Raw genomic sequence first — 57,634 nt, 5'->3', positions numbered from 1 at the left:
TGGAACCCCAATGCAGACCTCAATGACAGACCCCTGAGTGATGGAACCCCAATGCATACCTCAGCGATAGACCCCCGAGTGTTGGAACCTCAATGAAGACCTCCAATGACAGAACATCAATCCAGATTTACGTGACAGAGACACAATGCAGACCCTCCAGTGATCCATAGAACACACTTCCTTTCTCTAAAGGCCTGTGTCCTTTGCTGCTGCTTCCCTCCTCTAGCCCCTCTCTGTACTAAGCACAGAGTACCAAGCAGGAGATCCCTCCACTCATAAACTCTTCACGAAGCACCGACTGAGTTCTTCTGAAAATCTCTTGGATCTGCAGGGTGAATGGATAATGTTGTAAACCTAGAGCAGACTTGTGAAATCTAGAATTGCTGGAGAGAGGGGGTGGCCTATTGATTTGTACCATTGATTTGTTATTTAAAATTGCTTTAAAAAGCTTCACTTTTAAAGTACTAATCTACATATAAAAAATATGAAGTCACAGCCATTATCTTAAAAATTATCATAGAGCAAAAAAACCTCATAATTATATATGAGTAATACATTTTTTTTGTATTGTAGCTTTGAAAAAGTGCTTATTTATGCAGTCAGTCTTTGCAGAGGTAGCCAATGTTTTTTTTTTTTTCCTTTTTCTAGTTGAACACTAGAGGGCAGCAGAGTCAGGCTCCTGCCTAAGGCTAAATTCACACTGGTGGTAAAGTTATGGTGCATTTACTGCTTCCTCACACCAGGAACCACTGCCTCTCAGGGAGACACTGTTCCCATGGGGAATGCATAGGGGTGGACGTGAGTGGTACTAATACCAGATGTCCAATCTGCAAGAACCGGTGCTACCGTACGAGTGTTCAAGTGGCTGGCACCTTGGCAGGGTAGCATAGGGATCTAGAACTGACCAGTTATACAGTAATAACAGATACAGTGTTTAATATACAGAATTTAGTAAATTGAATGTACATAGAGAACCTCTATATCATCTAAATAAAGATTAAAGAGACTCTGCATTACTGTTGGGTTACATTACTAGTTTTGGCTCTATGTATCTATGTATCAAGATAGTATATGTTTTAATTTACAATGGTAGTCAGTTCTTAGCAGTATGTGGTGTGGTGTAGTGTTTGCATTATACACAAAATGTGAATGCATAAATAGAACTATGTTAGTACTTAAACATAATAATCAAATATTAAACTCATTTGTGATCAAATGTAAATGTAAAAAAATAACACATCTATTGTCTGCAGATACTCAAAACATTTTCTGACACATTACACTGCTTCACTTCATCGCTGTTTTTATGGAATATTACAATGATCTTATCAAAGTAAACAGCTCCTAGACTAATCCTGCCCCTCTTTCTGGCTTTTATTACCCAGAGATAACTCAAATCCCTTTGATAGATCTGTTTCTAAATCCCTTAATTCCTTATACAAAGGAAGAGACATTTGTTCTATTTCCTTGAGCTGAAATCTGTAAGTGAGTGTGATCTTTGCTCACCTACCATTTGCTGTGTGAGATTAACTCATGCAGAGCTTTGATAGTTTTACCTAAGGTGTTCCCGAGAAGACATAGTTTTACACTTCTAATTGAGAAATGATCACACAATTATTCAAACAGATTGTACATTGTGCTGCAAGGGTAACATGTTTTAGTGCACCAGGTTAACCTCTCTACCAGTGGAGTCTTCTCTGTCTCTTTTTAAGAAAACAAAGTCTTTATCTAAGATGCTCTAATATAAGCAGGCAAACTTCTTATTTCCTCAGACGGTAAAAAGATCTGGAAATCTTTAGAATAATTTCCAGACAACCCATCTCAGTTTTCCACCGCTCATCATTTTATTTCCATACATGCTTGATTACCCCTTCTGAACATAGAATGTGCAGATATTCCTATTCAGTTGCAAATTTTTCATGCTTGGGAGGCTGTAGATGTTCAAGTTGCTATTATGTTAGAGCTTACTAGCAATAAAGGTACAAATGGACATCCCAACCAATGAATTTTGGATGAACGGAGTAATGATTTCTAAATCCATTGAAACCAACATACAGCAACATTTACCTCTAAACAACAATTTTTGGGGAAAGAGTGATTTCCTTTCCTTTTCCTATGTTTAACGTCGAGCTAAGGATTGGGCACAAGAAAAGGTTGCCTTACTTTAGCAGGAACGGGTACAAAAAGGCCTGGACCTATGCTACTTAAGTAGCAGCACAGTGACCTGCTGTTTTGATATGCAATACCTAGGTATGGGAGACCCTAACCATGATTGTGTTATGGCACAAAGAAATTTTTACTGTTTGCTTACTGACTGTACATTTGGTCATAGCCTAATGTGTAGATCCAAATTGTAATCATTTGCTCATGTTAGATAATGCCTGTTCATCTAAAATCCTCAGTCAAGCAAACTTTTTACTCATTTATTACTCATTTATTACCAGGTCACTATGATATATGTTTTCCAATAGGGCTTTCAATGCCCCAAATGAAACAAACCAGTGTGGTGCCCTAAAGTTTGGGTTTGTTGTTTATTGCATGATCGTGCATTGAGGGACTACTCAAAACTACTCAAAAGTCAAATCCAGTCGTGACAGGGGTAAAAGTGGACAGATTAGTAAAAGACAACCAAGAAATATTGGGAGAGATGAATGGGCTAGAAAGTGGCAAGTAAAAGAGCAGAGGCACTGAGTATAGAGCAAGTTTATGATTTATGGGGAAAGAAAGCAATAGGATCTGAATATGAACAAGAGAAAAAAATGGCTTAGCATGGTCTGACAATAAAGCAGTTGAAGAACAGGCAGGAAATGGTTTGTTTCCCCTGCCAAACACTATGTGAATAGTAGTTCTCAGGGGTGGTATTACCCCTATCAACTGGCAGCCAATGGAGTCCACTTCCCAGTCAAGGGAAATACTGCCTGCCAGTCACTGTCAGGAGCCAAGCTGACAAATGTAAATGATAGGTAGAATTACCATTGACTGGTGGTTGTTAGGGCGGTGTGAAGTTACCATTGAATAATATTTGTTAGACGTGGTATCATTGATACTGGTGTAATATGTACATTAGCAACTTGGCTCCTGCTGGGTTCCTAACTGCATTAAGCATTTGGGTCATGGAACATTTGCCAAACCCATAGTGAATCTATTGCAGCCAAGTTTCCCTATCAATAATTTTGCCTGTTGTTTAAGTCTTTGCAGTTTTGGATATCTGTATTTCCCACTACGTGCTGGGACTCTACACTCTGGCCTCTACATCAATACAGGACACAATGAGCATCTGGTTAGGCCTTAGAATTAATCATCATGTTAGCTGCTTGATAGGACTGTGAATCTGTGAATTGTAACATGCTGAACATATATATGGATATAAATTGTAACATGTGAATTGTAACATGCTGAACATATATATGGATATATATATATATATATATATATATATATATATATAGTGACCTGTTTTCAAGGGCATGGGAACCATTCAATAATATTGGTCTAGTTAAGGATATACAGTATCTTACTTCTACAATATCACTGGTCTGATTTAGTCATTAGCTCTGCATAGGGAACAGGAAAGAAAATTAAACTGTTTTTGTATGTGTGTGTGTGTTTGTGTTTTATTTTTTTTACCCAACTAAAACTCTAACATTGAATCCCTGGTGCAATTCCCTGCAAGAGCTAAACATAGTCCAGCTCTATATTTGAGCTTAATATGACAGCTCTGTCTGATCGTACAGGTATTTTGGAGCAGAGCTGAGATGGGATAATTGTTCTGTGTAATCCCTCTCTGTTGTGTAGAAGCAGTTTTGATATCAGACCCTTTCCTCACACACAATGCCCATCACACAATCTGCCTAGCGCCCCAGATGTAAAAGGCAGATTTTTAGTTTTTTTTTCAAGCTCTGCTTGGATTAAGGAGATCTCAGATGCACAACTCACAGTGAACAAAACCGCCTGAGATTAGAGGGCCAGTTATCGTATTCACTGGGGTTTAGCATTTCTGTCCGGGGATTACGGGAGCTTTTTTTTTCTCATATAAAATAGTTTGAGTTATAAAGTGGCAGCTTTAGCGGAATGAAATAAAGGTATTTAAAAATACAGAAAAATCAAGCAATGAAAGGAGACACTTTAAGCTAAAAGTATTAAAGGTAACAGGGGTCTCTCTGTGGATACGCAAAATGAGGTGTTTTAAAAGGACAGAAATCATAGCACTGACAAACGAAGGACAGGAGGCGATGCAGAAACAAACTCTTACTATGTCTCCAATCAAGCAAAATGCTAAGAACAAGATTCAGCAATCCTTCTCTATTGAAAGCATCCTATCTCTTCCTTCACCTGAAATAAAACAAAAGATTGACAGCTGTCAGCAGAAATCAGTGTGGGCACAGAACAGGCAAAACTCAATGCCTTCTTCCCAGGATGACCAGTCTGTGGCTGTGTGCAGTTGTTGTTGTTGTGTACATTCTCATCACCAGTCTGCTCAGGATCCTTCATGGATTGGTAAGTATTACATTTTCTTACAACTGCAGAATACAAATTATATCTGAAACTTCTACTATAAAAAATCCATAGGCTACTAATATCCTTCTGCAAATGCAAGTTGTTTTACTGTCTCTGCCTTCATTACCCTCTTAGTTGGACTAGGTAGCAGCATGGAGCAACAGTCAGAGGGAAGTCAGACACTGGATAGCTGGTCAGTGACTCAAAGTAGTCACTGAATCATAGCAAAAGCCAGTCAAATAGCATTTTCAGGAAGAGATGAGAAATCACGGCCTACATAGTTCTGTTATGGATTTGCTATAAATTTGTGTTTTGAGTTGTTTTCAGGACAAAAACTAAAACATGAATACCCACATATTCATTGCACATGAAGTATGAAGAGAACTTTGTTTGCACATACTGTGTGCTGCTTCTTACAATTCGCTTAGAACTGCTGCACCCATTGTAATTACTTTTTTTTTATATCTGACAATTATTTATGTGTTTTCTGTTCTTCTGAAACAATACTATATTTTCTTTTCGCTGTCATATTTTTGCCACTTAAATTTAGCCACACAGTTCCACTGGCCCCTTCAAATGCTGCATGCCTTCCCTGAAGATGGGTCAACAATTGTCCAGAAGACTGCTCCAGGGATTCATGCATTTCCACTTAACCAGCGCCGGACTCGCCGTCATCGCACTATATTCACAGAAGAACAGTTGCAGGCTCTGGAGGAAACTTTCCACCACAACCAATATCCAGATGTGATAGCTCGAGAGCAGCTAGCAGGACGAATCCAGCTTAGGGAAGAGAGAGTAGAGGTAAGACAAATAAAAATAGTTATGATTTACGATGATTAATGAGTTATGTTTTATGATATAAATTCTCTGGTAATTTGTTCTGCATATCGGGCTGAACAGTCAACCTTAAACTGATATTTTAGATTTTTGTAGATATTGGAGAGTTACTTTGTAAAGCATGATGTACTCACCTAACTCTGCCACCCAGGTCCCTTGCATTTGCTGTTTTATCGGTGCTGGAGACCACTAATCCAGATGTGTGATTTCCCTTGCTCTGATATCACTGCTACAGTCTCTTCTTCTTCTTCACACAAAGAACTCACTGCCACTGAAAAGCCAATAGAAAGTGTCCAAATCATGCAGGCAGCGTGAGATTCCTGAAAAAGAAGTCCAGATGTATGACATGAACATCAGGAACAGATATAATATATGTAATAGATTAAATATATTTAAATTGGCAGTAATTGATTCAGATTAGGGAATATTTGAAGGTAATGTCATATTCCATTTTATAAATAGAACCCGGAATGATATATAGATTATATAAAAGATAGTGTGACATTTAAAAGATATAGTGTTTACATTTACTCATAGTTCCTCTAAGGCTACACATGTGCAATTGTTCTCGTCCGATAATCGGCTCAGGGCCGATATAGTTTGAGAATCTGTCATGTGTACATCGCTCGTCGTCCATTGTCTGAACGACCGTCCTTGCAGTTCCACGGACGATGGACGACAAGGATCGTAATGAAAGTGAAGAGAGAGAGCGCAGCGGGGCGCCACTCCGTCGTTCTCCCCCTCCCCTCTCCATAGGGCAAAACGGTGCTGAATGTACAACACCGTTCATGCATCGTGCAGTCATTAGTCGTTGGAAAGGATCGTGAAAGATCCTTTCCAACAATAAATATTTTTTTTTGTTTTCGATGAGTAGGGAAGGCTTAAAATTCTGCCAGGTTTTTATTATTATTGTTGTCTGTGTAAATTAGAGAAAAGTGATAGGAATTCTCCTATTTGACAATGTCCCTACTGTAAAATTTTCACTTTGTTCCCTTCTTTTGGAAAAAGGGAATTTTGGATTTCCCTTCACTATGTCTGTACCTGTGTTAGAGATTCCCAGGACAAATAGAGCAGATAAATCTTCCAGCGTGGACACAGATATATCGAATAAAGGTTCTAACAGCAAATTAAAAAAGAAAATTTTACCTTCCAAACACTTCAAGGCTCCTTAAACCTGAATGCCATCCTTACTATCCATCTTACATAATTGTACAGGCTTCTCTTTTGTACTGAAAGCAGAGGATGTTTGTCTGGAATTCAGTTTCAAATGAGTCTCAGGGCAGGGAGTGGCAAGAAGTTTTCCAAATAGGACACAACTAAACAAAAAACACCAAAAAAGAACATCTTTGTAACCACTCTTTGCTGTATCCAAATGAACGTTTTGGCTTTATATACATTATTTACAAGGTACAACCAAGCTCACACCAGTAAGCAGTAACTCTGTATTTAGTACTTTCAAGACAAATATCCATATTAGGTATATTTTAGACAATAGCAATTCCTATTTAAGACAAATATGAGAATATAAAGGGTTTAAGCTTTACTATATCCAATGATTGTTTTTAAAAGTTCTAGATCATGAATCAGTAACAACATTTCCCTGTGTGACCTTAGGTATGGTTTAAAAACCGCAGAGCAAAATGGAGGAGGCAAAAAAGAGTCACAGCGTCTGTCCTTATCCTGCAGGGGAAGAAAAGCACGGATGACTCTTGCTAGCAGCCAAAACGTACACCTCTTAACTGATAAATGTTTTCTAAGTTCTAGATCTTTGTACATTGTACCAAATATAATAAATAAATATTAGATGTTACTTCTGGTTTCTATAAAAAATAAATGTAAATCATACATTTTGGAAATGTGCTTCCTGTTTTTTTGTTAAGAATAACTAAACAAATGTTCTTTGTGTGAATACACATGACACATAATGTAATTTTGAGGGAAAAACATGACAGACTAAACAGTGGTTTCGTTGATTTGTCTAAATAATTACCAGCAAACTGCTTTAGCTTTTAGTTTACTGCTAATAAATTACTGAATATTATGTGAAATAACGTTTTGGCTTTCAAAATAATTAATAATATCAGATTTATAGGGGTATGCAGTCATAATTAGTCATAAACCACTTCATCTGGCATTTAAATGGGCCTGTACTCTAGAAATGACATTTAAAACTTTTTTTCTGTTGCTTCTGACCTATCATTTGTGATGCTCTAATGGCCATCCTAGCCCACCTCCAATAGCATGGTCTCGTCAAAATTGTCAAAACATTAGTTGCCTACATAGATAGTATGGGTGCTGCAGCTGTTCCCTTGTCTGTTGCCTGCTGGTCTTTCGGGTTGTACCGAATGACACAAACTGGCACATATGCAGCACAAAAAGTAATAATAATATTGCTGATATTGCAGCTAGGGAAGCTGGTGCTATATGTCCATCCCATGAAACACAGATCTGGAATGGGCTGCAAGGAAACTGTGGTGGTACATCACTAGATGGGCAGAGCCCAAACATGGGAAAGACAATTGTCACTGGAGTATTATTTTGTGAGGAAAGCAAAATGCCTTATATTATGAAAATAGGAAATGTTTCATTTTATGTAATTTAATAGACTTTCGGTCTGCTTCAATATGATATGAAGGCATGCAATCCCTGCAATTTTTGTATTCACTTTAAGTCCCTGTGTGGGTTGGGAACTTTGACTGAGACATTCTATGAAGGAGAGAGCATTGAAGGTTTAAGGTCACATGAGGGCTGGAAAAATTCCTGGAACGTGGGTAAAAGAAGTAGGAAAATCTGATATCTAATTCATAAATTACTAAAGATTTTCAAGACTGGAGGAGACAAACCATCATACAATTTGTGATCTAGCAAATGTGGAATGGAATATTTCAAACAGTTTTTACTTTTACTGCAGGTGCATACACTGGAATTTAACTGCACTATTAAAAAATGATTGTGCTTTCAGTAATTTTCACTTATTTTCACTTAGTTATTTGCTCTGAACTGGTCATGGATTGAAAACATTTCCTACCTAACAGCAAACAATTTTGATGCATACTTTCAGCTCCAGCTTGGTTTACTCATGATGGTCTCTTGTCTTGATTTTCTCTAGTCTGGGAGTAAACTTTAGTAAATCAGGCCCATGGGGTCCTTGATACACAGGCTTCAAATCCCTCCACAGTTCTTGCCCCACTTACCATTCTGACCTGGTAAAAAATACGCCCCTGGCCATTCTCTTTGCTCCTCCAATGACCTACGAATTACTTCCTTACTCATAACCTTGTCACACACTGAAGACTTTTCTAGAGTTGCCCCGACTCTGTGGAATGGTCTTCCTTGTCCTATTCAGCTTGCTCATTTCTTCTCATTTAAAAGAGCACTCAAAACCCATCTGTTCTTGCCTACCCATCTTCTTCTGTCTCTTCTAAAACCCTCACTACTCACCATTCCATATGCCCCCTTTTATTGTGTGTTGCTTCCCCCACCTTTTAAATTGTAAGCTCTTCTGGGCAGGTTCCTCGCCTTCTCCTGTGTTACTGTCTGTAGCTGCCTGTCATTTGAAACCTCTATTTAGTGTACAGCTCTGCGTAGTAGGCTGGTGCTATATAAACCCTGTTTAATAATAAAGCATGAAAAGGTAAGAAAATATCATCCATCATCTCTTCTCCAATATATGGCACCCCTAAGTGCACGAGGGCTCCTGGAATGGAAGGGAGGATGTCAGCAGTTTGGAGCGCCGCAGGGTAAAAAGGAAGGCATGGAGAATGGGAAGGGGAGTTTGCGAGTATTGGCAATTCCGGTATGATATATGCCATTCCTGGTACTGATGACCCCCCTGAGCTGGGTGAAGCTTTTCACAGAAATATATCAATGTATTTTGAATGCACAAAATCACATAGCAAGCTTAGTTTACTAGTGCATTTACTGATGCAGCAACACAATTCTGGCACTGCAAAAATATAGAAACGCATTTATTTTGCTGCTTTAGAAAATGCTGTAGTTAGTCCGAATTCTCATGGATGTCCATGTTACCTGTACCTAAAAGGTAGACAACCCTTCTATAAACCGCGCAGGGGGGCATTTTTCCTCCAAGGGGAAATAAATACTGATCTCATGCATGCGCAGTGAGATTGGCTCAGTTTTTTTCCCCTTCACAGCGGCTATGTCACCTGATCTCGCACCTGTGCAGTACAAGATCGGGTGGCGAAGAAAGAAGACCAGAAGACTTATGGCGGAGACGTCCTCTGCGCCAGGGCGAAGAGGAATCCCAGGACAACGCGGGACTGTATTGTTAGAAAGACCAGCAACGTCGAGGGATCTGCGGGATTAAAGGTAAATGTCATTTTTTTAGCTTAGATCAAGTTTAAGAAACAATAGCTACTCTGCTTCTACCATCCATGTGAACTAGCCCTAATTACACATTAATATTATGTGAACACCATGCTTGCACAGCATGTGTACAAAGTGCCATTCATAGCAGCTAGCTTTATTCATCTTTTACAGCTTTTATTTATCAGTTGGCGCTGGGTTGCTCCATGTCATATATCATGCCTGCCCACCATGACCTAGAATGATTGCGCATGCGCAGTGTGAGTGATAGCGGCTGCGGGAGGACGGTGCCTTGCAAGGACCAATCAGCTATCGCTTCCGGGGTGAAAGTCATGTTGTGCTTCCGGTGATCTCAGTTTCTTTGGTTGGGTAGACTACTGGTTCCGTATTGGTGTCGTTCAGCTATCGTCATCTGCTATGGCTGCTGCGGGTCCAGAGCGCTCCCTCTCCGGGGCTCTGGTAGCCCAAAACCAGGCTTCCAGCGCTGTGGCTGTGCCGACTTCGGAGAACACTGGGATCAAGAAGCCGAAGAAGAAGGTGCTGGGCGAGGAGACTTATATAGAGGTGAGAATGGCAGCATAACACTGGGCCCAGGTACAGGCCTTGTCTGACACATTCACTATAACACACCATAGGCTTTTATAGCTTGTATAGGGAACAGTGACTGCGATGTACAGAGAGGCAATGTTTATATGGTGCTCTGAGTGCCCCCAATTCTGTGATTTGTAACTATCAGCAAACAATGGTCTCCTCCTCAGAATCAAAACACTCCAACAATTCAGAAGCAATTCCTTTCCTTTGAATTCTGTGTTCAGCAAACACGTTCCATCTAGTTGTGATGCACAGAGACCAGTCCGGTCATATAGCACAGCTACCTATTGATTGACACAGCGCACAAATGTTATGAATCATCTTTTTATTCATCTTCCTTCCTTACTAACATCATTCAATTACAGCCACAATCATCGAAAACTTTATAATACCCATTCTTCAGCTCCAATATCTGGTGGAATGATGTACAATTCTAAATCCTGAATGTTATTCCCAGAAATGATTTCTTAGTGTCAGAGAATGAACAATCCTGAGTGGCCTTTCAGTGTTCAACCCAGAATGTTTTAAACTGGGTGGAAAGAATATGTAGGCGGGTGGAAGCCTCTCACTTGTAACTCTTTAGTAAACACCCAAAAACAGCCAGCTGGTTACTAAGAAGTGCTGGGTGGTGCACCCGTCTAAAAGTTAGAACACTGGCTTTGTTAGATTAGTTTTTGTTGTCTATAAAACATTTCTTTTATCCCCTACAGAACCTACAGAAAATCATCCAGAGAGATTTCTTTCCTGATGTTGAAAAACTGCAGGCTCAGAAGGAATACCTTGAGGCAGAAGAGTCTGGAGACCTGGAGAAGATGAGGCAGATAGCTATTAAGTTTGGAACATCAGGGAAATTCTCCAGAGAGACTCCATTGCCTTGTAAGTACATCTGACATGCTCTAAATATTTTACTGGCCACACAATAAACAATCTGATCTTTAGAAGAACCAAATAATTGTTTTGCTCAGATCTGTCAAATATCCATCTTTTTCTTGAGTATTTGTTTCCTTTAAGCTAATTTTCTGAATCTGTATAAATACATAGCGTGAGCTGAAAATGATTGACAAACTCTCCAGAAATCTCAAGGATTTAAAAAAAAGATTAAATGCCACCCAAATGATAAAGAATGAATTTAATGCTTTATGGTCTAGGCCAGTGTTTCTCAACCAGGGTTTCTCCAGAGGTTGCCAGGGGTTCCTTCTTAAGTTCCTACTTAAGTTTAACTAATACCAATGATACCTTTTTTGCTATCTGTGAGGGTGAGATTACTCCCAATGACCAGCAATGTAAGAGGCATTTTCCTACTGACCACCACCCTAATGTACTGTGAGTTGTAGATATAGTAATTATAGAAGGGGTTCACTGAAGACCTGATGATTTGGACAGACCATTACCTTAATAAAAGATCCTGTGGCTGATGACTCTCATTTTTGGCATCATTACATTACGTGTTGATCTTAATAATGTCTTTGACAGCTTACAATTGACTTTCTTTGGATTAATGATTATTTAAGACATTTGAATACCATGTATGATTAGCCTTCAAGAGTAAAATAACTGAACATTTAACCACTTGGGCGTTACACTGAGGTCTAGATTTCTGTTCCAAAACCGTTACAGTTTTTCATGAAATTCTTTTTTTTAAATTGTAGACCTGTAACTTACAGAAATATGTCCGAACAGGGTTCTAGTAGATATCATGAATATAAAAAATGTTTGAAACACACAATCATGTAAAAAAAAAAAAATATTACTTTAATAAAATAAAAAAAAAGACACAAAAATCAGCTTAAACAAGAAAACATAAATAAATGAAAAATACTGAAAATGTGATAATTCGGTATACTGTATAGTAATATATTTTTCTAAAACACCTCCCTAGTGTCCGTCACATACCTATAGACAAAACCACATAAATATATTTTTTATTATTTTGTATTGGATTGGATGCAGGACTTTGTATTCAATCCAATACAAAATGAGAACAAAATTCAAACTCTCATTTTGTGTTGGATTGAATACAAACTCCTGTATCCAATCCAATACAAAATGAGAGTTTGAATTTACCAATTACATACTTTGTATTTATTTTGAATTATTTTGTATTGGATTGGATACAGGAGTTTGTATTCAATCCAATACAAAATGTGTTTGAATGAGTTTCAGTTTGAATTTCCCGCACACGCGCCGACGTCATCGTACGCGCTGACGTACACGCACGGAGGGAGAAATAGCCGGCCGGCTTCTTCTTCCAAGCCGGCCGGCTTAGAAGAAGAAGCAGGCCGGCTTCTTCTTCCTGGAGAGGACACCCGGCACTGGAGGACGACGCTGGAACACGACGATGGATGATCTCAGCGGGACCAGGTAAGTGATCGATAAACCCGAACTTTTCTCACTGTATTTTCATACAGTGAGAAAAGTTCGGGTTTATCGATAATTGTAACTTTTTGAAGCCCGTACCAAGGTCGGGCTTATCGCTCAGGTGGTTAAACATTTTAGTGGCATAGCGGGTACATTTAGACGTAAACTGTTGGATTAATACATTGATGTATTATGAAAAAGATCAGAGTAAGATGCCCACTAGATGTTGTGTTCTTCTCTTATTCCTTTATTTTTAGCCTTGTTCAGACATAAATATTTTATTTAATATATTTTAATTACATTTTGTAGACTAAAAAGTGTGGATGGTGTGTCTTGGTTAAATGTTTTATTTTTTTTTTTCTAGATGTTACACCTGCCACATTTGAAACACCTGCTGGTTTACCTGGTACACCTTCATTAGTTGTAAAGCACAGAACAGGAGATGAAGGTAAGACAACCTCTAAATACCATTCTTATATACTGTCTTAACCCCCCCTTCCACCGACTGTCTCCTATCTTTCCTGTTTGTGTACGATTAAAGTTTATTTGTGTTCTCTATATGTATATTGTATGACTTTTCACCCTTTAGCTGCAACCCTTACATTTTTTCTGCATATTAAGTTTAATAGTAATGACACTGAGGCAAGTAAATATAATTACATCAAGCTCTCATTAATCTCTATTTGTTTATCTAAGTGTCTTATTCATAAATGTTTTCACACAACAGTCAAACAATTCACCAAGTATTCACACAGTTTTCTAATTAGATTAGAAAAGTATGTGAAACCTGGGTGAAAGTTGTTGAACCTTGTGAAGACATTATGAATAGATTCAAGTGTTGAAAAAAGTTGATCAGATTCAGTAACTGCAGAATGAGAAGATAGTAAATGAGATAAAGTTACTGCAGTTCATAAAATTTGGAAAAGCACTTATTTTAGAGCCTAGAGTGGAAGTTACATTTATTTTTGTTTTGAACAAATGTATCTTAAGAATCTGTTTTAATTTCTGTGTCTCTGTTGGGGAAATTTACCATTTCTTGTCTACATAAAAAAACAATAGGAAAATAAGGCGAGAGCCAGATGTTGATAGTTTTGCTGGAGAAAATGGTAATAGGAACAATTTTCTGTAGTCACAAGCCCAAGGTTGTTTTTTTGTTTTCTCTGAGGGGCTTCCATTGCATTTTTTCTTTATTCAAGGCAGACATTTAAAGTAAATATTTGTAACAGAAGCAAAGCAGCAAAATGCAGGGGAATATTGGTCACCTTAGAATTCTATATAGAACGGCTATCTATTCTATCCTTTTGTGTTTGATTGTTGATATTTTTAGTATGTTTTATAAGTATAATAAGTATAATTTTAAATCAATGATTTTTTTTTTTTTTATAATTTATAGCCATTTGTAAATCTCTTACGTTCCTATTTACCTTTGATATAGGTTGAACTTTTCTTGGTTTTGAATTTTGCAGCAGACAGCGAGAAAACAGAAGAGGAAAGTAAAGAACTTCCCAGTCTTGATATTTTTTTAGCAAAGCACACCAGTGAGGATAATGCTTCCTTTGAACAAATAATGGAAGTGGCCAAGGAAAAGGAGAAGGCCCGTAATTCCTGGTTATATGAAGCTGAAGAAGAGTACAAACAGGTAAGTAAATGGTTAAATTCTGTCTAAAATGGACAGATGGAAATGTAAACCTGAAAAGGGAAAAAACCTCTCCTCTGCCGATCTTCCCTGGAGTACCAATGGCTGGGTTGTGCACTAACGGGAGATGGAGGGTAGAGTGACTATTTAGTTGACATAAAGCCCTAATTTTATGCCACGCTTGCCAGTCTGAGTACAAAAGTGGCTTTTGATACCACCTCGGCTGGGAGCCACTCCCTGTACAGATGTAACATATATTTAAGAGCACATCTCGGGGTCATTTGTTGTTCCAAAAGCATGTCAGCGTAGTCACTTGTGTCATGCAACCAATCCCTAAGGTATGTCATAAGGGCAGCCCAGTTATACAATTCTACATCAGGGAAATTCAACCCTCCATTCTTAACCGGATAATTCTTTAAGATCTTTATTGGCCAATTTTTATGTGCCTAGTATACCTAGATATAGTGATATCATTCTTGATATTTCTTCTTTGACACTTGATATCACATTTATGACAGGTTGTTTTTAAAACTCTAGTGACAATGCCCATTGACATTGTGTGTTTTGTTTCTGTGGTTTTCCACCAGGTAGTCTACTTTCAACATAATGTACCAACAGGATAAATTTAATTTTCCTCATTGGGCAATACCATATATTAATAATGCGGGAACATTATATTGTTCGTTTCCCTAGGGATGTAAATATTTCAGTGCTCTTTGGAAACTATTGTGGAAAATTTTACCATTAGTTCTCATTCACATTGAAAGTGTGTTAAATAAAATAAACAAGCAAATGTTACCTTCAGTTAAAACTGCATGTAAAAAGTTAGGTCTGGAGATATTGATGTGCAAACATCAACATTACCTCTAAAAGCTGAGGTTTTTAAAACCATACTGTCTGCTCAACCTTCATTTTTGGTCCATTACTTCAACCTCCCTAGCGGAGAAAAAAGTTGCTAAAAGCGGTAACACCGAGTCACACTCGAGGTAGGTAAACCTATAGGAAGGTTAGTAAATACAGCCTTGCCTGATCCGCCAGCATCCCGAGTTGTCCATCGCTGTGATCCCTGTCTTCTTTCTTCTTCCTCCGGCGTCTTCTGCACAAGATGAGTCACCGGGGAATTCCTGGTGACGTCAGTGCATGTGTGCGTTGCCGGCGGGGCGGGAAATTCAAAATCCATTTGTATTGCATTCAATACAAAATAACTGTATTGAATGCAATACATTGGATTCATATGTGTAAAAGCAGAACATTGTTTTCATGAACATTTATTTTACAGTATAATATAATAGTATAAGTATAATATTTATTTTTTTTAAATTAAAAAAAAAATATATTTTTTAAATGTATTAAACGTATTATTTTGACATGATGTTGTGTTTTAAACTTTATCATACTATTATATTATACTGTAAAATAAATTTTCATGAAAAACAATGTACCGCTTTTAGATATAAATCCAGACAGAAATGTAACGCTAGGGAGGTTAATGGGCTTTCTGTTTGGCATTAAGGTGACCTGGGATATGGGAGGAAGAGGGGTCAGGCTCAACCACTGAAAGAAAAGTTAAGATCAAAAGCTTGATATTATATGTAAATGTGTTGACCAGCTAATCCATATTTTAAGTTATATGCTTATGCATTTTTCTGTGATCTTGTTAGGAAGTACACAGCATCTAAAAAACTCTTTTTTGCTTCTTTTTAGCGGTTTCAGAAAAACCTGGCTCTCCCTTCTGCTGAAATGCAAGCCATAGAAAATGTAAAAGCAGGGCTGGACACTTGGGAATACAAAACGCACAACACTCTCATGTACTATCCTGCAGGTGTGTATTTGCAAGGACGTGTATTTTCACCAGTAGTATAAGGCAGTAAAACTATCGGTCTGAAGCCAAAATGTTTATGAATTGCAGGCAGAACTGAAACTCCAAGGTTGAACTCTGTACTTTGATTGCTATTTTTTTTTTCTTGAATTGACTGGGAAAAAAGGCACTGCGGGTATTTTTTTTTCTGTATGTGTTCTCATTTTAGAGGAGTTCCCTTATTATCTAGTGAGGTTAAATGGTAAATAAGATAGAAAGGGAGGCAACCTGATGACTTCTGGTCTGTAATGTTATCAGTTCCAGGGAAGAGGTTACAGACGGCATCTAAACCTGTCTGTAAGGCATTCTTCACATGGCAGTTTGGTGGTTCTGATCCCTGCTAACTTTTCTGAAAATGTTAGGTTTGAAAGTGTACAAACCGAGCCAGATGCAGTTGGTGGGTAGAATGTTGTGTATGGCATATTGCAAAAGCATGTTTGCAAACCAGAAATTTTCGATCTGCTATATAATAAGGGAGGATATAGTACAGCCTTTTGCATAAATGTTAATTGCGGCAATTACTAAACTTTGTAAAAGAAAAAGTACTTCATAGTAGCATGTTTTACAGGTGTGCCAGATAATGATGCTATATTTAAAAAACCTAGAGAGGTGGTCCATAGAAACACACGTTTCCAGAAAGACCCCTTCAGTCAAGCCCTGAGTAAAACACAACTCCAACAAGCAGCTGCATTAAATGCACAAGTAAGCCACTTTTTTTTGCTTATTTCAATTGTCTACTTTTGTGATCTGGAGTTCAGTCAGTAGTTACTATGTTTTTTTTTCTGTGTACAGTATAAGCAAGGAAAAGTTGGCCCTGATGGAAAGGAACTAATACCACAGGAATCACCAAAAGTAAATGGTTTTGGATTTGTAGCTACTCCATCACCTGCTCCAGGTATGTACACATCAGATTTGTACTTTAGATAGCCTGGGTAAAACCTTTTACCTTCCTTTAACAACAACATTGCATTTTTACATCCTCATAGGAGTTGATGAGTCTCCTTTAATGACTTGGGGTGAGGTTGAGAGTACTCCTTTCCGTTTGGATGGTTCTGAGACCCCATATTTAGAGAAGACACCTGGTCCATCGTTTAAGGTATACCTATATCTTCTTTTCAAAGTTCTTTATGTGCTGTAAAAGTTAATTTTTCATGTACATGCCTCCTGCATTGCGCAAGAATAAAATGTCAGTTTAATAGTTTTTTTATGAGACTGAGAGGAATGTGCTGTAACTTACAGCCTGCCTTACACCAATGCCCTATTGGCAGCATAAATACTGCAGGGACCGTTGACTCTCTAAGGGCCCTAATATAAAAAAAATATATGGCCTTACTGCAGCCTACTGATGCTTTAATAAAACCCCATGAATGTATTCGGCACCAAGACTCAAAGCTTGCATTTTATGGATGTGGCCTGTAAAGTGGAGTAATGTTCTAATATGTATGGTGGTTCATAGTCTGTCTTACATCAATTCCTGTTGAGCTATATTGCAAAAAGGGGCCCTAGTACCACTTGTTCTATATCACAGTTTATTAGCATTTTAGTAAACACATTCTGGACCGTCATGATCTTGGTTATAGAGGGACAAGTCTATAAGTGGATGTGTTTAGGCTTGATTTGGTTGACATGTATATGGATAATTACTCTTACACTGTCCTGATAGATTCTGGAACCTGGCCGCAGGGAACGTTTGGGTCTGAAAATGGCGAATGAGGCAGCAGCGAAAAACCGAGCCAAAAAACAGGAAGCATTAAGAAAAGTGACAGAGAATCTTGCTAGGTAAATTCAGACTTTATATTTACAATATTTGAGTTTGAGTTTTTATATATATATATATATATATATATATATATATATATATATATATATATATATATATATATAGCTATTTATTAATAATGTGTTTTCTTCCACAGCCTGACACCTAAAGGTCTCAGTCCATCCATGTCTCCTGCACTCCAACGTTTGGTAAATAGGACTTCAAGTAAATACACTGATAAAGCCTTAAGAGCAAGTTATACCCCTTCCCCTGCACACACAAGCTTGCACGTCTTGAAGACACCAGGAGGGTCTCGTTTAACGCCGACCATAACCCCCACTCTTGGAGCCTCCTTACAAACTCCTTCTGTACCTGATTCCACCACCATTACTGATAACCTGCTGCATTTACCTAAACGAAGGAAAGCATCTGATTTCTTCTGAAAGGAAAAATCTAAACTATTAAATACAGACTTAAGTTTGATCTAATTTCTAAATGATAAATGATTTGGATTTAGGAATTTAAAAATAAGCTTACATCTCTTTTTGGAGATCATTTTTATATAAATTGCTAATTTTATTAGCAACTACTGTGTTTATTTTTTATTATTTAAAGTGGATCCGCAAATTGTATATTTTGTGGAGGTGATAAGACGCCAACAAGTGTTTAATCTATGTTGTTTTAAATACCCTTGTTTAGTAACTGTTTGCTTGTGTCTTGTTAAATTGATCAAGAAAATTGGATTTACTAAAATCTGATCTGTTTACTGAGCAGTTTTGGGTTTCTTTAAATGGGACAAAGAATGTCTAGAAAAGTCTAAAATACTTTTAGGAAATACAATTTCTGTTGATATAGATGTTTAAAACACAGCATAATGTTTAGATCTTCTTTGATTGATTAGGTTGATTTTATTAGGAACCTAAACCTATCTGCCAAGTAGTAGACCTGTCAATAAGCATTCACTACAAGGTGTCTGCTGTTACCAGCGCACACTTTTTTGTGGCTTTTCAAAACCTATTCCTCTTTGTTACATGGAGAGTGACTTTTAGGACTAAAGCCTAATGAATGAATGCTTTGGTGACATCAGTAAAACCAATGAATGTGCTTTGGTGACTTTCAGAGGCATTCCCATTTAACAAGAAAAAAGTTGTTAGCAAGGTGTAATATTGACATTCTCCCAATTAACAGTTTAACTAACTAATGGTAAGGATCTTGAGTAGGACTTTCTTTTTGCAGGAATCCTCCAGTCCAGGGTATTCCCTATTGTCTCTCACGTTATTTTAACGCAAGAACAGACGCCACCTTTTAAATACCATGTTCATTTGATATTCTGTTTTACGTGCCTATCAGTTGCACCATGGAAACATATGAATAAAATGTTTCCCATAACTCCTGTGCATATATATTTACATTTAAATATAACATGTTCGAGGAAAAATACTTGGGTGCTGATGTTTTCTCATATACTGATGCCATGGATTCAGCTTTTTTGAGTTGCTGAGAACAAGAATGCAAGAAATGTACTCAAATCTGCATACTTGTTCTGTCAATGAATCAGGTTTATATATTAAAGTCATTGTATTGTTCAAACTAACAGGCTGCTACATTCATAGAAGAAGCTTTTATGTTCCACTAAATACAGTTTTTTTTTTTTTTAAATTCGTCTCTATGTAAAACTTGCTGGTATGATAAATATTTTAACTACTGTACATGATGTGATTTTCATTGTTATACAGACCTTATTAAGATTACAACTACTTGTTTCAACATGATTTTTATTTGTAACACGCATAAATGTCTGCAGACAAAGGTGATGCAACAAGTTTAGGAGGTTACCAAAAGGTGTGTGTGTTATAAAATGTACACATGCTGATTAAGGCTGCAAAGAAAAATATAAATGTTCTATATGGAAAACAATTTAATTCCAATGGGAAGTTACTCCAAACAGGTTAGGCGATGGAAGCAACATATTTAGATTGTTTTGGACAACAACACAACCTTCCTTTGCTTACAAGAAATCCTTAAGTATTGTTTTGTCTGCAAATTGACCTTTTACAGGTATAGGAAACTAATTATCTTACCTCAACACAGGTTTTCCCTGCATTGCATTCTTAGAATTACTGTCTCTTAAAACCCACATTACTCACCCATCACTCCATATCTCCCCTCCTATTGTATGCTGCTTCCCCACCTCTGAAAATTGTAAGCTTTTTGGGGCAGGGTCCTTTCTTCCTCCTGTGTCACTGTCTGTATCTGTACGTCTGTTTAATGTACAGCGCTGTGTAATATGTTGGCCCTATATAAATACTAACTATTATTGATAATAATAATAATAAATATTGTAGCAGTATGTTCTGTAAAACATTGCACCTTTTGGCAGTGGGAGGTTGCCTTATCAGCAGTTCTTTGTAAACTATTTGATCATGAAAACAATTGGCAATATTTAATGTCAAGGTACAAGAGAGTGGTAAAGAAGGTAAAGTGTTCTAGAGAAAGAAACAGTAAGATCTCTTTGATATTACTATTATTATTGATATATTGCTCTGTTAGCATTGAATTATAAGAAGAGTGCACATAAGAGTAGGGAAAGCTGTAAACTTGTCCAGGGCTGTGCAAAAGCAACATCAACCTTTTAAATTGAGATATTTTCATTAATAATGAATAGCACTATATGCAATGTTATGTTTAGCATGAATCAAAATGAAGACAGCATATTGCTTGCTCATCATTTCTCCTAAAGGAATGTATATGAAGCTCTGAAGATGCTGGAATAAGTGCATGGAGGCAGGAGCGGATTCAAAGAAACATCTGTAAAAAAGGAATGATAAGGATTTCTGCTGGTCACCACAATAAATACTTGGCACAGGCCTGTAAAGCAGCAGTGTGTCAGTGATAATGCCATATCTCTTATAAATGGGCTGCTTTGTTTGAATGAGCTTTAGTCTGGACAGATATAGTATAATGTGGTGACAAAAATGATAGACATACACATTACACTTTTTAATTTAAATCTGATTGTATGTGCTGGTGATGTAGCATATTTTACATCTGCTGTTTGCTGATAACTTATTAGGGCAGGTTCAGTGGGAGCCAGCGGTCCTGTGTTGGTATCAGCACTTTACTAGCCACCTGGCAGCTCCCATCACAGTGCTGGTTCCTCAGGCCATTCTGCTGCAAGCTCAACTGTGGCCTCAAATGGGAGAGATCAGGACCATTGTTTTTGCATATGGCTGCAGCAGATTGCACTGCAACAAGTCGCATTTGTTTTTGTTTAAAGGTTTGTGTGATGACTGGAGCTGCTTGCAAATCTGCTGCTGTGCCCAGGAGCTGCCATGTACATGGTATCACACCAATGAGTGTACTAGGTGCAGGGTACTGAACCGCTCACTACAGCCCCCATTCATTTTCTTGCTGCAGGTAGACAATTCATGTAGCTTCTCATGGCACCACAACCTCACCCTCAGTGTAAATATAACCTTAGTGGGATTCATGTGCATTATTTCCATTCTTTGAGGCTGGCTCACATCATTGTGCAGCAGTTTAGTATAAAAAGGCTGCTATATGAACCCAGTCACACGTGTTCATGTGTATTACTAACTGTGCCGCAATGCTTAGAGAAGTGCTGATTCCAGCTTTGTATGTCCAGTCTGAACATTTTAGGATTAGAGGGGTGTTGTGGAGCTGAGCTTTGGGGGATTTCCCATCACTTCCTGACAGGAAGTCCGGGGAATTCTCCTGTAGTATTATAGAGCCTGGATAGGAGCTTTAATAGTCATAATACAGTCAGCAGCAGATTCTTCTGAATTCCCTGTAAGTTGCTCCAATGACGCCCATACCTATGAGATGTCTGTGGTCAGCTGGGGGATTGGTTGGTGTGTGTGTGAGCTTCTCCCAAGGGTGCAGCCTGCTATAGAGAATGGATTGTAAGCTCTTTGGGTCAGGGTCCTGTGCCACTGTCTGTATTTATCTGTCATTTGCAACCCCTATTTAATGTACAGCGCTACGTAATATGTTGGCGCAATATAAATTCTGTTTATTATTAATAATATAATAATAATTCATTCTGACAGGCAGCCTCTGTACATGCAAGTTTATACAAATACAAACGCATGCCGTACACTCGCCCCTATACACTGCGGTTTGGTATAAAGGTCATTATGTGCGACCTTTGCAATGACAAAAGCGCACGCTAGAAGCTGATAGAACGATGGAAAGCAGAAGCAGGCACACCACACAATCACCCCCCGGACCGCCACAGAACTGACAAGGTTGCTGAGGCCGGACATTTGTACAGGGGCTGCGGCCAGGTCTCGTCACGTGATGCTCGGCAAACACCGCCCATGGAGCTCGCTGATTGGCTACGACGCCTCCTGTTTGTTGTGAGGGGACGGAGACCGCCATCTTGTTCCCGGACCCAGAGGCTGCTGCGGGATTCTTATTACCGAACAAGACGGGGGGACGGCGGATTGCGTGGAAGCGTAGGGGCCCCGTACGCTGCAGACTAAAAGCACCAAGACCGGCGCTTGCAACGCTCCCCTTCCTCGGAGAGTGTCCGCTTTTCGTGGCTCTGGCGGGAGGATGAACGGAGGATAAATGGTGCCCAAACCGGACAGCGGCACCTTCCTCCTCCTCTTTCTGCTGGTGTTAACCCTGACCGAGCCGCTGCGGCCAGGTGAGTGTATTGAGGGGGCGCGGCCTGCAGGGGAGGCTGCTAAGATGGCGTGCAGGGTGCTGTATATAGAGCTGTATGGAGTAGGAGTGCAGGGCCTTCACCTAGACATTGTGTGCTAATCCTTGTCACAGGATGCCCATAGGAGGACTGACATGTCTGTATTACACAGGGCTGCCCATTGCTGCAGGTTTGCCCTCCTTATTCCATGGCCTTTATATTATCACCTATAGAGCAGTGCACCTTTCCCTACAGGTTCCCCGATTTGTGTCATTGCAAATCACCCAGACATCTACATATAGATTGTAAGCTCCTCGGGGCAGGATTCTCCTGTGTCACTCTATGTATTCGTCTGTCATTTGCACCCCCTATTTATTGCACAGTGCCGCATAATATATTGGCGCTGTATAAACCCTGTTTATTATTATTATTAATAATACTAATAATAATATTATTAATATAGACTGACATCCAGGGGCAGCACCAATCTGATCATATCTAGGAAATGTAATTCCTGCCAGGCCCCTGTGCACAGACACTATGTCCATGTTGCTGCATTAATACTTTATTAAATAAAACTTAGATCTTTATTGTTTTTTTTGTTGTGACTGCAGTCTTGTGATGCCCATCACATGCCCAATATATTTATAATACAGCCGCATAGAAATGTCAGATCTGTGGGGAATGACTTCCTGTATGCTTACATAATGCGGCTTCTGTGCCCAGTAAGTACAGATATTTCTGTGTTACACACGGGGTAATGACAGACGTGATTTGCTCCGTATGTAATCATATAGAGCTAAGACAATATTAATATGCTGCACCCATGGCAGGCTAGCAGGTTCAGCAGGTGATTTGGGGTGTTAATGAAGCTTAAAGTCCATTTAAAGAAGCCCCTTGCCCTTGGATCTGGCTAGTTATAGCCTGCCAATAGGAGTCCTGAAAGATGTATCTATGGCCGGTATCCGAAAACTCTCAGGATTCTTCCTCATCATTTGCACAGCCAACCAGTGCAGATTCGGGGGAAATAAAAGTAACCCCGGGGGATCCCAGACATTGCCTTGTCATGTAGGTGAGTCTAAACCATTTCTCTACGATTGGGGCACATATTCAGGGACCTGTAAAACTGAAATCCCCTTTATAATTTGGTAAGGTTTTCTATGCCTTTTTTTTTTTGTTGCATCTCCAGGACAGGAAATAATGGGAAAATTCCCCAGTGGGACACGGACTACAACAACATAAGCTGATAGAAGTGTTTTATGCTTTTTTTATACTCCCTTAGGGGGTTTTGAATATAAATTTTATTAGGCAATAAAATATCACATGGATGTTGGTAGCCTTCAAAGCCAAGCACAGAGTACTGAGAAGAGCTGAATTACTAGTAACACCGGGCGCTTGCCATTCATTCCTGTCAGCAACTTTTTATTTAATTTTTTTTTTTTTTAGTAATTTACCCGGGTGCATAGTAAATCTAGGGGCTCTATTTATAAAACAGGAAATTAGACATTGCTTAAAACATTCTGTTGTGGGAGTCTTCTAGGTCCCTGTGTATTAGTGACAGTAATTGATTCCCACCAGGTAATGTTAGATTCACTATTTTATAAATAAAATGATAAAGAGCCCTGGAAGTCATAAATAGGTACATATTATAACCTCACTCATGTCACTATAACTTTTACCTGTAAAATGTAACTTAACTAAATTTTTATATTCTTAACTATTTATTTAACTTAACATTTAATTTAACTATAACATTTAACTAAACCTGTTATTTAATTACCACTGCAGATGAAAGTAATGCTTTCTGTTGTGATTCTTCTCAGTACATGCACTGAAACATGGTGATAACATTCATATAGAATTGCATTCATTAAAGGTTAAAACATAAAAATTGATTTGCAGCTGGTTAGAATTTTTTTTGTCTTTTAGTTTGCAGGCAGACCAGGCTTTGCACCTTCATCAGCAAGAGGTCAGAGCAGCCTTACTTCAAATTTTTACTATGGGGGAACTCTTAAAATAACTTTAAGGTCTTCAGGTCTCCTGCAGTAATTTCTATATCCACAGCTCACAGTACATTAGTGTGGTGGTCAGTAGGAAGAATGCCTCTTAAGCTACGTGCACGATATCTGCGAACGATCGTATAGCACAGATCCCGTACATACAGATAACGACATGATCGTTCGTAGATATTGTACACACAATAGATGCGATCGTTTGAACGATACAGGAAGTTACGTGCACCACAGGAACGTTCGTTCATCACGCATGCTCAGACCATGGACGATCAATGAACGATTGTACACACGAACGATGGTCAACGATCGTTGTCCAATACGATCCGCCGGTCCGGTCGTTCATTTCCAACGACTTTCCTCGTTCGTCGACGTCGTTGGTTACTTTTTTTACGAACGATTTTTGCCCAATCGATCGTCGTTCATTTTGAACGATAAAAATTGGAAGTGTGTACGCAGCTTTACATTGCTGTCCAATGGGAAGAATGTCACCATTACAGGTAGCCAAATGGATCATTGGTGTCACATAAACTGAGAGGCACAAACTGCTCAAGGAACCCTTTGCAGTCTTTGGAGGAATCCTGGTTGGGAAACACTGGTTTAGAAAATGTATACCACTTTCAGGGGCAATTAAGCATTTGTAGTGAAAAAGAAATATACCATGTAAATAAAAGGTAAACATTTAAGCACCTCCGGAAGCTGATACCACATAAGTTTGCTGCTGGTTCTTTACGACCCAGTCAGCAGGCTGGAGGCAAATCCTTGATTGAGCTGTGTGGTAGGAGTGCACAGATCACAAGACTAGCTGAATGAAAATCGCAAATCCTTTACTAGACAAAACAGCTCCCATCCTATATGTTTACTTCACCTGTATATTTACAGATACTTGCATAGTGTTTTTGCTGTTGCCCCGTCTATTCTGTAATTGTCTCAGCCATCCCTAAACCCTGAGTACAGGTTAGGTGTTCAACACGTGTGCCCATTTCCCAGGCAATGGTTTATTTTTTTTTGGTACTTTAAAATTTGAGTAGGACTGAGCAGGGCTGTAGTTGGGGGGGGGGGGGGGGGGGTGCATTACCGCCAGGCTGTTGTGATTCTTCTCAGTACATGCACTGAAACATGGTGATACCATTCATATAGAATTGCACAGCAATGCACTATGCAAAAAAAGGGAGCATACATTATTTTTGTGTGTGTGGTCTAGCTAATACCTTTTGCACACAATCATATAAAACACGTGTATTGTAGAGTGTAAACAGGTACAGAAATATATAAAGAATCAGTTGTGGTATATTGGGAGACAGTTATATGTTTGCAATTGTGTTATTGCATATTGTTTTTTTTTGTATTTTTCTGTACCAAATGTATCTCTTAACGCCAAAGGAAATTTGGTGCACTTTGCAGTTTGCACACTTTTGTTAGTAATGTGGTGTTTACCATGCAGTCATATTGTCTGGGCAAGTTTACATGCTGCCTGTGCCATATTTTATTGCTGGTTCATGTGCAGGATATTTGGCTCATCCTATTGCTGCCATTTGTGTATCCAGTATTACTTTTTTCTTCATCCAAATGGTTGCTAATGTTAGTCAATTGGCCACATTTAGCAGTGTTTTGTGATATTATTATACTGTGTATTTATTTTTTCAGTACATCTACATGAGTCTTCTAAGTACCCCTTGTAGAAAATAAATTGCAACTCTGGCCAAACATTTGATTTGGATTGCGTCAAAGCATTTGAGTCTTCTTTCCTATTACTCTTACAGCTCTATTTAAAAAACCCGGGAATCTGACATTCCCTAAACATTCCCTCGTGTGAACCAATTACTGCCATTAAAACATATGGACCTGGAGGATTCCCATGAGGGACAATTGGAGGGAATGTCAGATTTCCTGTTGGATATATAGAGCCCTTAATGTTAGGCAGATTTCTTGGTGAGTGTTCCTAATTTTTCTTTATTTTATCCATTAATAATATTGTAATAAACAATACTAATAGTGTCACTTTAATTGCAAATACTTCTCATTTGTGTTATTTTTTTCACATGCAGTTTTGTTCATACACTTTAGTTTTCTCGATTTATTATGTTATAAAGTAACCTGTTAGGGCTGATACAGCAGGCTGAAGTACAGCTTGGACCTGTGGGATATACCTCTACCATTGGTTGTAAAACAATGATAATTTTCAGCCATTTAAAAGGAGTGGTTGGCTTCACGTGGGAGAAAGAAACCCCAAAGCACACATTTGTCCAACATAGTTGTGCACCTCTTTGCCTTGTGGCCCCCACTGGCAGTATTTTACCAGCACGCTGTGATTGAAGGACACCATGGAGCATGGACTGAGCATGGACTCAGTCTTTCATGTTAAGTTAACCTTGGAAGACAGAAGACATCTTGTAGCAAAGAGGTATTGTGACACAGGTAATGGTTACTTCTGCAATACCTTACCTGCCTGATCACTTTTGGGAACTGTCAAAATTGTTGATTGCCAGGATACCAGGCTATCCCGGCGTCCCCTGCAGTTCGCGGGGCTGAATGAATTTACGGGGAATTTACATAACGGGGACAGGTAAGTATAGCAGAGTTTACTTCCATATTAAGGGCCCATCCATACCAAAACACTGGGTGAATATGGCTTAGGTAGAATTAAAATGACTGAGCATTTAACACAAAAAATATTAGGTGCTCCTGCATTTTTTTTTTGACCGCATAATGAATGACCGCACAAGATCTGGAGCTGACATAGCTTGTTGGCTTGTGTTGTAGAAATGCAATTTATGGGCCTTTTTCACAGAATGGCCATGGTAAATAGTGCAAGGTCGATTTTTATAGTTGTGCTATGTTATAGAACTGTATTTAGCAATATAAAAGCTTGAGCTTTGGACACATTAGTTGAAGGTTTGTTTTATTTATACCTTGTGAGCGATTTATTTGGTTTAATTCTCTTGGTGTGTGGAGCATGGATGAAAACAGGTTTGCACATATAACTGTAAGCATTACATGGTGCTTACTGTAGGAATATGATCCCATTGCTAAATTTTTTTTGTTTTTTTTTTATCATCATCATCCTACCAGCTTATATACATTTATTGTTTAGGGTTTGTTTAGACAGACAAATGGGACCTTCCTGACCTCTGCAAAGCATTTGGTCTGATAATTTGTAATGAGTTGAATGGAGTACATGTGTGGGTAACCTAAATGTTATATTTACAGAGAGAACATTTTAAAGGCTGTTAGAATGCCACCCCAAAAAACACTGGATCCAGAAGCTGTGATTGCCATTATTAAGTCCTTATGTTTGTGCTGAAATTTGACAACAGGAAAAATTATGAAGTCTACCACAGACTGTTGGTCTTTTTTGTTTTGTAAGCTTGTGCAAATGTTATGTATCCGACACCTGATATATTCCTCCTTTTCTTTTTTTTTTCTGACTGTCACCTAAGGTAGTTTCTCTATTAAATAGGAGCACTTTGAACACACAACCACTATTGTTTATGGCAAAAACTACCAAATGCAATCACTTATCAGGCAGAATTGAAGTGGCTGTTCCCAGTCACCTTATCCCCCCAGAGCTTGTTAAGGGCTGTCTTGTTGCTGTTCATTTTGATGTTTCACTTAAGGTTAATAGACTCTTGGTTTTAATGCAATGAGATCTCCGTGATCCCTGCTATATGTCAAGTGTTCACCAAACATGTTCTTTCTACCAATATCAAGCAACTTAAAGGAATAAAAGAGCAACTTTTCTTTAGGACACCATTTATTAGGCACAATGTGTTCTTGAGTCTTATGGCACATCAGAACATTTGTTTGATTTTTGCTTGCTGCAAAAGTGAATGGGATTTGCATACACATTTCCTGGCTTATGTTGATGAGAATTTTGCAGAAATTTTTGGTATCTATAAATACCTGTGAGTGTTTGGACCTATTGTATAAATTAGCTCACCTTAGAAAGGAGATGGAAAAGCCAATTATGTAAAGTTATTAGCTTCAGGCAGGTGACCCATTTAAAGAGTTTAACTCTGTCCCGGTCTGGGGAGGACACTGCAGACAAGCACATATCATTCATTCTTACAGGGTAATAAGGTGCAACTCTTTGTGGTGAACCAAAAATGATACACATTTTAAATAATGTTTAATAATAATAAAAAGTATAAAAGTATAATTTGTAACTTGGCTAACAATTTGAGAAGTGCTTGATAAATCAAAAATGTCTTAATTTAGTAGAGTGGAAGTTTGTATCAGTATTTAATCCCTTTGTTATTGTAGCATTAAAGTGACCCATGCTGTTCTATTTTAACTTTTTTGACAGTATCTGTGCATAAAGGCTAATGTAAGCTCCTAATCACTTTGTTTATTTATTTTTTTTGTTAATCTCATTTAGTAGGAAAAAAAGCAATAATCCAGCTAGTTGGGAAGAGAGGGAAGATAATATATAAAAAGACAGACTTCTCAAGGTAAATTCTGCATCTAGGAATTTCCAGAGGTCTGTGACCTCAGAGAATAAATTATAATGAGCTTACAACAGCCTCTAGGTACATATATTGGGTGGGAAAGCCAGAGGAAACAGCAAGGGTTACTTTAATATGTGTAATGACCCCCCTAAAATAAAATTCATAATCCCACTCACATCAGAAAAATACTAATCTACTTTTGTATGTTGCCCTTTATGTAGTATATTTCCTTCATTGATATGCTTAATTAGATTTTTCCTAGTTTGGTAAGTGTTTTTTTTTTAAATTTTAAATTTCAGGTCCACGAATAGCTCTCGCAAGACTGCAATCAGGTGAGCATGCCTATAGTTTTGGTAATGAATTAATAGAATGCCGTTTGTCAGTGAGCAGCCCACGTACGTTTTACTCTCTGGTGTTTGGTTCCTCTGCTAGATTGAGGAACAAAAAACTAATTGTAGATTATACTAGTCACAGGAAATCTTAAACCACTGATCCTCAATCTATGTGTATTTTTTAAATTTCTTTATTAAGATTTTACAAATCCACGTTTCTATGTTTAAAGAGATAAGTTACTTTGCTTTAATAGGCAATGTGACCATCAGGGGTAAGACATTCACAGGTTTAGTAACAAACCAACTTTTTTTGTGGGCTGTTACCCCCTTCTTGTTTTTGCTGCCTGGTGAGTGATTGCCCTGTAACATTTACGCAGCATGTGAAATCTTGATCAGGTCCTGCATGCTGTTTCGAAAATTAGTGACTTGCATGACAGCCCTAGACTATTTATATATTTGGACTTTTTATTCACAAGTCAGCAATTGCAGTCCTATTATTTCTGTCATCAGAGTTTCATTTTGAAAACTGGACTCATCCCAACATTATTTACAAAAAACATTTTTTAACTATTTTACCGGAGCACAGTCTTCTTGGAATGTCTAAATCACAAAGTTAGTGTGTAGGTTCTCCAGGCAACATATGGGTCTGGGTACAAGTGTGTGACCTTGTTTTCAGTGCTTTAGAAGGTGCAGAAGATAGCTAGGGGTTGTAATTACCAGAGGTGTTTAAGCCTTTTATATATAATGAAGTATGTGTAGGTGCATGCTATGTTTTGTTTTTCATTGTAGGAGCTTGCTGATGGATACAGTTTTGCTCAAAATGCATGTAGCTTTAGGTAAATGCTGCATGTTTTACTATTTTTAAAATTTGTAACAACGCATTTGCAGCAATTCAGAAAATTCAAGTCATTTTTATTAGATCTAAAGGAAACATTACAACTCTGCATGATTAAGTTGCTGACGTACAAAAAAAGATAGCAACAATAGAATTGTGTAATGTTGTTACTGCAATGTCTGATGTTCTCACTATATGGGATGCATTGTATTGAGTTGCTACACTCAGTGTAATGAACTGGGTCAATATCACAATGGACAGCAACACAGGTGGCTGCGTGGTGTTGCAGTTTTAATGAATAGTGATTTATATCTGTTATAGTGTGAACAAAGCCTTCCTCAACCGTTAGCACTTATAAAGTTGAGGAAGGTTTCAGAACTCAAACATTGCCATTACTTGCATGGTATAGGTTGTAAAGGGGCAGAAATGTGGCTAATGTGACCAGCTCCTGAGACTAAACTGGACCATCTCACAAACAAGAAGTGGGGATTTCCAAGATTTTTTTTTTTATCTCCCAGTGTTTGGTTTTCTTAATCATATAAATTGGAACATGTGAAAACTGCAATACCTGTATTTGTAATGGTTGTATTATCAAAATAATATTGTGATATTTAAGACCCCTGATGCCTTTTGACTTCCATCATGCAGTTGTCATGGCCTCTAAAGACAATCCTAAAGTCTAGTCTGACCAGTAGGGGGAAATTTTTTGAGTGATTTCTCTTCCTAGGCATTATTGGTTTGGCTTGTTTCTTTAACACTTTGTTTCTGCACTGTCCATTCCTCTTTTCCTGGATGGATTTATAATTGATCCTGCTTAGAGAAATGTCTGTAGCCTCCAACCATCTCTTGGTGCGTTTTCAGGCTCTAACAGTATTCTTTATCTTTTTACTCACTGAATATTACCTACAGACCTTTGGTGTTGTCAGGTGCCCACATTTAGGGGGCCCTAATTCAACATAAGTTGTCTCCCACTGTTAGATGTTGTTCTTCACCCTATGTTCTTATCTCTTGACACACCTACACACTTTTTTTCTTCCATTGAGTCTCTCTCCTACTACATTTTTTTGTGATCGGAAAATAATGACAATCAAAGAGAACTTTGGCAAACAAGTGGAGCTGGTAATTCTTGTAGGGTTTCTGTTAGCAGAAGTTGTTGGATAATTCTGTGTCATTTTAAATATTCAGAATTTACTACCAGAATTTGTTGCTACTTGCAATTCTTATTTTATGGAAAGCCTATTCCTATTTTTTTATTTCAAGAAATCCTTTCTTTGACATTATATGAAGCAAAAACCTAAAGCAGCTTTAGAAAATGTATTCTCCTTGTGATAATGGTGCCTCCGTGCTTTGTATTTGTTCAGTGGACTGATCATCTCTTCCCACGGTTCATTAGCAACCTTAAAGGAAAGGTCTTGGATATTGGTTTAGTCAAGTGTCCGAGTAGCGGTTCCTACATTCATTTGTACTTCTTCTCACATAAGATAGCTATATTGAGGCAGATAAGTCCTGTACATTGCTGTAGAGATGTCGGGCCTTTTCTAAAATGTGATTTGATGTATCTGTTAATGTCTGTGCACTAGTTAGTGTTGGAACTTAATTAAGCACTTTCTAAATTCGAGCTTGTATGCAGGAATCTGGTTTTCCTTGAAATAAACAATGTTGTAATGCGTGCATTGAAAAACCGCTAACATTCTTTCGTTTATAGCTGTGTTGCTAGGCTTACTTCAATGTTAAAGAGAAAGTGTGCTCTGTTTTTGTTATTATTTGTAACTTTACCGTTTAATTACCTTAACTAAAATCAGTGAAATGCCACCTTAGTAAATAAAAGTTTTGATTTCAAAAACATAAATTTGGAAGGTTCCATTTGGGAATTCTAGTGTGTCCAGAGATAGAGATGCTTTTTATGTCAAGATCCCTGAGAATGTTGAGTAGCCCAAATCTCAGAACAACTTTCTACAGTGTGTTTACGTCTCATTTTGGCTACTTCTGCAGAAACTTGTTGAAAGGGCTTTTAAAAAGGTGCAAGGTTCATTTAATAAAAAAAAACATTTTAGGAAAAAAAATAACCCTGTATGTCATACAAATCATACTCAGATGTTACACAACTGCTTGATTTGTTTCAGCAAACACCAATCATTTCAGTGCTGCTGTACTGCTGTGGTTATATCATCATATACCATAAATATGTAGGTAGGGCTGCAGAAAGTAATAAAACATCCCAGCCTTTTCATGGGGTTTCATGGGTATTTTTCCCACTGATCAAAACAAAAGAAATACATTAGTAAATATAGAGGCATATGCAAAAAGACCTATTTGTGCTTCAGAACTTTTTGTTGACATTTTTTAATGTAGATTGCTTATTCATTGATAATACACCTACTCTTCCAGAGCAAGAGCACTTATTTAGTAATAACATTTTCCCTGAGAAATAAATCCCCATCTAATGTCTACATGTTTATACTATGGGCTCGTAAAGATACAGGGATAATGCTCGCGTGAACCCTAGAGCAGAAAATGCTCTATAATTATACAATTTTATAATGTAGATTTTTTTCCCATACAGACTGTGCTTGTGGTTAAATGTATTTCTTCTTTTCTTAGAGCTGCGCTGTACTCCTGTGCAGTTTGCCTGCCACAGCGGTGCCATCCAGTGCATTCCCTTGAATTGGCAGTGTGATGGATGGCCAACCTGTGAGGATGAGAGCGATGAAGTCAACTGTCCAGGTGAGTCTAAAGGACGTAATTTACAACTTTGTAGCAAATACCTGAAATGCTGTTTTGTTTTGCCCTTGAACATAAGTTGTATATTTGTTTCAGAAAAATAAAGGAATAAGGCTGTTATGCTCTTTAATCCTCCTAGGAAGAATTTCCCTTATAGCCTGTTCTAGGGTTTATAGTCACAGAAACATGAAATAAGTAGAAATCTCAAACAGTGACACAAACATTTTTAAGCACAGCGCGAAAACGGTAGATGTCAGGTTTGTGTCGCCATTTGGGGATTCCTCTTTCCTTTATGTACAATCGTACACCATTTACCAAGACTGGAAGTAAGGAAAAGTCTTTCCAGTTGAGGAGGCAGGAATACAAATTAAACACAGGTCTCTTCACTTCACTGTGATGGATATTTTTATTGCCAAGGCTGTGTGTGAAAGGGCTTGTTTTTGTCTTCAAATGGCTTTCTGTGTCCCTTTTGAGGGCCCTTGGATTCTGTTTGAAGGCTGTTTATGAAACTTCCACTTCTATCCTAGTCACAAGGAGGACTGTGGTCTCTATACACTACCCCTTCCCCCAAACAAAAAAAGAAATGTCATTTGCAGAAATTCAGGGGGAAGTGAAGGCTTTTAATAGTTAAATAAGAGTGGATGTGGTTAAATCACAATTTGTACAGTGACTAAACATTCATAGTGATGGATGATAATCTGTGGCATTCTTTCTTAGCTGTCCATGCCTAGTGACAGAAAACCGTAGTGGTAGAAAACATGCACACTTTTGTTGACTAAAGTCTGCTGACATTTTTTAATCAAAATACTTTTAAGAAACGCAATCAAACCATGCTTGTAGATGTCTCCTCTGTCCTCCAGTATAAAATACATTTTGGAAAGGTGGATAAATAATTTAGAAGCTGTTTTGGAGTGATGTCCTGTGTTTGTTATAGATACAAAGGTCATTGGTATCTAATATCCCTGCAAAAGCAGACCTTTGCCAATTTGTTTGCTGATGCTATATTTAGTTTCTAACAGGATGTGATTGGAACATATGTGCTGCTTCTGTCCTGGAAAATTTTTTGAAGCATGATGAAGCAGCAGAATAAAGCATTGGATAGACCATAGTTTTCTAAAACAAATTCTATTTTTTCAAAATATGTATTGACCTAACATTTCCAATAATGATTAAAGCTCAGCTAAAGTCAGCAAAAGCACAGCCAGGTAAAGATCTATATCTGTCCCATAGTTTACCTGTATTCACTGCCAATTTCAGTAGACATTCAATTGAATAGAACTAGTGTTGCTCTTATTCTTTTCTTTTACCATAATGTGCATTAAATACAGCATTCCCTGATATTTACTATAAGCACAGGCAACACTTTGTTATTAGTAAACAGGAGAAACTCTTGTTGGCTGCTGGTTGCAGCTCCCCTGAAGTGCTCCCCTCTGTAATTAACACAGCATTCGCTCATTGCTCGCACCCAGGCTGGTCTTCTAATGAATAGACATTCTTGATCAATGTGTTGATCATATACTGATTAAGAGTGACATAATTTTGTATAGATTTTTGGTAAATTCAGTGTTTTCTTTTTAAATTTAATGTTGAATATGTTAACGAAATCTGTGCAGTGTATGGGGCTGTAAATGATAGAGGCAGAATCAATATCTAATATACTAGGTGTTAACGTTATGCAGAATTTTTGTTAGTTATGTACTACACACAATATGGGGGAAAAACTATCCTAGGATAAGCTAGGTGACTTTCCAGGGATTTGGGGAGTTGAGCTATAAATCTGACAGTACATGTATATTTTTAGTACACATTTTTAGTCTTTAAAAAACATTTGAATTTAAAGTAATGGGACATTTATACCAAAACTAGGGGCAGGCTTACCAGGAGGAGGCCGTTACTTTTTATGAACAGTAATCCTGATGCATGGGGGGCTATTTCTCCTGAGCAGATATCACCATCTTACACCTGCATAGGGTTAAACAGCATCCAAAAGGTTGTTTGTGAAATGTACAAGGCAGCAAAGGGACCATCAAAATCCTTTTTCAGCAAGTTAAAGAAGGTGTGCTTGGTGCTAATTTTTCAAGAGAACAATGTGGAATCATAGAATTTTAACTAATTCCTTTCTAAAAGTTTTCATGCACAGGTAGTTTCTGGAGGAGTTAAGGACGCCCAACATACACACATTTAGAATTATTTAATTTGTTACATCATGATAACTTTTCAGGTCGGCTACGATTTAAGAAAATTGAAATGTTGAATTACAAAATATCTGAAGTGAAAAGAAAATGCTTTTTAGACAGCAGTGGTATGCTCCTATGCTACCTCTATGTAAAGCATGAGAATTATAACTTGGCAAAAGCCTGAGCCTTCTGCTTGAAGTATTCATACCCTTCTCAGCACAAGTGGCATTAAAATCACTCAGCACAACACATTCTTGTGGTCTAAATCCAGACTAACACCTGTTTTCCTGCTCCTATTCACAGCTGTGCCTGCCAACCGGATGACCTTTTATGTCATGTGGGGTCAGAAGTTCTAATGCTGCAAGGCTGTTTGGTATATTAGCAGGGGAAAACATAGATAAATGTTCTTGCATGTCATAGAGACCCTCAGGAATGTGTTGAGTGCTAAGCCAATGATAATAATTTGATGGTTAGTGGAGCTGGGGTTGCTCAGGACCAATAAAGACCTTTGCTATAGTTGACCCTGACCGCTTCTAAAACAAAAACTGCAAAAGAATAGCATTAACGTATAGGTAAACCTAGTTGCTGGAATGTCAAAAATGTGTTTGAACATTCAATTTCACATTGAGCTAAACATACTTAGAAGGTGTAGGTGGGACTTTTTACCAGTTTTGTTGGGATTTTGTGAAAATCACAGAAACGTTATTTAAAAAAAAAAAAAAAATGTATAAATTATAAATTTTGTTTCTGATTTTTAGGTTTGCCTGGAGATCAGAGAATATTTCATGGCAAAGAGGGTGTGGAGACACGGCATGGTCGGGTTAGAAATGGGGAAACACCACGATTCCATACGGTGAACTTTGCCCAGCCTGTGCGCTTCAGTAGTAAGTTGTATTTGATATCTGTTCAGTACATCACTTGTCCAGTGTGTTTTACTAATGTATAATCTGTCTCTGCCATAATCCCAAATATGTTCATTCCCAGCTGTAAATATTTTCTGGGTAACAAGGTCGAGACAGGGCAGGGATAACTAGAAGGAAGTACAACAGTAATGTTTTATTATATGTTGGAAACAATTCATGAAACTAATGTTTTATCCTGACATTGTTCTGCATAGTCTAGTTGTACCTTTTACTGTTTATTAGATTGTGCTTCTAGTACTGTTTGTGTACACATTGTTTTTTTGTCAGGGTGGACCAACCATTTGACTGTGAAGACTAAAAGGGCTTTTCTAGTAGGGATTGGGTTAGACCAGTAGTAGGAAATATAGGGTTCTCATTCCCATCCCATATGCAGACACACAAGAAGTTTAGCTGAAGTGTGTTTTGCTAATATTAAAAGTCATAGGCCAAGGACTGTGATAGTAAGGCTAGGGTGGCATATGGTAGATATTACTGGATGGCCATTATTCATGAAATGAGGCAGACTATTTCTCACTTGCTGCAGCTTCTAATGCACATTGTAAGAAGCTGAAGTAAGCAAGTATACTACAGTAAAGGAGCTTGTACAGATGTACATTTATTTGTAAAATGCAAATCCAAAAAATACTACTTCATGAGGACTGTTCTGTAATAATAATATTGCAAATTATTTTGTTCCTGTAACTATAGAATTTTTTCAGCCTACAAGTATGTATGGTTTGTGCTACCCACAACAAACATTAAAAGCAATCTGTTGTTTTGTAAACATGTGAATTTCCAATTGTGAAGCATTCGGCGGACTGCTGATGTCTGATAGGTTGCTGCCATGTCAGCTTCATGGCCCCACATACTGTCTTCCATCTGACTGCAGTATGTGCAATTACTGTTCTAGTGACCTTGAAAGTTGTGATGATAAAGTGTGAACGTAGCCTAACACCGGGGCAGGAAAAAAACAAAGATAAACAAGGTGTTTGTAAGTAAGCTGTAGTTTAATGGGATATTGTTTTAGGTCCATTATATACAGCATAGATTGTTTGACCCCAACATTTCCCAAGGTGTTCACATTGTGGGGGTGTTATCCCCCTTTTTCTTTTATGTTTCCTAGGGAAATGCCCATCAGGATGGCACCACTATGATGGAACAGCAAGCTGCTATAAAGTGTACTCCTCTGGAGAGAACTACTGGGATGCGGTTCAGACGTGTCAGAAAGTGAATGGCTCACTGGCAACATTTACCACAGATTCAGAGTTAAAATTCATCTTGGCTCAGGAGTGGGACATGGAAGAAAGACCATATTTAAGAAAGGACCAGAGAAGGTGAGAGACCAAAAAAAGTGTACTTAACATTTAAAGGCCCCCTTTGCCATATATCCGTTCACATACAATATTAGTCTTCAACCCTTTTACAGCTGCAGCTTTATTTACTACTGTGGGACAGTAGGAAGATGTAAACGGTCAACCATCTGCAATAGCCATAAGCCTTTTTTTTTAAGTTTGAGCTGGATGTGATCATTTCCACACTGCCCACAAGCAGAGCATAAAAGTCTAGAGCAATTATAGTGTTATCCTGGAGTTGGAGTCGCCACGTATGTACTAACTCTGGCTTCAACTTTACAGCTTTGCCTACAAGTATACATTTTTATATACGATTGTTGGGGAAGTGTGAATTTATGTTTTTTTTTTTTTTTTTTTTTTGTCTTGTAAATATGCATATGAATATTTCATGATTTTTTCATTGTATATATGTATTTGGTCTTTTCCAGGATGCTGGAATGATTATTTATAGAGTCTGTTTTCTATACAAGCAATCTAGGGCTGACAGTGACACTTTAGTTTTAACGCTTTAACATTTGTGCAATTTTTACTATAGATTGATATCATAAAATATTAAGGTAGCCCGGTTTTTTGTAGTGTAGCAGTGTCCAGACTTATCTTGTTTTCAGAATAGACTTTTATATACTTTTGTTCTGAAAATGTTTGTGTTCTTTTTTTTTTTTTTTTTTTTTCCTCCAAAGGCTGTGGGTGGGTTACCAGTTTGTGATAACAAACAGAAACCATTCTGTGGAGGGACACTGGGAGGTTGCTTATAAAGGTAAGTGTAGGCTAGTGTTTTAAATGTCATTATTTGTTTCATCTTTAAACATTGGTACAGAAGGTCCTTTCAGTTTGCAGATTATAAATAACTAGATTGGTGTTTACTAATTTTCTAATCTCATTTCTCAGGTTCTTCTGAAGTGTTTTTACCCCCAGTTCCCATCTTTGGAACAGCAATGTCTGAAAATGAGAACATATTGTGTGCACAATTGCAGTATTTCCATCTGCCATCTCTCCGGCACCATGGCCTTCACAGCTGGTATGCTGAGAACTGTTATGAAAAGTCCTCCTTCTTGTGCAAGCGCAGTAAGTAGCTTTTGATGTTTTTACGTATATCTTTCTGCTATCTATATTGGGATATTATGTGCGTTTTTATTTCTGACATTGGTTCTTAAAAACAAATACACATTGTAGCGAAAAATGTGTGATCTAACAAAATCTAAGTATGTGTAACAAAGTGTTAGGCAAAACATTTAGGGGGGTTAAAGGAGCACCTAAATATATTACAATTCCAAAACAAGATTCCTTGTAGCAACGTTAGAAAGAATGTTAAAATGTCCTCATTGTGCTAACTGGGTTTGTGGCGGATTTTGAAAAAAATTTAGAATGGTGATGATGAGCAAAACATCTTTCCTTAAACAATGTGCTAGTAGTAAATTGAGTTAGAGAGTTCAATAAATAAAAATACAGATAATCTATATTTTAAAAACAAGTGGTTGGAAAGATACCTTATTGTAGGTAGTATAAACCATATTGCAGTGCATTCAATTAGAACCACGTGACCCAGTTTCATGCTTCAACCCTAAAACTGGCTATTCACTATACAGTTTGGTTGTTATTTTTGTGTAATCTCCTTAGGCTTTATTAGACCTAAACAAGCCTATCTATCTTAATCCAACCATGCAGAACCCGATACTAGGTTGTTGTTGGTAGATCTAAATATTAGATTGTACAAAAGGATTCTATAATGTTTGGCTACCTTATCAGGAGTTTTTCACACTTTGCTCTCTACCTGCCCCTTTTCATTATGCTGGACTTTTATTCTGACCACTCTACTATGTATTAAAAGTTAATTGGTAGTTATCTCCCCTGTGTTGTGACTGTACTAGCAAACTTGTCCTACTCAACATTTGCAACTGCTTTTTTACCTGCTTCATCCAGAAGGTCCACCATTTGGCAAGTCGAAGGCTAACAAATAAATGCTTTGTTTACATACCCCTATCACAACTATGTCCTTGCTTCCTAGTCAAAATAAGTGGTGTCTTGTCATGGAGATTGGAGTCAACAGTAGGAGGGTGTACATCAGGGGTCGGAAAACTTTTTGGACTACTAGGCCATTTCAGGAGGTCAAGAAGGCACACTAGGTCAGAAGAAACAAGGTGTCCAAGGAAAGGTTTTTTTTCTAACCGTGACTGCAAACGAGCAGCCTCAGTCTTCTGCTCATCCTCGGTGTGGTCTCTGTAGGTGTGCGCGTGCTTGGCATCGAAATGCTCCTTGAAATTCGACCGCTTGAAAGTGCTGTTAGTGTCATTGCACACTAAACACAGGGCTTTGGTGCTGCGTTGGAGGAAGAATAATTCGTCTGTACATTCGGGGTTGAAGACACGACGTTCGCGATCAACCTTCCGGAGACTGGTAGCTGCGCGTTGCTTCTGCTCCTTAGGCATAGAATTTGGGGTTACTGTGCGGGAACTCGATGATATTGCAGGAACTTGCGATAACGGGACAATTCAATTAGGCCGGATCCAACAATAATTAACTGGGGGGAGGGGGGGGGGGCCTTAGGCTGTGCTGGAGTATTGGCTAGGCCGTATCTGGCCTACCTCTGGTGTACATAGTGCAAAGTTAGTACTTTGTTTGAGTAAGGATTTTCAGGGTGGGAAGCTTGTATAACTTTGCAAGACTGGAGTTCAAACCATGAGCTTGATTTATTAAAACTCCCCAAGGCTGGTCAGGATAGCTTGGTGATCCAGCAAACCTGGAATGGATCTGATACAAGATTGAGAACATTTGCTAACAAATAGCAAATTACTTGTACTTCTAAAATCCATTCCAGGTTTGCTGCATCGCCTAGGTTCACCAATGAATGTGAATCCTCTCCAGGCTTAGAGAGCTTTATTAAATCAGAGCCAATAGCTAATTAGGATTAAGCACATTAATTTAGGTAGTAGTTTAAAATTAAAATACTTGCAATGGCAGCCTCTGTCCCCCCCCCACTCACAAGCTGCATATAGGAAGTCCCCAAGTACAGGAATGGGGAAAGTTATTATTATATTTTTATATAGCAACATATTGCACAAAGCTATACATTAAATAGGGGTTGCAAATGACAGACAGACGCAGACAGTGACACAGGAGGAGGAAGAGGGAACCCTGATTCAAAGAGCTTACAATCTAAGAGAAAATGTATCTACACTCATATTAGTGCCTTTTGTTATACTGGAGATTTTTGTTCCTCTTCCTTACTTTTTTTTTATTTAATTTATAAAGAGCCAGCCATTTACAGGGGAATTTACAGTGTAAGATGCAGTAACTGAAGTTATTCTCAGTTTTAGTGTCTCTGTTGTACAAATGTACAATGTAACAGGTCAAAGGTGGTAAAGAACCCCAGGTGAAGGAATATTACACCAATTATATCACTAAATACTGGTTCGGCTTCCAAAATATTTAATGTGGAGCATGTTATCTTTCTAGAAACAGAAATAAAACCTAACAGGATTTTGTAAAAGATCATGCAATGCAACAAACTTTGATTTTTATTACTGCTGTTTCTTTGCAAGGTCAGACATGTGTTGACATCAAGGACAATATTGTAGATGAGGGATACTACTTCACACCTAAAGGGGATGATCCATGCTTGAGCTGTACTTGCCACAATGGAGAACCTGAAATGTGTGTAGCTGCTTTATGTGAAAAACCACAGGGATGCCAGCAATATCGCAAGGATCCCAAAGTATGCTGCAATTTCACGTGTCTTGACCAAGGTAAGTGGGACCACCTTAATGGAATATGGGCAGGGTTGATAAGTACTTTACAATTAGCAGATCTGTCCAGTAAACCCAGCTAAACCCTCATTGTTCTTATCAAATCTCAAGTAAATCATTTCCTTGAGTTATAAAATATTGGCTTTATATTCTAAATGAATTTTGTTAAAAAAAAATTTAATAAAACTCCTTTGTCCGTTTGTTTTGCAACATAGAGGTTATAAGGTGTATAAGATGTTAAAAGGTAACACCAATTTTAAACTAAGCTTCATATCCGCTCCACAAAATTGTACTTGCAGAGATTTAAATTTAGGTATACTTCTAATTTATGTATCGCCTATTTGGTTAAAAAATGGGAAACTATAAGTCTTATATGGACTGCCTGACACAATCCCTAGATCGCCACCCTATTATAATGTAAGAAGAGCTTTACTGGTTTGGTCAGGGGAAAGTTCTATATTAAGTGTGCATTTGTACCATCCTGTGTTTTCCTGAGAGGTTATTTGATTGGTGTAATGTCTTTTTTTTTTTTTTTTTTTTTTTTTTTTTTAAAGATAATTTTTATTGAGAGTTTTTCAGTATAAGTACAAACAATACAGACATTACAGTCTTTTTTTTTTTTTTTTTTAAGGCAGCATTAAATTTATCAATTACAAACCTAAAAATTTGGTGGGAGGTGTCAGATTTTTGGTCATGCACTTATCTGTTGGGTTTTGTGGGACAAGCTACGTTACAAAAATGATCTTGTCACTTTATCAAAGAACAGTAGAAAGAATTGAATAAAGTGCTTTATTGTAGCTCCCAATAGGCGCAGAGATTTGTTTGTGTGGTATGTACAAGTAAAAGGTAGTCCACATCTGTGCTAAGTATTAGATGTAAAAAACATTAGATCAATACTTCCAGGTTGAATCCAAATCTAGTGTCGGACAACTTTGAAGACTGAACACATTCTGTTAAGTTGAGGGCATCATGCTCCCGCCTCCTGACACTTTATGGGGCATCTCCATGAGGTACTTTAATCATTGTGTCCTGATGCAGAGCACTGCACCAAGGTTATGGAGCCTGGACTTGTTTTTTAACCTGAAAAATTATATAACGCTTAAAGTGTTTATTTACATCTTGTGCACCATTATCAGTTTGATTGGTTTACCATCATGTTGGGTTATCAGATGGTTGTCATTTGAGCACAGGCACTGATATTTGTATTTTCTGTTCTAGATGGAAGCAGCCTATTTGATTCAATGGCCAGTGGTATGCGTCTAATTGTGAGCTGCATATCGTCTTTTCTCATACTTTCCCTGCTGCTTTTTATGGTTCATCGGTTGCGTCAGAGACGAAGGGAACGCATTGAATCTTTAATTGGGGCAAACTGTAAGTAGTTTTCCTGTAGCATTCCTTTTTCTCTTTAGAATCTAACTTGATTATATTTTTGTTTAAAAAATAAGAACTTTATATATTCTTTATATCTTTGTTAGACTTAAAATTGATTTTTGTGTTAGTTTTTGGCTTTCTTTCCAAATTTTTTGGATGTAACCGGGCACTATGAACTAAAATCTGATATTTATGTGTGGATGTTTTTATGAGGCTCAGAGCATGATATTCCACAGACATCCTGCTCAGCCACTGGCAAAATGGTAGCCAAACATTATTCTAATATTCTTAAATGTGTGTGTCCTTACTGCTGCCTTATAAATGCATCTATCATTGGAGCCTTTTTTTTAATTGTTTTCTCTGTTGCAGTGCATCACTTTAATCTGGGTCGCAGAATGCCAGGCTTTGATTATGGACCTGATGGTTTTGGTACAGGTCTTACCCCCCTACACCTGTCTGATGATGGAGAAGGTGGAGCCTTTCACTTCCATGAACCTCCTCCCCCTTACACAGCCTACAAATACTCTGACATCCAGCACCCAGATGATCCTCCACCACCATATGAAGCTTCAATATGTCCAGATATCATACTGTGCTCAACAACAGGTGAGAATTCTTCAGATTTGTTATGATTATAATTTTAGATTTTGGTTGACTTTTTTTCATAATGCCATTCATTTTAACATCAGGAGCCAGATATTTTGTTGCTAAATCATTTTAAATATGTGGTAAACAACATTGTTAATGAGCCACAGGTTCAAGAATATAATTGCAGACAATATTTTACTTTCACTATCTCCGTACTATCCCATGGCACTATGAACAATATCCTATTCTTCCCCTAACCGCACTGTAAAAAAACACCACATGTCCAAAATTAAAGCAAACGTTCCTACTCCACAATCTCCAATTTTTAATTGAACTAACACAAGGGTGCCCAACCTACGACCCACGAGCCACATCCGGCCCTTTCTCATTTCCTCTTTGCTCTCTCTGCTTGCTGTTTTGTGGGGGATGGGGCGCTCGCATCTCCTATGTATCTCTATCTAGATTGTGCTACCAGCAGAGGGAGCTGCTCCCCGCTCACCTTGTACTGTGAGACAATCCCAGCAGCAGCATGAAAGCTGTGTCTGTGTTCATGCAGCTGTCGTTATCCCCATGTATAAATCCTCATATATTCTTCACTGATTGTTATGAAAATGTGAAATTTTCAGGGTACACAGGGGACCCTAGGACCTGCCACTAAACCAAATTTAAGCCGTTTACGCATAACAAGTTGGCAGATACAGGGTCATAAGCATAACATTTAACCAGTCAGGGATATTTTCAAATTAGGGAGGTCTTTTTCAAGACCAGGATCCCCAAATTGAGTTTGCATGTTGTGGACCCCCTAAGGACCCCTCTCATGGCAATAGACATTAGGGTACTGACAACTGTTTGTTTGCTGTGTTGTTCCTTTAAGTTCCCAAAACTTCAAGGCTGCATTGAGGTTGGAAATGTGGCAGTCAGTGGGAAATGCCTTTTGTCCCCCCACCCTTCTCTAATAAAATGTTATACCCATCAAATTCTGCTACCTTGTTACACATAGCTATCCTCTTACTCTCCATGAACCCCAATTACTCTGTAAGAAAAGGGAAATGTGACTGCAAGTGCAGGACTCTTGTAGCTAACTCCCCCTAAAATTTCATTGTTAGGGCGCCATCACAAGATTACAAAAAAACTATACCTGTCATACTGTGTTACTCTGTCACACATTGCTGGCCACTTACCTTCTGTGAACCCCAATTTCTCTTTAACAGTAGAGGAAGGGAAATGTAGAATAAGTGGGGGACTATAAAAGTCTGCTTATGTTTGAATCTCAATTTCTCCTGAAAGAGGAGCTGTAGGTATAATAAAATGTAGGATATGTGGGGGATAAAAAAAACTATACCTATCATACCTTGCTACCCAGTCACACATATTTGGATACTTACCTTCTGTGAACCCTAATTTTTCAGCAACAGGGAGATGTAGGACCCTGAAGATGTAGTAAGGACATGTCCTTCTTTGCTATCTGATACATGAATTGCATTTCTCTGGAAGTTTCCATTGGAGAAATTCTTGATTTGTCATCTCTTTTATAATGTGCATGTATGTTACAGTAATCAGAAAACTTTCAATTTAATTTTAAATTAAAATGATTCTAGTTTTAAACATACATCTTTAATCTTTGCATTGTGGCCCGCAAGTTTTATCCCAATGTAAACAGTGGCCCCCAGATGAAAAAAAGGTTGGGCACCATTGGACTAGAAAAAATAGTTGAAGAGCATGAATAAACAGGTTTCTGCAGCAAATGGTAGTGTTTGAGGGGAACTAAAGTATCTTGTTTTCAATTGTTTTGGTTATATTTTTATAAATTATGAATTATGTGGTGTGAATGTTTGTTTTTTTTTTTTTTTGTAACCTTGAAAAACAGATCAAGTGACTCGTCAGTCTGTTTCGGGACAACTGTCAATTGCAAGCAGCAGCAATGCCTCTTCACCTCAGACTACAGAAGAACCACTGCCTCCAGCAGGTCTGCAACTACCGCAGCCACAGGAAGAAGCAGAAGTTGCAGAAGGTAGAAGAAGTTCACTCCTTGTGGCCCCCAGTATTTTGCAAAGTGAAGCCTTCTCCAGCTCTGGTCAGACAGGGCCCTCTCCCAGTAACTGTTCTCTAAACACTGTTGTTTGAAAGAGGGAGAAAGAAAGCACATGAGATCCTGGGAATGACAAATGATCAATGCTGATGGCAGGAGTGCATACCTGAAGGAACTGCTGGGAACTTTTTAGTATTTACTTCAGGATGCTTTCAGAACAAGATTTTTTTACCTTTAGAATGTTTTTGCCTCCCCTTTAACCTTTTGCTACCTAAACATTTTCTGCCATTTCACAAAGCTCCCCAGGCAGATCATGTGATAAATTGGCAATTTACATCTTGTCTTTAATTTGATTTATCATGTAAATATTACATTTCAAGTGCTGCACTTTCTCCATTCCCCCCTAGAGTGTGTGTGTGTGAGAGAGAGAGAGAGCGTGAGAACGACAGTATCTTCTGTAGAGTTTTTATACATATTTTGGGATTGTATTTTGCTTCTTTTGGACACTTGAAAAACTTGCAATAATCAAGCAAGGATTGCAATCATGGGACCCTTGAATATGCTGTAAATTGAGCTCCAGCACGTTGGAAGATGCAAAGAAGTGCACAATGAATTTTAGGATTTGTTTGGTGTTCACACTAAGATGTTACATTGCCTTTGGCATTAATGGATTTGTTAAGGACTGAATACGTTTCCCTAATCCCTCCCGAGCACGCAAAAATATACCATTTGTATGTGTGACAAACTTGCATCTGTTTGTAGACTTCCAAGGAGTAGATGATATCTACAGTTGGGACCAGGAGCTGTTTTTTTCCATTAAAAGTAAAGACTAATTAATTTTCACTCCAGCTTTGAACATAGGACAGATGTGTCCATTTAATGTCCCTTTTGCCTTAGTTAAGTAGATACCCAGCTGTCTCCAAACAAAATGGATCTTTACCATATCACTGCATGATGACATGAGATACATATGAGATGTTGTGACTGACCTACTTGATTGGTGAGAGCATGTCAATTTGGAAGCACTGCCAATAGGATACAGGAGAAATTGTTCTAGAACTTTTTATCTTCACTTCAGTTTTACAGTCCTAAACATTAAAAATGTGGTCTGTTTTGGTAAAAGGTTGCGTTTTAAAATGTGGTTTCTCCCATCAAGCATTATTCAAAATAAATAAATTATAAAAAATAAAAAATATTGGAGGCCTACTTAAATTGGAATATGCTTGTCAAGCATTGTTGAAAACAAATTTTATTTTATGCTGCTTCCAAAAAGCACATATTGGAAATGTGTTTTTACGGATAGTCAAAAATAGCTATATTATTGTCATTTTCAGCTTTTGTTTCTAAAATTGGGGATGAATATGGCAAAATAATAATTTACCTTAATGAATTCACTTGCTGTTGTAAAACTTTATATGTTTGCATCGAGTTTAGGATAACCAAAAAGGAATAATTTAGTTTGCCAATTGCTGCACCTTCAGGCTTTTGTCACAAAGGATCCTCTGGATTATGTCGACTGTCCTCTAGTTGCTGTAGTCACTTTTTAACCAATTTATTTTTAAAGTGTTAATGGAGAATAGCTAACTTGGCATGAACTATTTTAATTCAGTTCCATTCATAAAGGAAATCAATGTATTGACTTTTGCTATAGGATAGGGAACAACTTCTACCAGTACTACGCACCTACTACCTTGATTCTCTGACACCTCAACTTTGGAATTTGCATGTGGCTAAAACCTACGCTATTCCTCTAATTGTTACTTGCACTTCACGGCTATCATGATGAACTTAAGTGGTTAACCTGTCTGGAGCTTGACCGGATGGCAGCCTGGCTTTCCACTAAAGTAATTGTAGGCAGAGGTTCTCATGTGTGCATACACCCCTGGGCAGGACACACATTGAAAATATAAGGACAGTGGAGTTGAAGGAAAGTTGTAAAGTATTAAAAATGTTAGTGGGTAGAAAAGAGGAAGGTAACTTATTTTTTATGTGGAACTCGTGAATAGCCACAATAAGCCATCTGGACTTTAAAGATTGCAGCATCAGATGATGCATAAATATTTGTACCAGAATTCTCAATCTTTAAAATCTAATCATTACAGCATCCAGTTGGGTAGACAGTAATAAGTTGCACAGAAAACATGTAACAAAATGTTGCTTTGCTTTAGTTCGGGTTAAATAGCGTCTGGAAGGTTACTGTCTTGTTTCTGCACCTGTAGGCATATTTGAAAAGAATCATTAACCACTGAGCTTATCACAAATATGCAGGCTTCCCAATGAAAAGTTTATTGTAGCTTACCTTAAACTGTCTGAAGTAAACTCTAGGCTCTGGGAGTAAGCGCTAAATAGCTTCTGCATTGCTCCATCCTTGTATCATTTCTGCACCTCTAGGCATATTTAAAAAAAACAGCAATGGATGGACTTATCAATAATGCACAGGCTTCCCAATGAAAAATTTAAAGTTAACTCAAGGCCTTTACCGTTGGGGTTCAGGTTTTTTTTTTTTTTTTTTTTGCCATAAAGGTTATTTTTACCCTGTGATGGCTGTTTACACTTCTTGCTGGTTCTCATTTCTAAAAACAATAGTACTTATGGGAAATACTATTTTGGGATCATCATTGTGATCCTACTTTATCCTACTGTTTTAGGGCAGTTTGGTATTTTTCGTCCGCTTTAGATTGTTTAGCTTGCTATTTTATACTGTATACATATTTTTTTTTTTTTAACAAACCAACACTAAGACCAGAGTGCTATGGTAGCTAAAAAGTCAGAACAGTAGTTAATCTGACTTTTGCATAGTTGTAAGTCCACATGAAGGCTATTATATAAAGCCATTATTCCATAATCCAACATTTACATATTTTATTAATTTCTGCAAACAGGCTATATCAAATTAATATGCAGTATTTTCTGATTATCAAAAAATACTCCCTGTCCTCAAATTATCACTGCAAGGCATTTAGTTAAAAGGATTTTGTGATGCTTTAATGATTACTTAGGAACTAGAATAAAACGTGGTAAAAGTTTTTATTCAGTCACTTGATGTAACAACATCTTGATGTAACAGACATTCTTGGATTTTCCAAATGTGACCCCCTTGAAAAAATTGCCAGTTAAGAAGTTTGCTAAGAAAAGATAAATATAAATGTTATCAGGAAAGCTGCTAATATTAGTTTTAAATGGTCAGAATATTGCTTTAACTGAACTGTTTTTCTTCCATGTCCAACTGCAAACGAGATTCCACTGTTTCCATACTCTACTAAAACCTAGTGGGGACTAGTAAACTGCAGAAGTATGGATGATGTTTTCATTAAGTACAAAGCAGTAATAAATGTGATTGGTAACTGTTGTTGGATGAGGAGCGATCAAGTAATGGGTTTGTTTCTAAGTTACTTTTAGCCATGCAGTCTTTAATGGCTGATCTTACCTGTGGCAGTGTGTAAAAAAATTAAATAACATGTAGATATGACATTTGATGCTGTATCTTTTAGCCCCTGTGACTTACACTTTTGGTTGTTAAATATAATTTGACACTAAATCTGCTGATTTTTTTCTTATGTTACTGTGAGAAACATTTCATTCAGATGCCAAAATAAAACTGTATTTTGGAGTTTCTGCATTATTTCACTTGAAGAATAATATATTGCTGGATATGACACAAAATCCTGAAATATGCCTGCTCCCAATGAACTCTAATAAATTTCTGATTTTTTTAACTTGATGACTATTCCAGTACTAGAGGATAAACTGAACCCTAAAATTATACTGGTTCTAGGGCAAGTATGATGGACCTTGATGACCTTTTTTCAGTTTGTTGTTGTTGTTTGACCTGAAGCTATAGCCACACCACTTAGGTAGCTGGGCAGTCAGTAAAAGCACTTTAATTATCTGCCCCTCTTCCTATGTTTTAATCTTTTAATTTTATTATCTATTTCCAGTATGCAGCAAAAAGTGCTTCTACACATCATAGGTGGGGGTGTATGAACCAAAATTGCATATATACTAAACAAAACTAACACTGGGACCTAAGAAAAATCTGTTGTAAAATATGATATGATAGTGCAGGCTTGTCTTTTGGAATAGCGGGGTCCTTTACCTTCCTACAGCACCCTGAAGTGCACATACAAAAAAAAAATCAATGAGACAAAAATTGGTGTGAGATCATCCAGATGTTAAACTGTCAAAACTTGTATTTTCCCCATTACTTACACACACAATGCCGCAGTGACAGAAAGTATTGGGGACACTAACAGTCATAACTTTACATTGGTTCAAACCTTTCACATTTCTGTCTACAAAAGACAAAAATATATTTTTTTTTTGGAAGGAATTTAGGTTGAGCAGAAATGGCATTAAATATATCAATACCAAGTATTCTGAGATGACTTGGCCTCAGGACCCGAGAGCTGCAAGTCTTTTTTTTTTTTTTTGTATCTGCATGTATGTGGAAACCTTTGGAAGATGGTTATCCTGCTCCTACCCCTGTGATTACACCTGCTGGGACTATGTGACAAGATTGTAGATCAACCGGAGTAATGAAGCTGCCTGTGTGTAAAAAAATGCAGCATTACAATGGATACACAATATATGAAAACCTAAAAATAACGAGATCAAAAAAGGCTTAAATGTACCTGAATTCAGAAAACAAAGTCATCAGAAGGTAGTACATTGCATTTCTCGTTTGTCAAGAAAAATATATCCTTGGCTCTTGATGGCTTTTTGTTTAGGCTTTACACTATATGCCATAAACAAAAACCTGTACAGTTTAGCGCTTGAAGACAATGCACATGCAGAAGTTAGGTTATCATTGACCAAAAAGGTTCACAATCTTCACAAAAGTCACTGTGGGGCCACTGGTGATGCCTTCCACGACAGCTGCACACCAGTTAAGTATTTGTCATAATTGGCAAGTATGCTCTATATGCTTGCTGATGATGGCAGAAGCTCACCACCCACCAACACATTTAGTTCTGCTTTAATTGATACAGATAGCCGTATGACAATACATCAAAAACATGCCAAAATATGTACAAAAATAACTGGTGCACCCTGCACAAAAAAAGGATTGAAATTGTATATAAGATTTATAGCTGAGCATGTCATTTAAGGGCATAGATTCATCTCTCTTCTTGTAACAAAATGCAATCTTTATCACCAACTCTAGGATTGACATGAGGAACCTAGTATTACAGACACCAAAATATTGTGTGTTACTTTAAAGTAAGGGAATGATACTTGGGATTTCCTCATTCCTGGTGATCTTCCCTGTGCAGTTTTGCCAAGACCAAAAGAAGTCATGGGTGCTGCTAAGCTCTGCACACAAATAGAAAGTTTTAAGTATGAATCAAGTTTTTGTTCGTGATCGAGGACATGGATATAGATCATGTGACCTGACAAAAATAAGTATGTGGATGAGATGCTTAGTGTGATTGATTTGACAATTATGAATGCCTAATTTGAATCTTTTTGGACCCTGTGGATTTGCTCCATTCATTTTGGATTATCAACTTTGCATAAAATTTATCACAAATTTGCTGCTCTATTTTTCTATTTTCTCTCTTAAATGTTATGCCTCTGAGCATGCAGGTCATTGTTCTCTGTTCAACAATGTCTACAACATAGCCTATCTCCCATATGCACAACGCTTTTTTTGTATTGTGAATATTATTACCTTGTATTTATTTAGTGCTGACATAATATGCAGCACTGTACAAAGTCCATAGTCATGTCACTAACTGTCCCTCAAAGGGGTTCACAATCATTACCACAGTCATATGTCATTACCACAACTTAGGGCCAATTACTTAACTGCATGTTTTTTGATTGTGGGAGGAAACCCACGCAAACATAGGGAGAACCTGCAAGCTCCATGCAGATAGTGCCCTGGCTGAGATTCGAACCTGGGACCCAGAGCTGCAAAGGCCAGCATGTAACATTTTTCTTGTTAGATAGTTTGCGTCATTGGTATGCACTATTTCTGTTCATTTAGATTATTACCATGCAAACCTAATAAACTTTATTTTAATAAAAGTGTATTTTAGTTTATAGTTTATCTTGATTTATCTGTAGGGTAACTTTTCAAAGTTTAAACACCATAAACAATTGCAACTCATTCTGTTAATATCTATTGTGCTTGTCTTTTCTGTCCAATACTTAGGTGAAAGAAGAAAGGTCTTTCATAATCAAAAATATGCTTTAAAAAAGACAGGTGAAAGAAGCAAGGTCTTTCTTCCATAATCAAAAATTTTCTTTAAAAAAAAAAAACAAAAATAAAAAAATGTGAAACCCTGCCCTGTGATCAATTACTTTTAATATTCTTTGATGACCACTAGATGGCACTATTGGAGCATTTAAAGGATATCTACATTGCACACGTGTTTTGTACCTGATCTCTCTTTTACATATATAACAATATCTTTTTTATACCCCATCAACTTTAAAATTGTTAAGAAACAACTCTTTTTAAAGCATATCCTGGCATTTTTTCTGGGTATTTTAGATACAGCCACAAAATTGTAACAAATACTCGCTGCAAAATTGCCTATTGATATCTTTGGCACCTTGGACAGCGATTGCTGTGCCCTTATATTTTCAGCAGGTGGCAAGGAGAATTATTTACACAACTGATACTTTTATTCCTAATGGGGCTGGTGGTTGAAATATATTCCAGATACAGAATATCTATTTCTTGGAGCCAGGAATATGTCAATTGTCACACAAGAATGTATATATCATCATGCCTTCAGTATAAATAGTGCTCAATGTGCCATACTTATCAATATTATTGCTTACCTGTCATCCTCCTCTGTAGGAATATGTAATATGAATAGCTTCTCTGGACACAGACAAAGCTACCTCCAACTCCTGTTAACTAGCAATTTAAAGCAACACATATTAAGAAGTCTGATCATTGATTACATGTTTACCAATATCCCCATACTCATTGATTATTATCTATGCATGACACACATTTACATTGAAGAATATTGCAGAGGCTTCATATTGCAATGTATTAGATAAGGGATGTTTTGTTTGCAATCTGTAGATTAAGTATAATTATGGCCAAATATGTACACAAACACATTTTTGGTACTTTAACTTAACCACCTGAGCGTTACACTGAGGTCTAGATTTCTGTACCAAAAGTGTTCCACTGTTTTTCATGAATTTTTTTTTAAATTGTAGACCTGTAACTTACAGAAATATGTCGAATTTGAATTTCCAAGTTATTTACTTTTATTTTATTTTTTTGTATTGGATTGGATACGGGAGTTTGTATTCAATCCAATACAAAATGAGAGTTTGAATTTACTAATTACACACTTTGTATTTATTTGAATTATTTGTATTGAATCCAATACAAAATGAATGAATGAGTTTGAATTTCCCGCACACGCGCCGACGTCATCACGCACGCAGGGAGAAGCCGAGCTGCTTTTTTTTCTCCGCCGGACGGCTTCTCGTTTCAGAAGGCACCTGGCGCTGGACGGAGAACGACGCGGGACGATCAGCGGGACCAGGTAAGAAGCTGGCCGGCATCTTACCGGTCCCGCTGGTATAGGAGAAGGCACCCGATGCTGGAGAGGGAGATTGACGATCGACGGAGGACGACGCTGGAACACGAACACGACGCTGGATGAGCACAGCGGGACCAGGTAAGTGGGGATTTTAATGTAGGGAAAATCTCAGGGTTAACCAAAATAGCACTTTTTTTTAGCCCGTACCAAGGTTGGGCTTAACGGTCGGGAGGTTAAAGCAGGCCTTCAGCAAAAATAAATAAAACACCACTACAGCCATATATTGTAAACAATATGGTAATAGTTCCGCTTTAAGACACAGACATCAAGATCTCTGTTTCTATTGCATGCACACTGCATAATGCATTATTAGTTGCTCCAGGATAGTGCCACATATATGCCCGGCTACTTTCACCCAGTGTAATCTGCACCTGAGCAGCTCAGCCAGATTCAGATCCATGTATCAGAAGCACAGGTATTGGGTCCTTTATCAAGGAAGCCTTTAAATATTAGTTGCAGTCTTCATTATTAAATACCTAGAAACAATATTGCCATGATATATTTTGGTTTTAAGGTTGAATAATGAAGTCAGTGAACATTGTTCATTATTTATTCATAAATACATTGAGTGAATGCAGATACAATACATATGAGTCAGTTCCAGCAAACCTGATGAATGCAAAGGTGCGTTATTGTGTGACCTTTAAATCAGAGGTCCCCAACCCCCGGGCCCCGACCCACTAGTGGGCCTCAGCCATCTGACAGGTGGGCCGTGGCCCTGACCGGTACACCCCCCAGTGGGGTCAGGAGAAGGATCCCGCTGGGGAAGGGGCGCACCAGCCAGAGCCACGGACCATGTCTCCTGTACAGATTGCAGGCTTGGGGCGGTGTGTGGGTTGTGTCTCTGGACACAACCCGCCCACTCTCCCTTCTCAGGTCTGAGCCTGTGGGAGCGGGCGGATCTGGAATCATGATGTCACTCTGGGGGAAGTTTCTCCTTCTTTGACACACGGCTCCCAGTGCATGCGCAGTCCGGAGTCTGTGCATTTAGTGGTCTGCAAGCTCCAAAATGTTGGGGACCACTGCTTTAAATTACCTGGAGTTCAGCTTTAAAGTGACAACATTTATCATCCCCATACTACAACTCAAGGTTTCTTTAAGGGATTCAGCAAAGACATAAATCAATTAATAATTCGGTATCTGATTTTTCCGTTGATTGTATATTACCTGAGGAAGCACTAGAATACAATTAGTGTAGACAAGATTAGGAGATAGGAAAGTGTAATTAGCATTAATATTATTATACAGTAAGTATGCAGAAGGATCACTAATGATGTGCAGGTACAGTAATCCATCCTAGTCATTTATAGAACATCATTTAACTAATCTGACTGCAGCAGAGCAAAGTCTCAACCAGGGTTCAATATTATGTGGTTTGATTAGTAAAAAGATAAATCCGGTTTCTGTGCATTATACACTTGCATATCGTTCAACATGTCCCACTACATTATGTAAAAAATACATCCTGAATTACTATCAAATTAGTAGTGAAATATGTATATTTGACTATCATTAATAAATGAAAAGGTTAAAAAAAGCCCAGGAACTGAGCATTATGTTGCTTACAGCATGGACCAACCCCAAGTGCCCCTTATAAAAGTCTGTGACGGTTCCTCTTTATCCAGGTCATTGCATATCTAGTAGTAGTTAGTCACATTCAAATGGACTTGTTCTTGTAATGTTGAAGTTTTTTCGCAGCTTTCCAAGCTTCTTTATTACTAATAAAATAGTTGGGAGACTGAAAAACATCTAGAACTTTACAAAAAACAGTCAATTTGAATGTGACTAACTACTACTAGATATGCCCCTTCTATATACCTTTTGTCCAAATTTCAGAAATCATATGTAATCCACTCATATTTAAAGTTGTACATAGTAATTTAAGAATTGATTAGAAGCAGAAGTGCATATTAGTATTATTTAGTTACATAGTTACATAGTAGTTTAGGTTGAAAAAGACATAAGTCTATCAAGTTCAACCACTAGGGAAATAAACATATCCCAGATATAAAACCCTATAAGACATAGTTGGTCAGGAGGAAAGCAAAAAAAACCCTGGTACAACTTGCTTCAACAGGAGAAAAAAATTCCTTCAGGATTCCATTAGGCAACCAGATGTTCCCTGGATCAACAACCACTGCTATTTTTACTTTAAAGTCTCAATACCCAGTTATATCCTGTGCTTCTAGAAAAACATCCAGCTTTTTATTAAAGCAATCTTTAGTAGTTGCTGAAACTACTTCCTGAGGGAGCCGGTTCCACATTTTCACAGACCTTACAGTGAAGAATCCCTTCCTTATCCGGAGCTTAAACTTCTTTTCCTCCTTCTTTGTAATGATCTCAAAGTGAATAATTGGGAAGAGAGTTCTCTATATGGACAGTTTATATATTTACACAAGGTGATCATATCCCTCCTTAAACATCTCTTCTCAAGGGAGAATAGATTCAGTTCAGCTAATCTCTCCTCATAGCTGAGCTCCTCCATTCCTTTTATTAGTTTAGTAGCCCTTCTCTGCACTCTCTCCAATTCCACAATGTTTCTTTTGTGAACTGGTGCCCAAAACTGGACTGCATATTCCAGATGTGGTCTGACCAATGCTTTGTACAGGGGCAGGATAATGTCTCCATCTCTGCAGTCTATTCCTCTTTTATTACAAGAAAGTATTTTGCTAGCTTTAGATTTTGCAGCTTGGCATTGCATGCTGTTATTAAGTTCATGATCTTCCAGAACCCCCAGATCCTTTTCCATTTCTGACTCCCCCAAATGTATTCCCCCTAGACGGTATGAAGCATGCATGTTGTTAGCTCCAAAGTGCATAACTTTACATTTATCTATATTAAACGTCATTTGCCACTTGGCTGCCCAATCAAACAGTACATCCAGGTCTGCTTGTAGATTATAGACATCCTGTACAGATTTAATTCCATTACAAAGTTTGGTGTCATCTTCAAACACAGAAATGGTACTTCTAATCCCAAACTCTATATTTAAAGATGTTAAACAGTAAAGGTCCCAACACTGAACCCTGGGGTACACCACTAATAACCTTAGACCATTCAGAGTATGAATCAATAATTACAACTCTCTCTTAAGCCAGTTCCCTATCCATTTACAGATTGACTTTTCTAAGCCTATCGACCCTAACTTGCATATTAACCGTCTTTGGGGTACAGTGTGAAATGCTTTAGCAAAGTCCAAGTACACTATATCAACTGCTATTCCACTCTCTACCTGTTTACTTACTTCCTCATAAAAAGAGAGTAAATTTGTTTGACAACTTCTGTCTTTTTTGAAGCCATGCTGACTATCACTTATAATATTATTTTCTAGCAGAAACTCCTCTATGTTGCTCTTTATCAAACTCTCTAAGACCTTTCCAACTATGGACGTTAAACTAACGAGTCTGTAGTTATCTGGTAATGACTTAGTTGCCTTTTTGAAGATAAGAACCCCATTGGCCTTACGCCAATCCATCGGTACCTTGCCAGTGACTAAAGAGTCTCTAAAAATTAGAAATATTGGCTTTGAAATAACCGAGCTCAGCTCTTTGAGGACACATGGATGTAATCTATCAGGTCCTGGTGCTTTGTCAACCTTAATTTTGCCCAGCTGTTTCTCAATCATATCAATTCTGAGCCATTGCGACTCATTTAAGGCAGTGACATTGCTATTATGAATTTGGAGTTAAGCTCTGCCATTTTCACATTGTGCCATTGTGTACACAGAGCTAAAAAAAAGTGTTTAGTAAATCTGCCTTGTCTTTATCCCCAGTTACCAACCCAGCACCATCCTTTAAGGGGCCTACATGCTCCGATCTGATCTTTTTGCTATAAATTTGAAAAATTTGGGGGGCATTGCCTTACTTTCCTTTGCAATCTGTCTTTCATTTTGAAGTTTTGCACATTTTATCTCCTTTTTACATATTTTGTTATATTCTTCATAGGTTTCAAATGATGAAGGTGATCCTCCATTTTTATATCTTTGAAATGCCTTTTTCTTGCTACCTATGGCTATTTTAACATCAGCTGTAAGCCACATATGTTTAAATTTTAGCATCTTAAACTTATTACCCACTGGAATATATTTTCAGTGTGCTTTTATAGAACAGACTTGAAACATTCCCATTTCTCTTCAGTGTTCTTTGAGGACAATATTTTCTCCCAGTCCAAGTCACAGAGAGCTGCCGTTAATATTAAAAAATTTACTCTCCTAAAATTAAATGTTTTTATCTTTCCTGTTTTTACTTTCTGTTTACAGCTTACATTAAATGAAATCATTTTATGGTCACTGTTACCCAGATTCTCATTTATATGCACATTTGTTATAAGCTCTGCATTATTAGAAAGAACTTGGTCCAGCAGAGTATATTTTCTAGTTGGGGCTTCTATAAACTGTACCATAAAATTATCTTCTAATAAATTCACAAATGTCCTCCCTTTTGCTGTTCCTGTTGTGCCATTACTGAAGTCAATGTCAGTTAGTCAATGTAGTTGAAATCTCCCATGATTAAAACACTTCCACTTTTTGCTGCTTTTTCTATCTGTGCTAAGTAGTTGATTTTCTATTGCTTCCTTAGCACTGGGGGCCTATAGCAGACTCCAAAAATTAATTGTGTGTTATTCAACCCCACATTCAACTGCACCCATAATGCCTCAACCTCATCGCTTGTTCCATCCGCAACTTCTTTTTTCACATTCACTTTTAGATCACTTCTCACATACAGGCAGACACCACCACCCTTTCGTTTGACTCTGTCTTTACAAATGACAGTATACCCAGGAATATTGACAGCCCAGTAATGGGAAGAACAAAGCCAGGATTCAGCAATGCCAACTAAGTCATAATCCTCACTCATTAAGGCTTCCAACTCCCCTTTTTTGTTTGCTAGACTACTACCGTGTTTCCCCGATGATAAGGCAGGGCCATCAAATAAGACAGCCCCCCCCTTTTTAGGGAAAAATGAAAAATAAGCCCCCCCCGCAAATAAGCCACCCACCGATTACTTACCAGAATCG

The 57,634-nt window shown here is 37.8% G+C and overlaps 2 protein-coding genes across 3 annotated transcripts; both read left to right on the top strand.

Moving 5' to 3' along the window:
• Window positions 1-9,995: 9,995 nt before the first annotated feature.
• On the top strand, window positions 9,996-19,571 carry ESS2 (ess-2 splicing factor homolog). Its single transcript, XM_072415622.1, has 10 exons — window positions 9,996-10,224; window positions 10,962-11,127; window positions 12,974-13,057; window positions 14,076-14,248; window positions 15,950-16,067; window positions 16,672-16,805; window positions 16,896-16,998; window positions 17,090-17,199; window positions 17,767-17,882; window positions 18,020-19,571. Exons 1-10 carry the CDS (start codon window positions 10,078-10,080, stop codon window positions 18,303-18,305), a joined length of 1,437 nt encoding a protein of 478 aa, XP_072271723.1. The 5' UTR covers window positions 9,996-10,077; the 3' UTR covers window positions 18,306-19,571.
• Window positions 19,572-22,237: 2,666 nt separating this feature from the next.
• Window positions 22,238-48,651, top strand: DGCR2 (DiGeorge syndrome critical region gene 2). Of its 2 annotated transcripts, XM_072415620.1 has the most exons (11): window positions 22,238-22,534; window positions 29,291-29,323; window positions 32,760-32,882; window positions 35,815-35,942; window positions 37,075-37,292; window positions 37,991-38,067; window positions 38,199-38,375; window positions 40,850-41,053; window positions 42,272-42,424; window positions 42,794-43,030; window positions 44,880-48,651. In XM_072415620.1, the coding sequence occupies exons 1-11, from the start codon at window positions 22,456-22,458 to the stop codon at window positions 45,134-45,136; spliced, it is 1,686 nt and encodes a 561-aa protein (XP_072271721.1). In that variant the 5' UTR covers window positions 22,238-22,455; the 3' UTR covers window positions 45,137-48,651. The 2 variants fall into 2 exon arrangements, with proteins under 2 accessions (XP_072271721.1, XP_072271722.1); XM_072415621.1 differs by lacking the exon at window positions 29,291-29,323.
• Window positions 48,652-57,634: the final 8,983 nt, after the last annotated feature.

The sequence above is a fragment of the Pyxicephalus adspersus genome, chromosome 6 (genome assembly GCF_032062135.1).
Source record: "Pyxicephalus adspersus chromosome 6, UCB_Pads_2.0, whole genome shotgun sequence".
Lineage (NCBI taxonomy): Eukaryota > Metazoa > Chordata > Amphibia > Anura > Pyxicephalidae > Pyxicephalus > Pyxicephalus adspersus.
The sequence above is the reverse complement of the archived record's forward strand: the minus strand, read 5'-3'. Positions and strand labels throughout refer to the sequence as shown.

Coding starts and splice junctions, on each gene's coding strand:
- ESS2 (XM_072415622.1), top strand. CDS start 10,078: ATGGCTGCTGCGGGTCCAGAGCGCTCCCTCTCCGGGGCTCTGGTAGCC. Junction 16,068..16,671: donor TCTCATGTACTATCCTGCAG/GTGTGTATTTGC, acceptor CATGTTTTACAG/GTGTGCCAGATAATGATGCT. Junction 17,200..17,766: donor CACCTGGTCCATCGTTTAAG/GTATACCTATAT, acceptor CTGTCCTGATAG/ATTCTGGAACCTGGCCGCAG.
- DGCR2 (XM_072415620.1), top strand. CDS start 22,456: ATGGTGCCCAAACCGGACAGCGGCACCTTCCTCCTCCTCTTTCTGCTG. Junction 38,376..40,849: donor CTCCTTCTTGTGCAAGCGCA/GTAAGTAGCTTT, acceptor TTTCTTTGCAAG/GTCAGACATGTGTTGACATC. Junction 43,031..44,879: donor CATACTGTGCTCAACAACAG/GTGAGAATTCTT, acceptor CTTGAAAAACAG/ATCAAGTGACTCGTCAGTCT.